We start from the raw sequence: 60,948 nt of genomic DNA, 5'->3' as shown, positions 1-60,948 counted from the left end.
AGTGTTGATGAGATTTTATAGGTGGAAAAGTTGTGAGAAAAAAAAAAACTAACTTTAGCTTAATAAAGACATTTTTGGTAGTTTAAGTTAGACAAAAAAAAAAGGATCACACTTAAGCGGAAAGTACTCAAGTTTAAGCGAGTCAACTTCAAAAAGATAAATTTGCTTAAACTATATACTTTTAGATTAGTTAAGTAGGTTTTGATGTGTTCTATTATTATTGTTCGTTCACATTTAAGAGTGTGTTTAGGGATTATGATATAGAGTAGATTAAAAGAGGAGGAGAATGATTTGCAAAGAATTGAACAAAATTAGGTTGTTTGGGAGAAGTGATTTTAGAGGGTTTTAGGTAAATAGAGGTGAATCTCATAAAAAAATAAATAAAATAAATCTCCTAAAGAGAGAAAAATTGTTAAGAATTTTAGAAAAAAACAAAAACTTCTATACATTAGTTGTTTTTTTTAATCTCATTCTACTAAATAATAGTTGGATATAATAAAAATACAATTTTAAAATATTTTTTTTCTCTATTGATTACCTATTTATTATATCAAAAGATTACAAATTTAACTTTATTTTCTATCAAGTTATAAAAGTTTAATAAATGAGTGATAAGATCCTCTTTGAAAAAGTGTCGACTTCATAACACTTCTATAATATTTTTGAAAGACACGTTTGAAATTGTAAATTGAAAGAAAAATCTAATAAAGTTTTTTTGATAATATAGTATAAGGTTTATTAGCCAATATTTCACTTTGTCATTTTATCTTAATGTTAACCATTTAATTGACTTTTATAAATAGTTAATATTTTAATTAAGGAATTTAGACTTTCAAACACAAAGAATTAGGATTTAAATATTTTACCGGACATTGAAATAACACAAATTATAACTTAATAAGTGATTAGGACGACATAGTGAAATCAAATCCGTGTGTTTTTTATTTGTATTTATTTACATGCATCCAACATTATGCAATTTTATTCAATTAAATTTTTTTAAAAAATATTTCTTCACTTTTTTTCTTTAAATTATTGTGATTAAATTCTAAAAACATTTATAATATATATAAAATTAAATTAAATTTGATTAGTATTACATTTAAGTCTTTTATTACGTCACTTATTCAGTCCATTTTCGTATTTTGATACGCGTGTCAAATTCCTGACCATCGTCATATAAATTGGACGTCATCAGATTTTTATCAAAAGTATTAATAGAGAAACTAAAATTGAATGATCCAAAATAATTAAAAAATCCATTTTACTCAATTAAACTTTGGAAGATAAAAATCAATTAACAATATAATAAGTACATTTCAGCCTCAACTTAAAAAAAAACGATGAGAATGGGCCAAATTTAAGGTCAATTCATGATCGACGTCGCTAATTCGGTAATTCCCATCGATGCGAAAGATACTTTATGTTTATGGGCGAATTAAACGTGTTGGACGTAAGACATTAATTTAATCAACCACATTGTTCAAAAGCCTAATATAAATTTGAATATTTTGGGAAAATTTATGAAAATGTGGAAAATCTAAAATGTTACTCCAACTCAATAAATGAAATTTCATACGTGGTTGTTTCTCCTTAGCAGAAGCAGTGGCCCACATGCATCAGTGTTTAAGGATTGAGACGGCTTAGCAAAATTGGTCGATATCAAGTTTCTCAATTTCTTTTAGGCCAAATAAGTGAGACAAACCCTAAACCCTAAACCATATATATATATATATATATATATATATATATATATATATATATATATATATATATATATATATATATATATATAATTATAATTTACATAATATTTTAAAATTAACAATTAAAAATTAATTCATTTATATTTATAAAATATGAATTTTGTTAATTAAATATTATTTCAATACTAATAAAAATTAAATCAACAAACACCAGGTGGATTCCTTATCTCAGTTATGCCATGATCTAGCATGCGTTTATGCTCTTAGTTTTTAAATAATTTATGAGGATATCTTATTGTTTTAATTTTTTGTTTTAAATATTTTAAAAAAATACTTGTATTATTATGAATATTGCCGTTAGTGAAATGAAAAATACATCTATTTTTAAATATAATGTTTTTTAATTTAATTTTATATAAAATCTTATATAATAATTATTTTAATATATGGATGCACTCACCTGTGTTTACATATTTATTCATGATAAAAAATGAGCATTCATTTATATGTTTTAGTTTTAGTAGTGTACATTATTATAATTTTATGACAATAACTATTAACTTTAACTTTGATTGCTACGAATTTTAATTTATATATTATATCAATTTAAATGATAGAAATTGATTTGTAGTAAACTAAATAACAATATGTTAAATTAAAATGTTTGGAATGTATTGAAATATATATATAGAATAGTGTATGCTTCGTTTATAAGCCTTTTACACATGTAAAAAAACGAATTTAAATATGTCTGTAACTAACGTTCCCATCCCAAGAATTTCTCTAATAAATACGAGTGTGATGCTACATGCACAAGTCATTGGCATATTTTTTACCCACAAGTCACAACTAGAAAAAAAATGATAATGACAGCGATGGATAAATCACTTAGCACACTTTGATGGCTATCAGGTATATGAGTGACAGTGACATAGCATCCAACTTAATCAGGATGTGTTTGGAAGAAATGATGAGTGAGCATGTACAATACGATTTACTCTCTTTCCCTCTCTTTTTCATATTTGGCTGGTTATTAACTTACTATAATATGATAGAAGATTTTGGGTAGACTTGTTTCCCCTTATGTGTTTTGTAAAGGAGTTCGTGAAGGGAGTTGCCATCACTAACTTATTTATTATTTTATTTTATTTTTATTTGTAAGTATAATACATGTTTATAATCGTAAATTATTCTTATAATTTGAAACATGGTAAAAGAAAAATAATTTATAACAAAAAGAAAATTTTGAAAAAATTATCACATCTCAATTTTCTTTTTTATAATTATGCCAAAGATATCATTTTTTACTGACCTCACAACAAATACATGATCACATAATAATGTTTTTTTATTATTTATTATTATTATTATTATTATTATTATTATTATTATTTTTAACTATGTTGTCTTAATATTGATTCGATTGAGTTAGTGACAACAATATTCATAATTAAAAGTATAATTTATTAATGTTACAAATATGATTTAGTTTATTTTTTTATTTGAGTTAAGTAATAACATGACTAATAATTTGTAAATTAACTCGAGTCAATATTTGATTTTATATATGATGCGAAATACGAAATTAAATTGTTAAAAAGTAAAAATGAAAAATACTTTAGGAAGATAAATAAATAAGTTTATTAGTGCTTGCCACATGATATTTATCAATTAATAAAACTTTTTATTTTGTATGGCAAACAACAATTGTTTTTAGAAAAAAGTGATTGTATATAACGGCAACGCTTAGTTTGGAATCTCAAAATTGAGTAAGGTTATTTTTCAAATGTGATAAAATTCCTTTTTTTTTTCTTAGATTCTTGTTTAAGCATTTTATGTTATCTCAAAGTGTAAAACTATAAAAAATCAAATAAATTAGGTGTCATATACAGGAGAAAAATATATGACATACAAATTATTATTCAAGTAGGTCTATTTAGATTCAAATTTGACTTGAATTCAATTAAAAATGATATTATTAATTTAAATTTTTGAATGATATTACATACAAATTATTTGTTATTTTAAATGTATTACTTTATTTGTATATAGTTTATAATTTAATTGTAATATTTTGAGTATGAATCATTATATTTATACTGAATATTTTAAACTAAATTTAAATAAAAATAAGGGTACATTATTTGAGATTCTGAACTCAAATTTTTTAATAAGACAAAAAAATAGTAAGAGAAAACAAAGTTTTTAATTATTACATTCTCATGTGTTGTGAATTATTGATGTAGTTCCCTTACTCTACGAATATATAATTTTTTTTATATCCTATTAATGTGTATATATGCTCAAATGCTGAAACAATTGTTATAATTAAAATAAAAAAAAACGTGTCGAAAAAATTATATTGTTTGCACATCTTACTTCGATATATGTATCGCAGGTGGAAGGTGACGAGGCGAGAGGCAAATGAAAAAGGAGATGACTTCTTAAAATGGTTGGAGTTTAATATTTGGCTATCAGAAAGCATGAATTCTGAACTTAGTTCTTAATTGTTATATTTATACACCGAATAAATTATGTTCATAAAAAAATTGGTTAGAGTTTGTGAGCAGTTTAATATCGATGCAAGTAAAGTTTGACTATAAATAAATAAAATAATTTTTTATATATTTAATTTTCTTTTAATGAATTGGTGCCACCTGAATTCGAATTTAGATTTGTGCGTGCTGAAGATGTACTCCTCCATTGGAATCGATTAGCGCCAAAATTTATCTCCGTCATTATCCCGAAAGTACCGTTACCTTTTTCCGAATCCAACGGAAACGGGACACTTCAAGCTCCGCCAGCAAATCTCAACCGTCAAATCAAACCCTTCAACCTATTCAATTCAATTTTCAAAATCTCGAGAGGGAGAGAAAGCTGCCACTGCCACACACACCATACTCTTCCTCAAACCACCCTTTCTCCGGCGACATTGCTTCTTTCTATTCATCAAAAACCAAAACTCTCTCTCTCTCTCTCTTAATCACCGTTGATTCCTTGCTTATTCAATTCGTAACGCACGCGAATTTATGGCGCCACTCCGAGGCCGACGCCACTCCGTTTCGTTACAACTAACTTAGCTGAAGCGCTTTCCGTGCGTTTCGGTAACGCATTTCGAAACGGCGAGTCGTTAAGAGTAACACAGCAAACCAAGCCGCTGTTTAGCGAGATCCATTTCTGATCACTGTTGTGCGTTTTAAAATGGAACAGAGCGAAACGACGTTTGATTTAGCTCCGCGGAAATTGGCCAGGCAATTGGATTTCACCGCCGCTTGCGGTGATCCGTCGCACCTGAAACTTCCGCCGCCGACACCGCTGCCTCAGTCTCCGTGTCAGACGCTTCAGCCGCCGCCGCCGCCGCATTCTCCGTTGCAATTGCAATTGGATTTGCATCCGCCAGGGCAACGGTCGTGGTTATATTCACGGCAGAGGACACCTGAGTCTCCGGTAATGCCGCAATTGCAAGCACCGCGGCCGAAGCTAGTTTCGCCGCTTCGTCGAATTCCGCACCCGGTGCAGAAGCTTCCGGTGAAGGTGTTGCAAGCGGTGTAAGTATAATTAGCGCTCAAAAGAAAAGGAAATACAAAGAAAAGAAACGGTAGCGTTTTGATTTGCTCTGTCTGAATGATAAGGAGTACTCGGATCGTGCTAAAGCGTAACAATATGCGTAGAGAATGTTGAATTAGATACGTGTTTTAAATTTTAGTTCGATTAAGATTGTATATGAATCTAAGAACGGAAGGTATGTGCTAGAAGTTGGCTTCTATTTCAAGACATCGGTTGTTGGCTGAAATAATTTGAATTTGATTAGATACACAAAAAAGAATGATTCGTGGAAAATTTGTAAGAGTGAGATTCTGGAGAAGAGTGTTTTTGTGGAAAAAAATAAAAAATGTAAGTAGCAATCATTTTCTAGGGGCTGGAAGCCTGGAATTCCTTCTAATTGCAGTTGATAAACCATTTTTGCAATCATAAATGTTTGTTTAATTCTTTTTATTTTCTCCAACATTAATAAAAGTGAGATTGGTTTGCTTGTATCGGCATGCAATGGGGCTCATCATTATCTTTTTGAGGGTGGTTACAATCATCTGAATTGCGGGTAAAATAGGGAAATAGTATTGTATGCATTTTGGGAAAAGAAGTATCATAAATTTGCTGCTAAACTCGGAAACTACTCAAAAGAGCTAAACTTGTTAAGGAAAACACTACAATCTACAAATATTTCATCAGTCCATAAAGGGGTTGGAAATAGTGTTTTATCTCTTTACTCTATTAAATTTTGCCTCACAGTAAGAACTTTTGTACTGATTTATTGTGTCTGTGGATTAATTTGTTTTCTTTCAGGAAGCTAGAGTCTCCTAGATCACAACCTCGATGTTATGTGGAATTAAAGGACACCACTCCAAAGAAACAGAAACAATGTAACTGCAAAAATTCTAGGTGCCTCAAATTGTAAGTACTTTGGCTTCTCCGTAATAAAAACTTTAATCGAGAGTACTTCATCACATAACCATGCTATATCTAAAAATCTTGCATGTTCTTTTCCTGGTCTCTTTCTCTTTAACTGGCAAAACCTAATTTGGCAAATGCTAGGTACTGTGAGTGCTTTGCAGCTGGGATCTATTGTGATGGCTGCAACTGTGTAAACTGTCACAATAATGTGGATAATGAGGCTGCCAGACAGGAGGCAGTTGGGATAACATTGGAACGTAATCCAAATGCTTTCAGACCAAAAATTGCTAGCAGTCCGCAAGAACCACGAGATTTCAAGGTTTGTAATTCAATTAACCTCCCTCAAACACGTGTAATTGGCTTTTGGCATGAAGCTCTTGAGCTAAGTTTTTATGATGGAACTTTCTGTTCTGGGTTTAGTTGATATTTTAGTTGACTTGTCGTCCTTTTAAATATCTTCTTTCAACACAGGAATGTGAAATTCAAGTAATAGGAAAGCACAATAAAGGATGTCACTGCAAGAAATCAGGTTGCCTTAAGAAGTATTGTGAGTGCTTCCAAGCCAATATCCTCTGCTCTGAAAATTGTAAATGCATGGACTGCAAGAATTTTGAAGGAAGTGATGAAAGAAGAGCAATTTTGCACAAAGAGTATAATCTAGTTCACATCAAACAGGCATCTAATGCTGCCAATACCGGAGTTGTTGGATCATCTGGCTATGGAACCCGTTTAACACCCAAGAAGAGAAAAATTCAGGAAATGTTTCCTGGAAAGTCGGCCATGGATCAAACTGTTAACATGATTGCTCAATACCAACAGGTGCTTTCTTTGCATTCTTGACAGAATTTACTTGGTTTTATATAAATAATAATTTACTTATTCTTTATGCAGTACGTTCATTATCATTGGATTGGAAAATGTAAATTATATGAATCCAACAATGCAATAACTTTTTCTTGTAATTATAGCATATTCGCATAACGTAAATCAACATTTCAGCGCTAGCTTTATCCCATCGAACCCTTGATTTCCATATTATTTTCCAGTTGGTTTATTAACCAATTTCCTCCATCCTCAGACATCCAAACTCAATATAATGCTTTTTACGTTATTTTGAATTTTAATCAGGAAATTGATCATATGGCTTCATCACCTTCATCTCTGTCAGATTCCTTTGTTTCTGACCCTGCCAACACAAGATTTTCAGGGTCTTCAAGATCTACGTACCGGTATATAACTTTTGTAATCAATATTTGACAAATCTATCTAATGTTTTAAATTTACATGTAAAAAAAAATAAATTATAACCAACTATTTATTCATGCTGAAGGTCCGTATTGGCAGATGTCCTCCAGTCACAGAATGTGAAGAATCTCTGTTCACTTTTTGTTGTTCTCTCACGTGTAGCTGCAAATCCAAATAAAGGTTTTTAATTAGCAAAACATGGATGTTTACTTTATCTTGTTTTAAAAATAATTTGGTTTATCTACTGTCTGCTGAATAATTTTTATTATTTTTGTTTGCAAGTATTCTAAATTTCATTCTGGTAGGACATTTATTTAATGTAAGCATCTGTTTTATTTTATTTTTACACCTATTTTGTCCTCTTTATATCGTTTTGAAGATGTAGTTAAATATTTACTTCTAATTTAGGGATAAACTAGGAGAAGTGGTGTTATTGTCATGATATATATTTAAAAAAAACCCATTTTTTTAGCATAAAAACTTACTATTGAATATTTGGTGCTGAAAGAATTCAATTTGTAAAGTTTGAAGGGAAACTATTGACATTTAATATAATTAATGAGGTTATTTTTAATGAAGCTAGTGTCATTTAATAATAAATTTACGTAAGAAAGGGATTCCGGTGAAAACCTTTTGAGACCTTCGCACACTAAATACTTTCAGCCATTTTTTTTCACTTTTTCAATTAGTTATGTATTCATAAACACTACTAAAATATGCCTAAAGTCTTTCATTTTTTGCCATAAACGTAATTTGGCCATAAGTGTCATTATGCAGTTGCATATCTTCGGAGATGTAGGTTTCAGAGTCAAGGTTCACATACCTGTCAATACTTTTGTCTTTTTATGCTGCTTTTAGCTTTCACTCTTTCCATATCTTCTTGACATATTTTATCTGAACACAATTGGCATTTAAATTGTTTTCCCACTTTTCAGAAATGAGAGTTGACCAGCAAACAAAATCTGGGAACGTTGAATCTTCTGTTGCTTTATCAGCTAAATCGCTTCAAGAAACTAGAGATGTCAACCGGCCTGTTTCTGATGATGGCATGAATAAAGATGAAGTTGATATTGCCAATTGTAATCGGCCATTATCACCGGATACAGCGGCATTGATGTGTGATGAAGAAGATGCTATGCTTTTTGGAAATAATTCTGCAAATGGAGTTGCATGCAACAACACTTATCAAAACATGATTCAAAAGTCATTTAATTCTGATGGATGCACTGATGTTTACGGAGAGCAGGAAAGGCTTATATTGACCAAGTTCTTGGATGTTCTTCGCGGACTCGTAACTCATGGTAGCATAAAAGGTAAGGATTTAGCGTTATTGTGTTGAAGGCTTCACACTTGAAACTTTGGGCAAAATTAATCTGGATTTTCCTGTCTTGAGATTAACTGCAATATTCTATAAATAGTTATTTGTGGAAAGTCCCATTTGACATGACTAACAACTATTTATGTCTTGTGGCAGGAACACTAATTCAGCTGACCATGTAGTGTACACATACCTAACTTCTTTATTATGCATCTGTACTTTGTAGCAATTTGTCTTATTTATCCTACTACCTATGTAAACAACTTACATCAACATATTCATAAAATTAAGAATGTCAATGTCTGGACAGAACAGAAAAGTGAGAAGCCATATTCTCCCTTAGCAGGGTCACCTTGTTGCCGTACATAAGCTTATATATCTAAAGCAAGAATTAATTCTAGTCACCAAGGAAGGATGTAGTGATAAATCTGGCTTCATCATTTGTATGCTTATAGAAATTGGCTGAGAAGAAGATAGTTTTCCTTGAGTTTAAAATCATTGTGAAACATCGTTATTTCCTAAGTTCATCTTTAGCTATTTGTGTGTCAAAAGAGTGTATTTCTGGATTTCCTCATCTAAAGAGTGTTAATAACACATTCTCTAACACACTCCTTTTAATACATTCTCTTGTTGGTCATATTTCATTGGAAAGAGAATCATTAAATAAGGTGTCAAATTCACCACTTTTGTGTTTTCTAATAATTAGTGACTTAAAATAAACACAGGTAGTTTGTTTAGTATTGGTAACTTGAGTAAATAGAAAAAATAATACAGTAATCTGAACTGTTTGATCTTTTCATTCCTTGAGCTTCTTTGAAAATTTATTAAGAATCTCATTAGTGCTAATTAACTAATATTGGTTATCTTTAACGTTGTAGAAACGATGTGCTATTCTTCATCCAAGAAAGGGGAGATAAACGAGAAAAAACCTGCAGACAACAGCAATATTGGTGCTGAAACCGACGTTGAGAGTGAGAAGGGAACTGATAGAAACTGCATTACAATTTACCCCATCCCATCGGTTACTAAAATGTCCCAGACAAATTATTCAATAACTAATGGACATGGTAATAATGATCATTCGTTGACGTGATTGATAATGAAAAATGTTGCTGGTAATCTGTGTGCAGCCAGGAATTTCTTCCGTTCATGTGCATCGTTACATACAAGCCCTGTTCCCTGCTGTTAAATTAGAGCTTGTCTAGCTAGAATTACGTACATGATACAACTGGAACCTCGTCTTTCCTGCAGTGACATCTCAACAGAATTAAGTATTGGTCGGAACACTGATCAATTTTGATATTTATTAAATAAACATAAGAGTTCTTATGTTCACAAGTATAATGAACATAAGAAAATTATATACACCAGAAAATTCTATCGAATACCGTGTAAATTATATAACATGGGATATATATAAAGAATGAATATGGTGCGGTAACGTCTATGAATCAAGTGATATACTGATAAATAATTTAATTATACCAAATGTTATATCATTATAGTATATATATATATATATATATATATATATAAATAAGAGGAAGAATTTACTTATAAATTTATTTAAATTTACTTTATTCAATAATTCACGTGTTATATCAAATTTTAACAATTTAACTATTAAATTAAAAAAATTTAATATATAGAACAAATTTATAAATTTTTTAAAATTTTAAAAATTATTTAATAATTTATTTCATTAATTTAAATTGATTGATAATTATAATAATATTTTATATGTTTTGAATTAATAAAATAGAATATCAAATGATTTTTATTTTTTAAAAAAATTATAAAATTAATTTATGTAATAATTTTTTTTAATTTAATAATTAAATTATTAAAATTTAAAGTAAAATATGAATTATTGAATATAATAAATTTATTTTTAAAATAAGTGAATTACTCTTATATATATATATATATATATATATATATATATATATATATATATATATATATATATATATATATATATATACGTATTACAACTAGTATAATCAATTTTCCTGTACGGTGGGTTTTCTTTTAACGAGGAAAAGATGCTTGCATTTTCCATGGGGTTTTAGTCCTAAAGAAAGTAATATGAAATAACGGTATAGGATAGATAATTTTCCATCTACATGATGGACCGTAACTTGTCGTCATTTGAACTACTAGTTTGAGTCGTTTGACATAGTAGTTATCAGATAAATTTTCGTTTGTTTTAATTTCAACAAGTTTTTAGTCATAAGAAAACTCTCAACCTTCGTATATAATCTTCGTAAGATTCAAAATTTGACTTTTCGTCCTTAATTTTTGTTTAGTTAAAAAATATAATGAAATCACCTTTTCTATTTTTTTTCCGGATGAAGCTACTGAGAAACAACGAAAAATTCGATTTCATAGAGTTTCATTCCCGTTCTCAACCCATTGTAATTTTTTTTTGACGTTTAACATTATGCACAAAAATTAAGAAAATAATTGATATTTTAATTTTTTAAAATATTTATTATTTATTTTTCTGTTATACTCTTTAGGTAGTTAGAAAAAAAATAGGTATATTAAAAAATAAATAAATACATTTTTCGTAAACATAAATTAATTATCAAGAATAAAAAATTAAAAAAATTAATAAATCATTTATTTTAAAATAATAATAATAATAATAATAAATTAATGTCAAAATGATTATAAATAAAAATTGGAGGAAATATTTTGTTGTTCATTTTCACCTTCATCTTACCAATATATTAATATATAATCATAGATCGTTGAAACCACAATCAATGATTAGGAACAAAAATGAAAGTGGAGCCATTTTGAGATTGGACTCTTGTTAAGTTCTAAAATGTTGTTGTTTTTTTCGTTAATTTATATTATTTGATATTTTATTTATCAAAATAATAAAACTGAGTTATACAGTTCGTAGAATGGATCAAGCAACCCATAAAGTTGGTTGGTCTTCTCCGTGGATTAAGTTAGTTAATTAAAAAAAATGGTTCAATTTTGATAAAATTTATAATCTATGGGCTACCTCTAGAGTCTAGCCTATAAGACATTTTGGGCTTTCGGACCCTGTAAGTTTTACTTTACTGATCCTGACCCATGTGGTCAAGGTTAATTGGACTAGACTGAACTATTTTGGAAACTCTGCCAATAGAGAAAGCTAATATTGTGATTGTAGATTTATGACCAAAACATAAATGTAATAATTTTTTAAACCTGTTTTAATAGATTTTTTTATGGGCACATAATTTTGGTGAAAAAAGATACTTGATATGAATAGTCCATTACTTATATTATGTTATATCTAAGAATTAAAAGATATTAATCCACCATGAACCACTTAAATCATCATCCACCTTAAAAGTTGCCGATAAAAGTCAAGACCTGAAGCTTTCTTGCAGCTCCCTTACATATATTGAACAAAGGATGTGATTTTCTCCCTCTTTATAGACACACTTGCAATAAACTAACCAACAAAGAGATACATCTTTCATTTTCAAATGAATTTTAATCCTAATAACATAATAAAGGAGTAAGTTAGCTTATTCAACCCACAAACTTGTCTTGACACGCAACTCGACATATTGAAAGTAGGACAAAATGGTTAACTTGCATATCCACTAATATTTAAGAAATATCAAAATATAAATAATAAAAAGAGGTAATGTGTGTACTAAAAAGAATTGAATCGATATTTTTTAATATTTGTTCTTTTTTGTGTCTTTTGGACAAACTTTGGTGGACCAATATCTGCTAACTCTCCTCATATTTTTCTAACCCAATTCAGCCATGTGTGTTTGGGTTTAGGTAAAGTGAAAAAAAGCACTAAGAGACAACACAACTACGAAAGGAAACAGGGAAGTAAAAGTAATGATTTACATGAATTGCTACTAGTTATCATCATAATAGCTATAGAACCCACCGACCCAAACTCTATCAGTATTAGACGTGTAATCTTCCATATTTTTATTTTATTTGTATTTCTTTCCCATGTTCACTATTGATTTCTTATCAACTTTAATGATAAACTGTGATTTCTTATCTGAATATGTTCATCGATCACTATCATTTTCATCAAAACATTTTTTTTATAAATCATATTATTTTATGAAGTTTAAACTATTTTTTTTTTCTCTAATAACTTCTTAAATCAATGATAAAACTTCTCAAATAACATGAAATGATATATACCTATCTATTTATATATGTATGTTTTGAATTGTATAATGTTACTAACAAATTAACTACAAATAATATAATAAATATATTCTTTCAAAAAAGAATATAATAAAATACATCACCTAAAATTTTCCATTAAAATTATTTTATTCAAACATATTAAAAACTATAAATTAATAGAAAAACCTATCTTAATTAAGTAGTGCACATCAGTTATTTCTAATATCAAATTTGATTCTTTGGAATAAAAAAATATTATAAGGCCGGGAGGCTTTGTTGGCCTTATCAACCCAGTCAGCCACAAAAAAGTTATTTGATCTTTATTATTCATTATTTCAATATTATAATTCATGGTTAACTTGTACCACTTAAATTATCACATCACCCTTCTTTGAAGTTGCCAGGACGTGAAGCTTTCTTGCAACTCACTGTTGTTACAATCTGATCGTTCATCCTGTCATATATTCAAAAACAACGTGATTTTTTTCAGGATTAAAATGAATTTTAATCCTAATAAGATAATAGCATTGAATAGTTCAATTCTCGTCATTTACCTTTTGCTTTCTAGCTGCTATGCTGCTACTTTCTTTCACTATAAAATCCAAACCAAAATGGCGGGAAAAGAAGGCATTGAAGAATCTCAGAGCAAGCTCCGTTCAGAGTTCCTGCAAGTGCTGCGTGGTAGGCGATTCGCTCAAGGTATAAAAATCGAAATTCTGTTACTAACTTACACGATCTCGCTTCGTATTGCGCAACGATTATTCTGATTGAATCTCGTTCGTTATTTATGTTTCAGTTCCACTAACCGTCGAACTCGCGAAGCCAGTGGAGAATCCTTTGTTTCAGAGCTCTCCTCCAACGAAGAAAGAGGTTCAAATTCATAGCATTTTTTTTTTTTTAAATTTTCGATTTCTACTTCATTTATTGTTTTAATTGCATGAAAACAATGTAGATCGAGATATTGGAGTCGACTCCGAAGGCAGATATAGGGAACCTTGAAGAGTTGCTCGAAGAGGAGAACTTGTACTTGAATATAGAGGTAGTAACTGATTAACACGATTTTTCTCTGGAGTTGAATTTTGAATCGATGATTTTGTTATTTGGATTTGATTTTGGATCGTAGAAGGGAGAGCAAGGACGGTTGCCGGTGTTGATTTTGAAGTTGAAGGAACGCGAAAAGCGGAGAAAAAAGCCTGCGGTTGTTTTTCTTCATAGTTCGTACAGTAACAAAGAATCCGTGCGTCCATTGCTTAAGGTTATTTTTCATTTGCAACTGTATTAATCTATGTACTTCTGAGCTCTGAGTGATAAACTGATTTGATTATAATCGCGGATTTTGTTTCTGGCTTCGATTTCGGTTTTTCTCCTTGGTGTTTCAGGCGTATGCTTCGCGAGGATATATTGCAATTTCTGTTGATTCTCGTTACCATGGAGAACGTGCCACAAACACAACCACTTATCGCGATGTACGTGTTTGCTTTCCTCTGCTTTACTTTTGAGTTTTTATCTCCTGAAGCACGTTATTAAGGGAAAATTTTTAGTCTGAACATTTACTTTAATTTTATTCGAAACCAGACAAATTTTAGGGGTTCATATGATTTTTGGTTGTGTAACTCAATTAATTTTGTTTGGATTTGATTGCAGTTCAGTTTTGATTATATATATATATATATATATATGCTGCCTTTGTTAGTTTACTCATATACATACATAGACTACACTAAAAAATAGGGGAGAGAATAAAAGATGGAAATTTGTGGCTCATTGAATTAAGCATGACTTTTGTCCAGTACATTCTTCTCATGCTTTCTCTCTATATATCTTTCGTCAGATGGGTTGATTTTTTTTAATCCAAACTATCCAATTATGTCACGGATAGCATCGGATCAATTCAACTTGATATCATTATATATTAATCTTAATTTTTTTATATAATTAAAATTGTAAAACTATAGAAATATTCAACTATAATTAAAATAAATTATAAAATAAATAATATTAACATAAATATAATATCATGTCAAATAAAAATTATTTATTAAATTAAGAAATTGTATTATCATACATAAACATTTAAAACATTATATATATATATATATATATATATATATATATATATCAAATAATACATGACATGGACAAAATTAATTAGTATAAACTTGGGAATCTCTCGAAAATCCTTTTGAGGTCGGGTTAACGAAACGACAAGGATCCAGAACAACTCAGCTTAATTATCTTCATTATCAATAAGCCATGCACGTTCTCATGGAACATTTGTAATTTTCCTGCATGAAAAATGAAATATAAAACAATACTTTTAGATACACATTATTGATAAAAAAAAAATAATAAATAGAACTATATCATAATAATTTAACAATAAATAATAAAATTATTTAAAGTTATAAAAAAATACTGTGATTTGTGCATTTTCTAAATGCAAATAAAATATTGTACAATGCAAAAAGTATCTTTAATAATAAATAGTCTAAACAATTTAATTAAAAAATATAAATTACTAGTGCTTTATTCTAACTAATAACTACATATAAAATAATATGCGACCTTTTTTTTATTTTATTTTATGTTGGGCATGCATTCACCGCGCCACACAACATATAAGACAAAAGGTGTTGTATTGTGTCTTAATTATTTCTCTTGCATTGTTCTACTTGTGCTGTGCATCAATTTATAACATGCCCTTAAATAAAATGAATTGTAAGTTCTACCATATAATTTTGCTTGTAAATTCATTCAACTAATTAAATTTAATGAATTCCAAACATAATAATTTGATTACTATATCTAATCAAATTCGTATTTTAGTGGTTCTGAACACACAGTGCATGTAATTAATTTGTCCGGAATAATATATCTAGGTTTTGCTTTAGGTGAAATAATTTGTCTTAAAAATTTATTGTTTTTCTGTTCGTATTGACCTTACCCAAGATCATTCAGAAAGTGAAAAATAAGTCAATATAAAATGCAAAACTGATCTTGTTTTCGTTTTTACTTTTGTACTTGACACCAACCTCCCCTAAAAAAAATACACAGGCACTTATTTCTGCATGGAAAACCGGTGAGACGATGCCTTTCATATATGACACGGTAACTTATTATTTATCACGCAGCTTTACCATATAGTTAAGATGGAGCCACTTGCTCCACATGATTTGTTTGAACTGTGATTATGGCAGCAATTTACACTTTATGATTACTTTCGTTCAGAAAATGGTGTATTATTCCTTTCTGGCAGGTCTGGGACTTGATTAAATTAGCAGATTATCTAGCACGGAGAAAGGATATAGACTCTGCTAGGATAGGAATCACTGGAATATCACTTGGAGGTTGGTTGAGAGAAGTTGAAAGGTTGGCATATATGTTTGATGTGACTAGCCACTTGTATATATAATATATTCCTTGATGCAGGAATGCATGCATGGTTTGCTGCAGTTGCTGATACTCGCTATGCTGTAGTTGTTCCTCTGATTGGCGTTCAGGTACTGGCATTGAATGATTGAGTGAAGCTTTTATTTATATGTTCCTGAAACAACAATTTGAAAACTTCGGTGCAAAATGCTTGCAGGGATTTCGATGGGCTATAGACAACGATAAATGGCAGGGTCGAGTTGATAGTATAAAGCCTCTTTTTGAGGGTAAGATAATGTCAAATGAGTTACTGAAACTTCTTTCATGTTTTACCTGTTTTCTTATCTTTGCTTTAGTTACTTAGCCTTGTACTTTATTTTGGTTTATATAATATTGGAATTCTTATTCATATAAATCCAGTAATTACATTGTGAAGTCAACGTTGTTTGAGTAAGACCTAGAAGAGAAAATATGATATGAATCTTGGTCCTGTGGGGTAATAGTCATTCAAGCATGCTAACAGTGGAAAACTGAACATATATTCTGAAGATACTTCGGTGTATACATCCATAATGCTCTTATTTCATGGATGCAGTGGCTCGTGATGATTTGGGTAAAGGTGCTATTGACAAAGAAGTGGTGAAGAAGGTCAGCCAATTTTTATTAATCCAACTATGATTCTGTCTCCAAAATGAATTGCTATATGCTTTGGTTTATTGCTTTTACATAACATGATTGACAATGGTAGGTAGCATGATAAGCATCCCATAATTACTATTTGCTAGTTATGTTCACCCACTGGGCACAATTAATTTCCATCTAGAGCTTTGTTCTCGTTATTCTATAGTGTTTGCAGTGATACTATATGCTAATATCAAAATTAATTTTATATTTCTGATCAGGTGTGGGATAGAATTGCTCCTGGTTTAGCTTCCCAATTTGATTCACCCTATTCAATTCCAACTATCGCACCACGTCCTTTGCTTATTCTTAATGGTAAGACCCTTATATGTATTGTACATTAAACATTTTCAAATTGAATCTGGCTACCTTATTCACATATACAACTTCATGTGTTGACAAAATGGCAACTCAGGGAAACCAGTTGCTGCAGCATAAGGTTTTTGCTTCTTTAGGATATATCAATAACATCGTAGACCTCTTCATGTATTAGTCAATTTATTAGTTATTCCGTTCTTTTAGCTATTGCGGATATTTTTTAGCTGACTTGGAATTGAAGTATTTGCATTGGGTGCTGGGAACTCTAGGTGCGGAAGATCCTCGGTGTCCTCTTGGAGGCTTGAAAATTCCAAGAGCGAAGGCAAGGCAGGCATACGGAAAGTTTAACTGTTTAGATAATTTCAAGGTATGAACTAATTGTATTGTTTGGTCACTATGGTGAGAAATTTAAACTTATCAATGTGATCTTTCGTTATAGTTTAATAAGAGTGGATTTAACAGTTTGTAAAAATGAACTTGCAACTTTCCGATTTAAACAAAGCAAGAAACATCATAATGAAAGTGGAAAGGAAGTCCCTTAATTTAACATCCGCTTCCGAAGTATGGCAAACACATGAGAGTACGTGCATGTATATTGTTGTGTTTATTCGGTGAGCTTGACTTTTAAGATTTAAAATAGAGTTTAAATATATTTTTAATTTTTTAAATTTAATATAAATTTATTTTTAATTTTTTAAATTTAAAATTGATTTTTTTTTAATATTTATGATTTAAAAAATTTTATTTTAGTTTTTATACTTAAATTTTATTATAAAATCTGTTAAATATTATTATATAAAATTTATCTACTAATATTTATATTAGTGAAAACATCATATTTAAATTATATTAATATTATATAATTGTTTGATCCGTCACTTTCATATATATATATATATATATATATATTATATATTATTGATTATTTGAAATATTAAAATAAAATTTTTAAAAATTATAGTAACTAAAATTAATAATTTTAAATTTAAAAGATCAAAACAAAATTATCTTAAATTTTAAGGAAAAAACATTTAAATTTTTAATATAACATATTTAAATTGTAGGTGCAGCCTCTTAATTAAGATGTGACTGTGAGAAATCAATGGGAGTGTTTGGTTGGGATTCTTTTTAGAGGGTGTGTTCGGAAGGAAAAGAAAAGAAAAATATTTTGTTTTTAAATTAAGAGGGTGTTAATTAATGATTGTTTGCTATTATTTATTTATTTATTTTCCAAATTTAAGACTGGTTTCTTTGACATGCAGTTTATTGCAGAACCTGGAGTTGGACACGAAATAACGAGATTTCATATGAAAGAATCAGCTCATTGGTTTGACAGGTTCTTAAAACCGTAACCCTTGCCCTCAGATGTGTTCTTGAAGCCCTGGGTGGTATTAAAATTATAAGCCAAGTTGCTCTAGCTCATTGCCTCTTTCAGGTGTATGACTGTATTTTTTTTTTTTTTTTAATAAGCATGAGAGATTTAAATTAAAAGAGATTACAACGTGTATTTACAACGAACACAAAAACATAATTATAAATAAAAAATCAAAGTCGAAACTATGAGAAACATAAATTCGAGTTATGATATTAGTTAATGTAACTAAAAGAACATTCATGGACAGAACTAGTTATCTATTTCCATGAATGCAGTTTAATGCTATTAACACTTCTTTGCAATCCGTAACATCTTGCTAAAATGTGATAACATTTCGATGAAGTCATAGTGACCAGATAACAGAAACTAAACCACCAAAAAATACTGAGAACGTTTTTTATAAATATCAAGATTTGTCCAATATAAATAAAGAGAAGTTAAAGAATTAGGAAGGACTACCGCCACCTCCAACCAATTGGCCACAGCTAACCAAGTATTAAAAGTTATAGGGCACATTAGAAAAAAGATGAAAAGGGTCTTCAACAAAATAAGAGCAAAAAGAACATAAATTGTTATCCAACACCACACCACGTACTTGTAACAATGATTTGCACAGAAACACATTCAAAAACACCTGCCAAAAAAATACCAAGCACTTGATCGGAGCCTTGCTTTTCCAAAAACTTTTTATAATTTGTTGAAAATCTGAAGAATATTTAAGTTCTCCACCCAACAAGCGCCGCAGCCAAAGGTATGCACTTTTCATCGAATACACCATTCTTATCACAAATCCATCTCAATAATCTTGTTTAGAAGGAGAAATCTGCAAACCTTGAAGCATATCCAACAAGGTATTCACACTACTAACTTCATAGACAAAAGGTTCACTTCTCCACTTAACCATTCACACCCACCTAGATCCCTCTCATGTTTTATTATGTGCCACCTCTGACAAAGGATCAATGGCAAAGGAGTACAAACAAGGGAAGACATCCAACAAGCACAAACTACCTAACCACTTATCCTCCCAAAACCAGGTCATAGTGCCATCACCAATACAACAATCGATTTTTTCATCTAACAAAAAATTTCCTTGTTGTAGTACACACTATATCCTTCCACTACCAAGAAGCTCTCCTATCCACATTAGAGTAATTAGAAAAGGACTCAATGCGCCCATACCTACTATGAAGAACTTTAGCTCACAACATCCCCGGTGTATGACTGCATGTGACTATATATGTGTGTCATGATATAAATAATGCAAAATGCTTTACCTGTTGAAACAACTACGGTCACCTAATGGAGGGACTTTAAACATTCTGTATAATCTTAAATTTAAGTTTAAATTTTATCATCTTTATTGTGAGCTGGAAAAATTGTTTTACCTGTCGAATGTATTTTCCAGTCCAAGATATCGCTAATTACCATAAAATGTTCCAATTGAAGTTTGACATCTCTTTGTACGTTGGAAAAATCGTATATAATCATGTTTATTTACCGTAAATCCCTTTTAAAATAAAATTAACCATAACAATTTATAACCCCATAACAATTAATCACTTGTGAAAAAAAAATCATTATTTGACATTTTAATAATTACTACCAAATACATAAATCAATATAAAATTGTTTTTGCTTAACGAGTACTGTTACCTTAACTAAATGATAAATACTTCATGAGAATATATATATATATATATATATATCACCTATGTATAAATAACTTGAATAAACTGATTTTTATAAGTATTTATAAGGGAATTAGAAAACTAAAATATTTTTTTTTTAAATTATACACAATTTTTTTACAACAAAAACTATGCATATAAGTTAAAATCATTTTTTTTTATAAAATTACAATAGAAAACTTTTAAAAAATTGTTTATATACAAATTATTTTTTATTAAAAAAAAAAAACTACGATGAGACAATAGAGATTGATCAACTTAAGTCTCGATACATATACCTCATTCTCTTAAATACAGAAGATAATTTTAACTTATGTAAGAAGTTTTATTTTCGTACTATAAGTCGTTATTAAGAAGCTTATGTAAATAGGATCTTAATAATTACTAGGATCTTAGCCTAGTGATTAGATGGGGAAGGCTTGGAGTAGTTAGAAGCATGAGGACCTAGGTTCAATCCTCATTACGATCATCTTTGTAATCTTTCCTATCTTTACCTAAAAAAAAATAGGATCTTAACCTTTTTTTGAAAACTCATCTTTACTTAAAGTAAAAATTCAATATATAAAAAATCATATATATATATATATATATATTAGCAAACATATTATATTTATTAAAATTAATAAATATATTTATTTAATAAAGAAGTATTTTTAATTATATGTTTATATAAATACATGCATTAATAACATTAAAAAAAAACTACATTAACATTTATGTTCAATTATATTTTACTTTCTTTAATGTAGTTACTTTAAAATATATTTTATGGACAAAACAATTAAAATAAGGATTTTAAATATATCGTTAAATTTAAAATGATTCAATACCTAGGGATGAAATTTGATATACAATTTGTTATGGTTGTATATTAATATATATATATATATATATATATATATAATTTTGTAAAATTTTTTTACTTAATACTCTTAATTTTTTGTATAAAAAAATAAATAACTAATTAATCAAGAAAATCTATTTAGTTAATTATAATTCATAATATTATTTTTTTTCAAAAATATCCGTAAAGAATTGATTAATTTTGCATAATTGTTATATTTAATGATATTACATGTAATTCAAGTGATAAATTTTCTCCGCCAATGAGTGTGACTTAAAATGTTAATAAATTAACAAATATATACACTTGCATTAGGAATGAGTAGGTGTTTTATATTTTTATTAATAGATTTCATGATAAATATGGTATAAAAAATATTAGTAATAAGTACATCTAAAAGTATAATTAAGACAAAAAAAAAATGATTTCATTTGTTTTTTATATAGAAGATAAAAAAGATTATTTTAAATAGTGTTTAATAAATATAGATTGTTTGTGTAGTTTTTTTTATCTTCACATTATTAACTAATGAGAAATCAACTTTTTTGTTAATTTTAAGGTGGTTATTTTCAGGTCAACAAAAAATTTATGTTGGACAACAAAGTAAAAAGAAAATTACACTCTCTATATATAGTAAACTTGTGATTGTTCGTATAATATATATATATATATATATATATATATATATATATATATATATATATATATATATATATGTTAATTTAAGCTTTTTTTGTCAACATGTGACATTTTTTATTTAGTAAAAATTAAAAACATTTTTTAAAATGGACTTAAAATTTGAGAATTAATAGTCTTATCGATAAATCAATTTTAGATTCTTTACTTCGATGCATGTTGTAATTAACATATTTTAACATTCTCTAACTCTTGGTTCAATATGATGCAAATACATGTTTTCATATGTAATACCTATTTATTAATATTGTGTGTAAGTCTCATGTACCTATTAACAAATCAATCCTAGATTTTTTCCTTTGGTGCATGTTATAATTAACATTTTTTAATTTTAATTTTTTCTATTTTATTATTCAAATGTTGTGTCCTTCCTTCTGCATTCCTAAAATATAGAAGTTCTTTTCCCTAGTATGATAATGATAGACATAAAAAGTTAACTGATATGAAAAGTATGTATTTTAAACATATTATAAATTTTTGTGACTTTTTTTATTATTTTGCACATATGTTTCTATTAAAGATCAAATTCAGATTCTACTCACATTGTTCAAACAATTTGAACTTAGATTCAATATATTAAACATTTGTGCTTAATTCCTTAATTTAACAATATATATATATATATATATATATATATATATATATATATACTAATACTGTACAAAAAAATAAATCACTTTTTTTCCCTATAAATACTATGTTATAAAAATACAATAATAATGTTATTTAAAAATGATTTATACATAAATAAGATTAAATATTATATTAATATTTGTGTATTTTATATTTTTAAATTTAGTTACGTTAATTATATTTTATAAACAATAATAATTATAAAAACTTAGGTATTGTTAAAATTTCTCTTTTGATTTGTACCACATATTTTTTTTTACTGGAGACAATTTTATTTAAATTAAATAAAATTATTATGAATAATAAAGTGTTTTTTTCTTAAATATTTAAAATAATTGTATATTTAGTACGTAATCTCAAAAACACCGGTTAAACTTAAATAATATTCAAACAATTAAAAAAGAGTACAAAATTTAATTAAAAAATTAAAATTAGAAGTTTCTAATAGGATCTATGAATTTCAAACAATATCAATCATCATTAATTACTATATTAATAACATTAAATACTTTCCCTAAAAAAAAATAACATTAAATACTGTATTAGTGTATGTTATCTAAAAATAAATAAAAATCTCTGCATTGAAATATTTATTTATGGAAAAAAAAAGAGCTTTGTATTAACGGTGTAAACAATTTTAATTCATCTGAATATAAACTAATAAATTTATTAACTTTTAAAATAATCATGTTAAAAATTATATCAATAATGATTTTTTCACGGTGTGAACAATACATCACCTTTAAATTCATATTTATTTTTATATAAAAAAAAAACAAGAAATCTCTCTATTGTTTTTTCAGTCTGCATTGTGTTGCCCTCTGCTACGATTGTAAATCGTTATTTCCCAACTGGTTTTCTTTCGCAAAACAATTTTTCTATCCAACAAATCATTTTCTTGCCATCTGTGAAGCAATATCTCACTGTTTCAAAAATATATTATTTAACAGAAGTTACTTATTCACCTTATACTCCTCAATCGTTCAAAGTATGAACAAACACAGCATTATTAATTTCTTTGTTGTAATCTTGTTAAACAATGCGAGATTTGTATTAATATCAAAGAACCCACTCATATCTATATTTAATAAGTACCATGATAACGTCACGAACCGAAGCTTCGTCTATTGTTACAATTTGTTCGTCCTTTTTCATTTCCCCTCCATCCTGTCATATGTTAAACAAAGGACGTGCTTTCCAAATTAACCTCAAAAGCAATAGAAGAAAATGCAAAATAAAAGCACAAATAAATGAATAATCATACAGAATCACTCAATTAATTAAATTAAATAGAGTTAGTTGTTAAATTATTCTCTCTTAAATGAGCATCCACTTACTTTCTTTATCCAAAAACTTGGCAAAAAGAAAAAGGATAAGACAATATGAGGAAGGCCACAACACCGTGTAGGAGCTGGAAAGCAAGAGAGGTAAATGATGAAAGTTGTACATGCCAGTCCGCTTCCAACGCGGCACGTGCTGAGCCTGCTAAGTGGCACGTGCTGCAAGCGTCCAATTAGCACCACCTACCCGCCAAAGTCACTTAATTATAAACGCGAAACGCATTTCCCATGGAGAAGCAGAACCATCACTCACAGCGAAATCCAAACCAAAATGGCGCAAAAACAAAGCATTGAAGAATCTCAGAGCAAGCTCCGATCAGAGTTCCTGAATGTCCTGCGTAGTAGGCGACCCGCTCAAGGTATCACAATCGAACTTCACTCACTATCTTGCGCCGTCTCGCTCTGTATTGTGCTACGATTCTCGTAATTGAATTTCCTTCGTTATTTATGTTTCAGTTCCACTAACCGTCGAACTCGCGAAGCCGGTGGAGAATCCTTTGCAGCAGACCTCTCCTCTAACGAAGGAAGAGGTTTCAAAATTCATAGCATTTTTTTTTTATTTTTTATTTTTATTTTCAGTTTCTACTTCATTTACTGGTTTATCGCATGGAAACATTGTAGATCGAGATATTGGAGTCGAGTCCGAAGGCAGATATAGGGAATCTTGAAGAGTTGCTCGAAGAGGAGAATTTGTACTTGAATATAGAGGTAGTAATTGATTAACACGATTTTTCTCTGGTGTTGAATTTTGAATCGATGATTTTGTTATTCGGAATTGACTTTGAACTGGAGAAAAAAACTCGTTGATTTTGGATCGTAGAAAGGAGAGCAAGGACGGTTGCCGGTGTTGATTTTGAAGTTGAAGGAAAGCGAAAAGCGGAGAAAAAAGCCTGCGGTTGTTTTTCTTCATAGTTCGTACAGGAACAAAGAAGCCGTGCGTCCATTGCTTAAGGTTATTTTTCATTTGAAACTGTATTAATCTATGTACTTCTGAGTTCTAAGTGATAAATTGATTTGATTATAATCGCGGATTTTGTTTCTGGCTTCGATTTTGGTTTTTCTCCTTGGTGTTTCAGGCGTATGCTTCGCGAGGATATATTGCAATTTCTGTTGATTCTCGTTACCATGGAGAACGTGCCACCAGCACAACCACCTATCGCGAGGTGCGTGTTTGCTTTGCTCTGATTTACTTTATAGCTTTATACCTCTTGCTGAATTACGCAATTTTATTTAGGAAAAGCTTTAGTAGGAACAGTGAACTCGTTTCGTATCTCAAATGCTTTATCTGAAACAACAGTTTTAGTAAATGATTTGCTTTTGAAATTGTTAAATTATGATGTAAATTCTAGAAAAAAAAATTCTAGAAAATATAAGATAAGATGTATAAGTTTTTATAAAAAATTAAAAGAGTGTAGATTAATTAGAGACTTGAAGAGTCCATAAATTTTCACCATCATCCAAATGTGGTGTATCATGCCTATAAATAGTCAAATTGGAACTTCATTATAAACACTACTACTCTCTAAAATTAAATAAGTTCTTATTATTCACTACCAACTCGTAATCAACTATCATTGTAAGCAATGGATGCACGGCTTCTTTGTTCCTTGGATTTGATTGTAGTTCTGTTATAATTATTTAATTATTCTGCCCTTATTAGTTTACTCATTTACGTATTCATTTGAGAGTGATGTTAATAAAGTAGAGTAGAGTAATATACTTTTGAGTCACTCTTTCAAACATATTTTCTACTTATTAAATAAGAGGTGGAACCCAGATGTTTCGTCATTTTTAATAAATTTAAGTCTTTTAGAAATTGTTCAAAGAAATGTGTTAAAGACCAAAGAGTGTTTTGGTATTAACTAAAATAAATTGTAAGTTCCCACATAGAATTTGGTCTGTAAATGAACTATAATAGTTATTTTTAATGAGTTCCAAAAATAATAATTTGATTACTATGTCAAATCAAATTCGTATTTTAGTGGTTCTGAACAGTGTATGTAATTTTCCCTGAAGACCGTAGATTAAGCTTTAGGAAAAGTAATTAGTCTTAAACAATTATTGTTTCCCTGAAGAAGAAGTGGACTCTCTTTTGCTTTACATATTTCCCCAATATCGTTGGGAAAGTGAAAAATAAGTCATCTGTATAAAATTCAAATCTGATCATGTTTTATTTACTTTTGTTTTGGCTACAACCTCTCCTCCAAAAAAATATACAGGCACTTATTTCTGCATGGAAAACCGGTGAGACGATGCCATTCATATATGACACGGTAACTACTTATTTATCAAACTTTACCACATTGTTAATATGGAGCCACTTAATGCTCCAAATGATTTGTATGAAATGTAATTATGGCAGTATAAACTTGTAATTAGTTTGGTTCAGAAATGGTGTATTATTTTTCTTTGATATGGCAGGTCTGGGACTTGATTAAATTAGCGGATTATCTAACACAGAGAGAGGATATAGACCCTTCTAGGATAGGAATCACTGGAATATCACTCGGAGGTTGGTTGAAAGAAGTTTAAAGGAATATGTCAGATGGCATGCTTGATGTCACTCATCACTTATATAATTCCTTGATGCAGGAATGCATGCATGGTTTGCTGCAGTTGCTGATACTCGTTATTCAGTAGTTGTTCCTCTGATTGGCGTTCAGGTGGCATTGAATGATTGGGTGAAGGTTTTACTTAGCAAAATTTGTTTCTGAAACAATTTAAAAACTTGTGCTAAATGCTTGCAGGGATTTCGATGGGCCATAGACAACGATAAATGGAAGGCTCGAGTTGATAGTATAAAGCCTCTTTTTGAGGGTAAGATGATGTCAAATGAGTTTTTGAAATTTCTCATGTTTTTACCTATTTTCTTATCTTTGCTTTAGTTACTGCTTCTTGTACTTCATCTTTTGGTTTATATTATATTGGAATATATTATTCATATAAACCCAGTAATCTCGTAGTACCACTTTATATATGTAGCTCGTGGTGTATGATTTCATAATACATAAAATAATTTGTCTTTTACAATTGGTCATTCATAATAGATTGCCTGTGGATTAAATTACATGGTGAAGTTGGAATGTTTTGAGTACGATCTATTGGGTATTTCGGTATATATGTCCCTAACTCCCAGGTTATTGAATGCAGTGGCTCGTGATGATTTGGGTAAAGTGGCTATTGACAAAGAAGTGGTGGAAAAGGTCAGCCAAGTTTTTATTAATCCAACTATGATTCCGTCTCCAAACGAAGTGTATATGCTTCGATTTATTGCTTTAATTAAACATGCAATGCTTTCTCGCATGATACGTATCCTATTATTGCTAGTTTTTCACCCACTGGGCACAATTTCCATGTATAACTTTGTTCTTGTTATTCGAAAGTGTTTCCAGTCGATATTATATACTAATCTCAAAATTTTATATTTCTGATCAGGTGTGGGACCGAATTGCTCCTGGTTTGGCTTCCCAATTTGATTCACCCTATTCAATTCCAACTATCGCACCACGTCCTTTGCTTATTCTTAATGGTAAAACCCTTGTATTATGTTGTACATTAAACATTTTCAAATTGAATCTGGCAACCTTATTCATACACAACTGCATGTATTGAAAATTCCGGGTAACCACTCTGCTGCAACATAAGGTTTTGGCTTCTTTAGGATGTATCAATAACATAGTAGACCTCTGCATCTATCCGTATTAGTCAATTTAGTTATTCCGTTCATTTAGCTTTTGTGGATATTTTAAGCTAACTTTGAATTGAAGCATTTGCTTGGCTTTTGGGAACACTAGGTGCGGAAGATCCTCGGTGTCCCATTGAAGGCTTGGAAATTCCAAGGACAAAGGGAAGCCAGGCACACGGAGAGTTTAACTGTTTAGATAATTTCAAGGTATGAAAATGTGTTGTTTGGTCACTTAGGCGAGAAATTTAAACTTGCCAAGGTGGTCTTTCGTTATCGGTTTAATTAGAATAGGTTTAACATGTGTTATCAACAGTATGAAAGAATCATAAAATTAATATGTAAAAAAAATGTCAAAAGTCGGATGAACTAACTCAAAATTGGTCAAGAAAATTGGATTGAATTGATATTTATTTATTTATTCTAAAATTTTAAAAATATTTTTATGATAAATAAATAAATAATTTAATAAAAATTATAAATTAAAATAAAATATGCTGTTTTTTTATTTTTAATAATTTTCATATAAAGATATAATTTAGTCATTTATATTAATTTATAATTTTATATCATGATATTTTATATTTTATATTATATTTATTTAAGATTTTTTTACTCTAAATATAAAACTGTTAATATATATATATATATATTATTTTATTAAAATTCTAAACTTAAATATTATATTTAAACTTTTACATGTACTATAAAAAAAATAAAAAAATATAAAATGATATTTTATTTTAACTTTAATTTTATAAAATTGTGAAATTATATTCATGTAATATTATTTCATGTATTATTTAAATATTATTATTATTTTAAAAATATTGATTCAATTAGGATTAAATTATTAAATTTTAAATTAATTGTTTATAATCGATCTAATTTTAAAAATATTGATTCATTAAAAAAGCGTCTCACAAATCACAATAAAAGTGGAAAGGAAGTCCCTTGAATTTAGCGTGCCTTTTCCAAAGTATGGAAAACACATATGAGTGCGTGTATGGTATTGACTTTATTTAATCAGCTTGACTTCTTATATTTAACACACTTAATACTGGATTTGATTGTGAGAACTCAAAGGGGTGTTTGGTTGGCGATTCTTTGTAAGATATGTTTGAAAGTAAATTTTAGAGAGAAAAAAAAAAAAATATATATATATATATATATATATATATATATATATAGAGAGAGAGAGAGAGAGAGAGAGAGAGAGAGAGAGAGAGAGAGAGAGAGAGAGAGAGAGAGAGAGAGAGAGAGAGAGAGAGAGAGAGAGAGAGAGCATGTTGAGAATGTTAATGATTTTTTTTTCTCCAAATTTATAATTGGTTGCTTTGACATGCAGTTTATTGCAGAACCTGAAGTTGGACATCAACCAACGAGATTCCAGGTGAAAGAATCAGCTGATTGGTTTGACAGGTTCTTAAACCCTTAGCCCATGCCCTCATATGCGTTCTTCAAGACCTGTGTGGTTGTAAAATAATAATCCAACTTGCTCTGGCTCATTGCCTCATTTCTGTTGTATTGTATGATTGTATGTATGTCATGGTATGAAGAAAGTAAAATGCCTTATGAATATATCTCCTAGTCCAAGATATCGTGTAGGGAAAATTTCAACATACACCCCCATTTTGGAGTAGAAGATAAAAGACACAGAAAAATGAAAAGATAGAAACATAATGTAATAAGTGATGTGATAAAAACGGAAGAGAGAAATAAGAAGGAAAAAAGTGGTAGAAGTGGAATGAAAAAAAAAAATTGTAAATATAATAACACTATTGATAATCACTATAAAATGTTCCATCCACGTCTAACATCTGTGCCTAAGAGACATGATTCTGATCTATTTTGGGTATTTCTTAAACTGAAAGTTTTGCATCACATTATCAATTGGGTGATCTCAAACATTTTGGGAGCCCTGTACTAATTTATAAAAATTTGGTCTTTAAAAAATTAAATAAACGATATGTTTCATAATATAATCATATTATGATTGTTTCTTACAAATTAAAGTACCAAAAATTATTGACCTTTTACTTAAAAGGAGAAGTAACTTGAGTGTTATTTTGGTGGAAATAATGTAAAATAAAGAGAATGTTCTTATCGATATAGTGGGACTCTTTGGTGACTATTGATTTGGTGAAGATGTGACTACTAAGGTTTCATCCTTATGCAACACTTATTGCCAATATCCAAGCTACTCTCAGTCAAGACTAACGGATTCATTGTGAAAGTAATAGTTGTGCAGATTGATTGGCTAAAAAAAGGATCATCCTCAACTCAATCTTTCATTTATTTGGAATTCTTGTCCAGTGCAACTGTCCCATATGCTCTTAGTCAATGTCATGGGTGTCTCTTTTGTTTGATTCTAATTTGTTTTTTGTTTTGTTGTGTTCAGTTTATTTCCTAATGATAAAAATAAAATGCATCAATAGTTTGTGCACGTTAGGCAAACACAATAATTATATATTTGGACGAAGAATTTATATAAGATAATTCATTTATTTGAAGAATTTTAAATTTCTTGAAATGAATTGCTTTGTTTGGAAGGGGAATTTATAAAGAATTTGAAATCTAAACATTTGTGGAATTTCTTAAAATAGTAAAATTTTAAATTCTTCCAAAAATTAGAAAATTTAAAATTCCTCATATTTGTTTTTTCTTATTTCACCTATATATTTTATCTTATCTCTTCATTCTTTTAATTATTGGATATTCAAAAATATTTGTAAAATTATTAAATATTATCTAATATTAATTTTTAAAATTATTAAATATTTAAAAATAGATTAATATTTATTTTTATAAAATTTAATTTAAAAATCTTAACATATAAATATATTTTTAAAATTAATTTTACTATGGTGGAATCAAATTATCATATTCAACCTAACAATTTAAATTTTAAGAAATTTGAATTGACTTATCCAAACAAAATATTTTAAAAATGATAGAAATTAAAATCAAAGTAATTCATATACTAAGAATTTAAAATTCCTTGAATTTGTAAAATTCCTCATCCAAACACACCATAAAAGTATTTGACTAGTAATGGAAAATTACACAATGGCAAGGGAGAAGCTGAACTACTCGTGTGAGAAAAATAATTCTGTAGTGTATCATCACACTCGCACAGTATTACGAGTACATTGATGTTTTATATACACTGGGATCATCAATACAGTGGCTTCACTGAATGCCAACTACTACATGACAGAATTCATATAACTGGGCAATCTAACTCAATATCCTTGGCTAACAAAAATTCTTCCAATATGTATTGCTATTGTCGCACAAACATTATGCTCCATTTAGATTAGTGGTAAGAGATGGATTGTAGTCGATAAAATTGTAATGAAATAGGGCAGATTTCTAATGAAATGGTTTCCATCATATTTCATCGAACCCCCCAAATTGTCTCCCTTCCCCCCAACCATTTAGGGTTAGGGCAAAATAAATACCACTCCTCCTTATTTTATTAATTTACCCATGATTGAGATACATTTTTAGTTAATCCAAGGTATCTTACCAGAAATTAGAGATTAATTCCTCACAATACTAAAATACATTTAAAGAACTAACATATCGCAGTAAATGTTATTTTATACACAACTGAAAATCGAACCGTATGTTTAAGGATCATGGTTATCCAGTGACCCCTCCCCAAGAAGTTTCTTCCTTCGAGGAGATCACGACCATCAAATGTAAGTGAATCAAGTCCCATTGATATTCAAATGATTAATCCACCAGGAAGAAGTAAAAAGCTTCATCCAAAAGAGGGCTTGGATCCTTTCATGTCCAATGAAATATAATTCTTCAGTTAAAAATGAGAGAATTTAAATAATAAAAAAAGGTATGAGACTTTGATGGTTAAGATTTTCACATGGAAGTATCAAAGTGAAAACCTCACATTAGAGGATCCATTGCCACCAAAAGGAACCAAGAATTAGACTGTGAATAACGACCAGTCGAACCGCTTAGGACTCATTATTAAATGCAAGCTCAAAATCTGACTTACATAAAACTGAAGCAATCAAGGATTATTTGAATATGTTTAGAACTCAATTCCGGCATGAATCCAGATATGCGAAGTCACACACCTACACTCTGTACAAGTCACTAGTTTAATACATATCATCAACAATGAATATCATGTCTTAAAATTTACACATTTGAAACAAATTAAGATTAGAACAAACTGCTGTATCTACTGCTAACTTGTTACCTAGACAAAACTAGGAAACAAGTTATCTAAAATCATTCAGCCTTTCTTTGGCATTGCTGCAAGTCTTGTGTACATTCTTGCCATGGATTGGTACCCTCTAACATCACCTGAACGCAAAAGGTTGCCTGTAACAACAAAAAATAAAATAAAATAAAACAAGTGCCAGAAAAAAAAAAGTCTTCTTTCATACTGGTCGACAAAATTACAAGTTTTTCATTTCACCTTTGTGATTATTAGATAAAAAAAAAAATACTTGAAGGCATAGATTTGGAATGAGCTGACGGCTTAAGGATTTCAAGTTCTTTATTTTCCCAATATTACCAAAATGCTATTGTAGATAGTTTTATAATCACCCGCAAAAATCTAGAAATATACATGTAAATTCAAACATCACATGCAATTAAAGACAACATATGAAACACCAGATTCTAGTGCACCACCTTCCAATCCATTCTCTCGAGCAAAATTGATAAGCATGTGGATGGATAGATTAGTTTGTTGGCATATCTTTTGCATTTTCTCAAACTTAAAATCCAAATTCATTCCACAATCAACGCAATGTATACGACAGTAGAGTATCATATGAATTCAAGTTTCTTTTTCTTACAGTTCTTTCTTGTCATTTGGGGAAGGGAGGTAGGAGACATAGGAGAATAATACTTTCTTTTGACACGCAACTAGAGATAAATGAGAAAACAATAAAAATTGGAGAAAGCTTGTCAACCTGAATCACAATTCAGTGGGCTGTCAGGTTCTGGATGGGCCATCAAAGCAATTATAGCCCTACAGACAGATTGAAGTGTCCAAGCTGGGCTCCAAGCATTTTTCAAGATATCTAGGCAAATCTCCCCAGTCTGGAAAAGTACAAGATGTTTAAACAATTGTAATGAAGAAATATTAAGAACACCAAATCCCAAAAAAAAAAAAAAAAAGATTTATCCATCAACTTATGAAGAATAAAAGAAAAGCAAAAATAATTGAAATTGACGCAATCAAATTCAATTCAAATGCTTTCAATTTTCAACAAGTTTGTTATGAAACTGAAATGGGTAAACCGGTAAATTAATAGTAGGCATAGAGCTTAGGTTTCTTTAACGTATCAGCCTCCCATAAAAGATTAACATTATTGGTCTTTCCATCATTGAGAAGGTAATCAAGACAACCAAGACCAAGCACACACTTATTATTTACAAAGATCATACATGAGCACTAAAGTATGTCTATGATAGAAGTTGCAGAACTTTCTCATTTCAATACTGATGGTTCATAGCAGGGCTACCAGGATATATGGGAACAACTTTTTCATTCCCCATGCAAACTATTAGTGTTCGTTTGATGCATGGGATTGGAGCTTGGAAATGGAATTATGACAGCTAATCTAGAATTGGAACAATTCTAAACTCCAATTCCATGGATTCTAATATAATTAAAACTAACAATTTTCAATCCAAACCTCTTCCCCCTAAACGGCTAAACTACAATTCCTAAATTCATCCTCACCATTCAGCTGTTCTCCCTATCTTTGGTGCTCCCCCTGCCACCTCCACCACTTTCATAGTCACTCCCACCATCACAACCCCTACCAACAATTGTTACCACCACCACTCATCACCACTCTCAACCCACTTCCACCACCTCCAATCATTGTTGTATTGCCAATCATTACAGTCGCCAACTTTGTTTGCTACTGTGCCACCCCCACCATCTTTGTTGTTGCCACCATCACCATAGTTGCAAAATCCATTGCTACTACCACCACCCCTTAACTCCACCCCCACCATCATCAAAACCACCTGCAGATTAAATCATCAAACATAACCTTACCCAACTACCCTAAATTAAATAGGTGTCAAAATAGAGTCGAAATTCAACATAGAATTATAATTCTAAGCTCTAATTTCTTACAAAATCCAAACATAGGAATTATAATTCTGAACCAATCAGAACTGGAATTTGGAAGTACAATTTTGAACTACAATTCCAATCCCATGCACCAAGCAGATCCATATATATTGTTTAAACTACACATCACTCGGAAAAATTCAGAAACCATCCATTAGTGAAAATTGTGAAATAAATTAGGATAGCATAATTCTCCTCAGAAATCATAGGCTTGCTCTTCACCATCTAAAAAGTACCAGTAAAAGACACTGATTTACAGCAGGATCCGTCCTACCTTAAAATGCACATTTGGGTGAAATATTTTAGTTAGAAACCGGACTTGGGGTGGCTGTAGAGGATACTGCTCCGGAACAGAAAAGGCAAGCTGGAACACACCCCCCTCAAAAGGAGTCTCAGACGGTCCCTAATCGTAAACAAAAACAAAGCAGAGCAAATGTGAGAATCATCGCATTCACAAACAGGTTGAAATGACAAGCCTTAGGAAGCACACCTTGATAAGAGCCGTCCATTTAAAAATGCTGGAATCATCACAGACTAGTTGAATATCAGGATCAACTGCCTTTTCTCGCTGCACCTCTTTGTGCTCCTTGAGCAACCTTGCCCGCGATGCCTGCGTGAAAAACGCAATCCAAAGTCAAAATTGAAGAATCAACCTCGATAAAATTGCAATCGCAAGAGATGGCAACAAAATCGAGCACAAACCATCACCTCGCAAAATTAATTCTAAACACCTAGTCCCAAAGATAAACCACACCATAACAACTACATCCATTCAGATTCATTACTCTCAACAATTGCGTCCATCACATCAACTCTAACCAGAAAAAAAAATGTATAAAAAAAGAAAGAAAAATAGTGAGTGGCAACGAACCTGCATGCTGGATATGCGCGACCTGGAAAATAATTTAACTGCGGTGTTAAGATATATATTTGATTATAGATTCATGGAACAAAATTGAGAAATCGTAAACGAGATTTAAGGAAGAAAGTAGCGTACCGTGTAGCACGAAGGTGTTGATCGATATCTTTGGAACTGGCGAGAGGAAGAATAATGGATCGGAAATGAATGAAAAGTAAAATGGAACTCTGCAATGCAAACCCTAAAACAGTGGACCCACCAACAACACGATAGATAGGCACCGGTCTCGAGTACAGTTGGCACCCGCGTTTCTTTCTCTATTTTTATTTTATTTATTTAAATATTTTCTTAAAAAAATTGTGATAAATTTAATTTTAATTTAACAAATTTAAAATTATTATTTTTAATTTTATAATTTTTAAAAATATTATTTTAATCTTTAGTCATCAATAACATATTTATCTATATTAATATATAAAGAAAATACTTTTTTCAGTAATCACTTTGATCTCTACTTTTTTTTATTATTATATTCTTTTATTTGAAAAAATTAAAAAAAAATATATTTTTTAATCAAATTTAAAAACTTGAAACTAATAGACTAATTATAATACTAATTTAAACAATATACTTTTATTATTTAATTTTTTTGTCTATCAATTATTTGAGAATTTTTGTTTATATAAACAATTATTATAAGGCAAGAACTTCACATCAATTACTTCAATAATTAAATTATTATAATTATATAAAAACACATTCTTACGTTTAAGAGTTTTGTAAGCTAGATGCTCTAAGTATTAAAATATTTATAATATGTTAATAACTTGTGAAAATACTTTTTCTGTTAAAAAAAATATTAATAATTTAAACTTTAAATTATGAATATCATAGGTGTCAAGAAATTATGAATACCATATAAATCTATTTTTCTATTCATCTTTTAAATCTTACCAAAAAATTCATAATATTTGGTTAAAGAAAAATGAAATGAAAAAAATATTAAAAAGATGTTTAGTTTTAAAATTTAGAAGAAAACAAAAACAAAGAAGTAAAAAGACTACTCTTTTAATTGAATTTTAATCACTCAATTGTCCTACTTAATATTTTGATGGATTTATATACAATACAACGATAAGTTTATTAATTTTTATAATATTATTAACTTTTATAATAACTAGTTATACAAATAGCGACTTTTGATCTTTAAACTCTTTAAGACAATTAATGTATAAATCAACAAAATTACATTTATGGTGAATTGTGGTAAGATACCTATATAAAATTATATTACACTATAGAATCTATAAATAATAGAAAAAATATTTTAAATTATATCTTCACATATCTATTTTTTTCTTTTCATATCGATGCATTTTCCCAGTAATTAATATATATTCATTAAGATAATAATCAAAATTTCTTAAAATTCAAATTTTGAATTTCATTAGAAAATGAAATTCTACGATTACTTTTTTTTTTTTTTAATTACAAATAGAATTTTTTCTTTTTCCAAATATCAACAATATTTCTATTCTTCCTTAAAGTGCATCCCCATTAAACTAGTTTGGGGGAAACATATTTCACGAAATTTCACATCCAATTTTAAGGGAACGCCAAATTGACTTCTAACCATAAAAAGTGTCCCATTCCAGAGGAGGAATACAGATGCCACTAACAGTTCAGTTCAACCCATAGGATGATATCTTTCTTTCCCTTTCTATGTTCAGTATTTCCTCTATAAAAAATGTACATAATCTATTGCCAATTGCCAAACAAGCAACTCTATATAACAAAATAAATATACACATTATTATATTTAATATATGTAAAAGTAAAATGAAAAGAATGAAGAAAAAAGAGGACAAGATTTAGCAAACAGGTGAAAAATGTAAATCCAATCACAGTTCTACGTGCTACCAGTTGGGTCAGGAGCAGGTTTTGGTTTCACTTTTGCCATGTTAACAAGGTCCCCAAATAACTTATCTTCAGGCTTGGAAGGCTTCCCAGGTGGCACATAGGATGTAGCAGAAACCTGGTAAGAATTTCTCAGAGCACCATCATCTCTCACTGACAAACCATACATTTGCTGCTCAAGATATTGAACCCCTGGTTGCTGACCATAGCCATATCCTACGAATTGGTTGCCATACATCTGCTGAGGATACATGGAAACAACAGGACTATTATGCATTTGATGTGAAACCATACCCATATAGGGACCGGGAACACCCTGAATATGTTGAGGGAGCAAGCCAAACTGATTGTTTTGAGCAGGGTTATTCATAGTTGACATATGGCTAGCATTTGGATGCATATACATTCCAACAGCCTGGTCATGCCCCATTGCTTGAGGTCCTAGAGGATGTTGTATTTGCGTCATAACCATTTGAGTGACTTGCAGTGGATGTGGGTATTGACTGCTTGCTACTGGACTATCAGTGTCTGTAGGTTGAGCTTCCCAGGGAGGTGGCGGAAATGATCCACTGCTTTCTGTACCTGTAAACCATAAAAGAAAAAAACAAAAAAAAAAGGTGAATGATGTAAAAATATCCCCAATATGAGAGAGTCGGTTGGGAAAGATAACGTTTAAGACCTATGAATTTGTTAACTTAAAAGGCAATCAGGGATCGAAAAGAAGCATTAAGCGCACCATAAACTGGTGAACGAGGCTGTTGCTGCTGCACAACCTGACCATTCCAGGAAGGACCTGTGCTCTGTGTAAATGGTGATTGCTCATACCGAGGTGACCCCACATTTGGCACACTCCCGTTGGGGTAAAACACCCCTTGAGATATGAAAGTCTGCTGTTGTTGAAATTGAGGAGCTAACGGACTGGTTTGGCCAGCAGCATTAATTGGCTGGTTAATAACAGAAGAAGGTGCGTTGCTTCCATTAGAAAACATATCAAAAAGAACAAGGGCATTCTGTGGAGACATAGGGCTGGCTGGTATCTGTTCTCCTACGGGAACAAGAGCAAGTGAAGTCTCTGCTTTTGGTGAGTTAAAGTCGTCACCACTCAGCAGGTCCACTTTGGGATCAACCTTTGCAGGGGGATCTGATCCATTTGATGTTGGGGGTGCAGGAAGCAATAATTGATTCAATGTTTGAGACCCAGCTTCAGCACCGGAAGATGATCTGCAAAAATATATTAAAATGATAAGCCATTAGAAGGCACCAGACAGGTTAAGTCAACTTGGAATTTAATTTCATACACCAATCTATTCCTGCACGTTTATACATGAACCAAAATATCACATGCCAGTCTACAACCAAATCTAGGCTTATTACCTGGTTCATCAAAGACAAGATTCAACAACAATTATTGATGTATAAAGAAAAACACATAAATGGAGACTTCTGATGGTGACACATATAACACTCCCAAGTACATATATGAAGAATGACAATAACTATAGTATCCAAAATAAAATAATAGCACAAAAATTCACAAAGCCTAACAGCAAAGACATCATTCCACTAGAAACAATACAAACAATTTTCTAGGATTTCATTGGCACAGAGTATGGAATTTATTTTGAATTATGAAATTTAGAAGGAATAATTTGAATTCTCATTGGGTAAGACTGATAGAATCATGTCAATGAATGCAGAGCAATAATGAGGAGAAACAATAGACACTGGACAACCTCCCATCTGTTTGTTTACTAGTATCTCCAATATCAACCAAAGGACCATCAGCATCTATGACTGCTCCAGTAGGTGCAGGATTCAGTTTCTCAGTATGATTTTGAGCAGAAGTTCCGGAACCCAAAGATCCTGAAGCAATGGATTCATGCTTGACCAGAACACGCTGCAGATCATCATTCAGAGCTAGTCCTTGGCATAGCAGGGACTCATCCCTGTAAAAGTAGACAAAAGCATGCCATAATTAATGGTTTTTACTTTGGATTTATAGAAGGAAACTTGTTAAGAATAGAGGTAACATGAATCAAACATGTAAAGAGAATATAATTTGGCATCAATTATATCATAATATCATGAAAAGGGACATGAGACCTTACGAAGTTGAATTGACAAGGTGTACCACTCTCTGCTTGTATGTTCGACATTGCTCCACCAAATCAACAATAACTTCCTGCTGAATCCCCTGAAAAAAAGGTCATACATGAAATGTCACATATATTCAATAAAATCAGTTGATAAAAGCCTTAAACTTCACAAAATATATTTCTTTTTCGTTTACAGCATAATTTGAAAGTTTGGACTGAACAACTTACTTCTTTGTTACTAGGGTCTAATGCATTTAGCATTTCTGAAAGAACATCCATAATACCACGTGCATTCTGAATTTCAGTCAAACTGGCAAAAGAAAGTTCAATCAAAACAAATCAATGCATGATTATTGATAGTAGTTGGTTCCAATGCTCCATGTAGCATAATTTTATCATCATCATCATAATAATGATTAGAGAAATGGTAACAATATACACCCAGCTATTGGGCATATTTTATGTGAGTCCCACGAAAAAATCTGGGCCCATTTTCTAGTTTCTGTTTAGTGAGACTCAAATTCACATAACAATAAAACATAGGGTCATGTTCAAAAAGGCCCTAAGGACACTGGTTAATGAGGAATTAATACACCCTATTAAATGCTTCCAATTACTTTTAAAAAACAAGTATGAAATGATTTTTTTGTGGTTTTAATATAATAAATGTTTTCTCTGCCAGCAAATACTTTTGCCTTTTGTTTTCTTAACCAGTGCCCTAACATGTGCCAAAAGAATATGTTGGAAATGGCATGTAGTTTCCATTCCTCTAATTATAGCCTAATCTTAGAAGAAACATGTTCATTACACTAATTATAGCCTAATCATACAGTTCAAGTTCTTAGATTTTGAAAAAATAAATGTCAGTTTTAAAGAGGCTGATGAGTGATGATTGTATCTAGACTAGCATTAATTTATACTATCATATCAAGCAAGAAACAAGAGGTAACTTTAAATTCAATTGCCTATCACTTTTTCAGGTTATACATGATATAGAAAAAATAAATAAAAAATGAATAGCCAGTTAACAATTTGATTCCTTCTTTAAATAAATCTTGCATATTTTCTTTTAGTTACAATTGGTTCCCCAAAAATCATCTTATTTTGCTTCATTCATTAGAAGAAAGATGATGCAACAACCAGTTCATTACACAAAGATATTCCAATTATAAAAGAAATGGTATATGGCTTTAAAATATGACATCTGAGTAATTGCTATGGTTATGACACAGAACTACATAAGAACTATATTAATTAACACATTCCATCAAAGAAAAATCTAAAGATGGCATGAGAATTAGACACCAAGAGATGAGTATCAATCAAAAATCATGTTATCAACAATTAAGTCAACTACCTTATACATGATAACCAGAAAAAAGATAGAAATGTACGTTAGGGTTGGATACTCAGACTCTGCTGAGGACTCAGCTGTGTCTTTCTGAGCAACAGAATCTCGTATATTTTGAGGGTATGATGACAATGGTTGTGTTTGTAGTGGCGTTAATACAGGTGCAGATTGCTCAGACCTCTGAGGGAATGCTGCCCCAGCATGCTGAAACAAACAAATCCTTTATAGAACAAAAGGAATAGATACAAATTAAATTTGAAAAGGTTTATGAAAATATTATGATTGTAACCGTTAACACTCGGTCAAAACCCATATAAGCAATCAGATGATGAGCATCATGTCCAAAAGAAAAGTGACAAATGCTTCCTTTAAGAACTGAATCTATTCATTTTTGTAATGATAAGTGGAGATAAAATACTTGGTAAATAAATCTTGATGCAAGAAAGTTGATAAACATACCAAAAGTTCCTGGTATGCTGCATAATACTGTGGATATCTTGCCCTCGGCCCTCCAAAAGCTTCTTGCCAAGTATCTATAAGAATCAATATCTTCTGTTTGACATGATAATCAGGCTGCAATTTGCATGATAAATATGATAAACAACATACTCTGCATAATGAAATCAGGTATAAATTAGGAAGGCTATGAAAACATTTAAGAAATACAAATACCTTCTTCTTTACTATTTTCACCATCTCATGAGGAACATCTCTATCAGCAACATGCATGTGGACAATGTCCCCACAATTCTTTATGATAGTCTCCAGGAGCTAAAATATAGGAGTTAAATGCAAATGGAAATTATTAAAGATAATACAGACATTTTTATTATATGAAAACTAGATAGAATCCTCTGAGCAAACCTAATATATACAGCTCTAGGGTATTCTCAAAAGGAAGTAAGGAACTCAAGCATACAGAAAATATGTAGAAAAAACATCAACTGCATTATGGAACATTCACTTTCTTTATACATCACACTACTATGGATTTTACTCCAAACTAGTTCGGTGAAAAGACTTCTATTTCAAACATCAAAAAAGAAAATGGCACACTAAAGAAGCTATCTAGAAAGCCTTTCACAGTGCATGTTAGAACAAATATTGACCAGATGACGATGCAATATTTTTAATTGCTAGCATTTCAAATCTAATAAAATGACTCAATGCCTCCACAGCTTAACCACATAGAGCCAATGAGCTGTAATGGAAGCTAATATTTCATGGTTTTTTATTATTATTTTCTCAAACAACATATTGCATTTCATTATTAGAGGTCCCCTACAAACCAATCCTTCACTAAAATTTGATGTTGAAATAATCCCCAAACATGGCAAAGCAATATAAACAAACAATGTAAGCACAAATGCACATGCTAAAAGAAACCCAATGATGCAGGGTAAAAGGGGTTAATTATGATCAATGTTCAGTTGCTATTAGAACTTTAGAAGCATTTAGATAAAGGCAGTTCATGGAATTAGGTCTATTTTAAGTGTTACTATAGCATTAAGGTTTAACAACATTGCTAGTTATTATAGCAGGATTATTTTATATTTTATTCAAGTTTTCTATGATTAGGTCTTTTTTAAGTGTTAGGATTTGTTATACATTAGTCATTAGGATTTGTATGCTAATAAATAAGTTTAATAAGGGAGTGTTAAGACCTTTCTTAATATTCCTTTTTTACCTCTGATTTCTCTGGTTTCTAAGAAAGTTAATAAAATTATGTTAAGAACAATATTCCACTTAGGATGTAGTTAGATCTCATTTCCCATCCTTTTCGGTGAGATAATTAAAATATCATTTGGGTGCTAAATTGATGTTTCATTTGTCATTTGTTCCTAACAAAAGCTCATTCTTAAGCAGTTGGAATTGTCATTTAACACAATTCAGGTGAAATTTGACAATAGTAAGTATTCTCATTTAATTTTTTTTGAATAGGTAATATATTTGTTGCAAAGAGCAAGGAAAGCAAGGAAGTGGAATTCATTTGAGTGCAAGAAAATCTTCTGTGGTAGGCCAATGCCTGAGCATCACAAAGCCAATGCTTGAGCATTGGCCATAAAAGCTTGAATTTCCTCTTTGCATGCCCAGCACGTGAGCACATGAAATGATATTTGCCTTTGAGTGCCTAGCACCTGAGAGCTAGAAGACTAGCACCTGAGCACTATCAATACTCACTAACTGTACTTGGGGCTTTAAATAGAGAAAGGAAAGGATTTGAAGTACACTTCCAATATGAGGGGCAACAAGTACACTTTTGTGTTGGATTGAGAAAGCTTGAAGAATCATCTATCAATTTTTCCTTCATCAATTTTTCGATGAAGTTCCTCTCTTCTTCATCTCAATTCTTAGCAATGATCTTGTAACTAAATCTCTATTAGGGTGTGTTATGATATGAACCTTTGTGTAGGATTGAGTCACAAAACTAGACAAAGAATAATCCTTGCCACCATGGTGAAAGCAAGAAGCAGACTCTTTCTTGACAGGGCCAAGTTTTCTGATAATTATTGCTCATTGATATTTGATACTATTCCAATCAAGTTTCCCTTTAAAATGGATACAAAGATATCTCAAATTAATAAGATAATAACTAACAATTATCTTAATTGATCAAAAAAATAATATCCCTAATTAGTACGATCATATCTAACAATCATTTTAATAAAGGATAATAATGCTAAGGATACGAAATCAGGGATTCTGATATGTAGATCTTATTAAGATAGGAAAAGATAAAGAAACAAAATAAACTGGAAAATATCAAGATTTAAAAGAGAATGGCAATCCTAATTAGTAGTCCACATCAGGGAGTTGATGTAGTTCAATTTGCATAATGTAATTGGAGTTGCTAATCTAATCTTTTTTGCTTATGATTTGAGAAGTGGTCTTTCTTGCACAATGCTTCTTGGGTATAGCTAGCCATGGATTGATCATGGGTTTATAATTCAATTGGAAAATTCTGCGATAAGCTACATCTAAGGTTCACTTGCACTAATTTATAAGATCAACAAATGGAGTTAGTAATTTGATGTCGTTTTGCTGAAAGCTTACTGTTCTGATAACTCCATTTCCTCATAAGAGGTTTGCTAAGGAATTAGTGGCTTCATTTGATTAAAACAGGATTAACTATGGAGGTGGTGGTTAATTAATTTACAGAATTTAACCTTCAAATCTGGAATCAGAGCTTCAGTTGCAACTATTGTGTGTTTGGTTCAGCTTATATAATCTTTTTTTATTATTATTTTTCTACGAGTTTAAAAAAAAGGAATGAGTAATTTTATTTACAAACATATGCCTAAGCTATGTTACATATGAAGAATTGGATGAAATCAACATCCTAAAAACTTTATATTAAAAAACTTATAAATCTAAAACCATTCTATTGCTTGACTAGTTTTTTTTTATATATATTCATTAAATTTAAATTTAGGTTTAATTTACTTAGTTTCTTTCAATGACTGCATTTAATTCCATTCAACCAGTGTTAATGTTTTCAATTAGTGATTGGTGGCCTGGTGGAAATGATATCCATTCTTCCTCTTTATTACTTGTATGATTTGATATACTTGCCAAAGTCATCACCGATTCAACATCACTTTTCTCTCCCTATTTCTCAACTCAAGTCCTACAAATTCAACCCTACAAAGTTATCCTACATCATCTATCTATCATTAGAAAATTGGTAAGAGTAAGGATGTTGGAATTTCTGAGTGAAGGAGTTTGTATGACTAAGATATCTCACCAAATGAGAGGACACCTTTAGTAAAATCTCATCTTCTCGTCACAGACATATCTAAAAAAAATGTGTACAATTTCTTTCCAAGATAAAATCAACATATGGAAGATATAAAACAATGTTATTTGAACATTCTAGAGGAATATCAGTCCTTTTCAACAATTTAGCACGCACACTATAATAACTAAATAAACATCAAAAAAACAACCTATGCTAAAATTCCCATTGTATCATCCCCAAATAATAGTGAATAGATAACAAAATATTACAGCAGTTATTTATCAATCAACATCAAGAAAATGAATCCAAGGAATCAACCTAGTTGAAAGTTTTCTTCTCTTCTAATGACTTTTTCCTTTAATCCACAGGTATATATGGTAGTTGTGGAATATGCATCTATTTTCCCTTAAATCTATTATGAGACAGGTAATAAAAGATGAAAACATTAAATCAACAACAGTGTAGAAGTATCAGGTCAAAGAGTAATCTAAAAAGATGAACAAATAAGAGAAACAGGGACTCAAAAGCAGCTGCTAGAACAATGGAAAGATATGAGTTGAAAAAGTATATAATAAAATATATGAGCTTACAGTCAGAGCAATAATTTGAACTCTAGGAAGTTTACTTCCAATCCGCTTCTTTAAACCTTTAACAACATCCTTTGCCATCCTGATAAATCATAACAAACTAAGTTATTAAACTCGGGAAGTACAAACCAAAATTTATTCATAAAATTCCAGTTAAACATTATGTCTGTTCCGACCCAACCCAGATAAGCACAAAGCAATGGGCCCACACAGATGTCCCCCACAATCAAGATGTGATGCCTCAGCTAAGACAGAAGGAACCTGGAAATCCGCCTCTCATTGGCCTGAGCAAACGACTTACCATAGATCATCTAGAGGATTCATTCCAACACATGGTACAAGGGAAAGTACAGATCACAGTTATGAAGTATTGCCCACTCAGAAAGCCCCATGTTCCCTTTCTTCCACCACATAAGTCTTATACTAAAACACCTTCAAGTGGCCCTGGCCCTTGATTGTTGATCATAGCCAGGAGTCCAGGACAGAAGGTATTTGATGGCCTCCTGTCTTTATTGCCGAAATACAGCTACTTATCACCATCAACCCGCTGGATTTGGTAACTATCATACATCCAAAATAAACCACCTTCAACTATAAATACATGACTCCTCTCCTTTACGATTAAGATCTTAGATTCCATATATACCGTGACTCTGCCACCCTCTTTAACTTGGGCGTTAGAGTCCTTGTAAGTACCGCCCCTACATCCGCTATGCCCCGTCCTGTCCAACCCTTTTGAAGCCAGTCACCATCAAGAGCGGTATCAATCTGAGCATGAAAATACCTTGCTCTGGACCACCTTGGACCAATATCCATTAAAAGAAAAAGAAAGAAAAATCCACTTCCAATCGGCAAAAACTCAGAAATGCATAGAAACATAAAGAATAAAATGAGATGTGCCACCCCTTTCTCCGATTAGCAAAAGACAAAATCAACTCATAATCAAGATTCAGTTATAAGATTTCCAAATCTTGAAACGTATTCCAATAGGCACAAACACAAAAATATTAGCTCCTAGAAGGCTTATTGAAGGAAACTGATAATTCATAGTGACCAGAAGCAAATTAGACATCACACAGCATAAGCGGATCATGCACGAATCAGCATAATCCATAATAGCCATCTACTATCCCTATTCCCTAATTGATCAATGGAACAACAACACTCAATCCTCAATCACCAATTCAAAAAGTGAAAACTCAAGTCAAACTCGAATTTGAAATTTCCTATTCCAAAATTTCTCTGTTCCATTGCCGTTACAGTTAAAACAATGCAATAGTGTTCCCCTAACCATCATCACCCTGAAATAAACAAGATTATAAGAGCAGAAAAATCATAGAAGGATCAACGAAACACCGATCTTAATCCATCGACACTAATTCCACTCTATAACACAGCTTTCATTGCCAGAATTCATTCCTATCAGAAAACCAAGGAAATCACACTCATGCATTATTGTTCGTAATAATTATTCTTCCATATCTCACATGAAACAAATAACTATTCGATCAAAACACAGAGCGAAGAGAAAGGAGAAGGAAATCGCGCACAAAAGACACGTGCTCTCGATTAGGTACGAAAACAAAAAAGAAGCGGTAGACGCACCCAGGGTCACGATTGAGTATGTCACAGATCTCCATGTTCAAGGCCCAGTCAGGGCCCAGGAGCAAGCTGCTCGTGGCACGTTCTACCAAGGGATTCACCATCGGTGCTCGCCGGCGATGGATGATCAATAATTTTCCGGTGAGATAAAAGAGTGATTCCGGCGATAGCAGAGAGATATATAAGTAACGGCCTCGCTCGCCCTCCCTCTGTATTATCCCACAAAGATTGCTACTACGTCGCTGAATTCCGTTGAGGTAAATCACAGACCAGTAATAAGAGTGCACGTGTTAGAGCAACGGCGTGCTTCGCTATGTACTACATTAACAAGATTTGGATCATCTAGTCAACCAATATTTGAATATAAATGCCGACGCTGTTTCCGCAAAACCGTCAAATAATCGATATAAAATCATATTTTAATGATTATTAATAATTACGACCGTAATTAATAATAAAAACATATCTAACCTAAGTAATATGAATTATAATTAATTCATATTTAAAAAATAAGATATAATAATAATTATTAATTAAAAAGTATTATAATTAATATTTTTTTATTTTACAACATAAATTTAATTGTTAATTTTATAATTAATAATTATTAATGTATTTTATCTTCAAGAGTCAAATCCATTTAATATATTCTATACTATCCTCTATTAAAATAATATAGTATTATCTCAATTCTTATTTATAAAATTTAACTTATAACAAATATTTATTATTTTATATAAAATTTAATTCATATTATTTATATATTAATTATTTTTAAATTAAAATACTCTTAATTAATATGTATTCTCTTAATTTTATAAAATGTATTAATTATAATTTTTTTAAAGAATATGTATTTTAGTTGGTCATGAAAAAAGTGAAAATCAATTAAAAGACATAAATAATAAGGAATGATTTTAGAAATAAATAAATAAATAAATATGACAAATAAATTATTATGAACTAAAATAAATATTTTTAAAATTTAATTAATTAAACAATTAGATTTTATACATAGAGATGAAAATAATATTAATCAATATCTTCACTCGTTTTTATAATAAACAATTGACAATATATATTATACTATAACTTGTTTATTATTATAAAAAAATTTGGATAAAATATAATTTAATTAGGTAAAAATAAATTTTCAAGAATTGCATGTAAGTTTTATATTAATATATTTTAACTTGTTTTTGTAAGTTATTTTATTTAATTTTATATAAAAAAATTACTTATTTTTTATTTATATTATTTTATATTTATCATCTAATTTATTATTAATTTTATCTAACATTTTCAATCTAATCAATTAGTTTACTGGCTTCTAACTTTTTTTTTATATAAGAACAAATTTTAATCCATTTCATGTAAAATCTATTGCAAGATACAATAAGGTAATATACTTATAGATCTTACGGCAAATAATGAATTCTGATCCCTTTACCAAATTTAGACAACAAAATTAGTTAGTCTTTGAACAATATGTTGAGAAAAACATAAGATATGTTCAATATTTCTTACTATGTTCTCTACTAATGTTGCACTTTCTTTCCTCGTAATATCATTTTTACACCATAAAATTTGTCATGTCTTACTTTTTTTCTCATTAATTTGTAATTAGTAAATCAAAACTAATAACTACAATTTAACCATCTATGTCACATGCTAAAATATTTGAATATAGTGTGTTACATAAAAAGATAATTGACATGTTATACGTATCAAAATAGTTAGATAGGTAATTAACATAACGATAATATAAGAATTTTGTAAATAACGAAAGGTAGAATATAATTTCACTTCATAATTATGATCATTTTTGATAGAATTTAAAGATTGACTTATTAACTTTGAGCAAACTCATTGTAACTTTAAACAAATACAAAGATTATCATAAGAAGAAGATGATATTTAAAAGTTTGATAAATATATATATATATATATATATATATATATATATATATATATATATATATATATATATATATAGTGTTACTCGTTGTAATGGATAAAAAATGTGGATTAACTTTCAAGCATCAAGCCATTTTTTTTTATTGGAGAAAGAAGTGAGAGTTCCTATTTAGTTTTGCTCCTTCATTTTATATGAAAAATAAATGATTAAATTTGCCAAAATTATAATGTATAATTATTTTAGATTATTTATGTTTTGTTTTGTTTTATTATTTATTCCCTACATTTACATTGTGTTTTGGTATATACAAGAATCAATAAATAATTTAAAAGAATGTGTTAGGAGCAAAATTAAACATTATATATAAGAATTAAAATAAAGTCATGCTATACATAACCAAAATAAAAATCATGCCTTGTCGATCTGGAATAAAAGTTAAATATAAAATGTCAGTGTACATGTAAAGGTAATACTATTAAAAAATATATTAAAAAAAGCAATAAAATCGTAGCAACTTACTATATAATTATTAAAAAAAAAATAAAACCGTAGCAACTTACTATATAGTTTTTTTATCTATTAAAATTGAATTTGATTTAAAAAGATTTGCAATAATTGACACATTATACTCGATCAACTTAGCTAGAGTTTTGGTAACTAATTGTATTAGAACTAAGTATTAAACATACTATAATTTTATTTTATTTTTAGAAGAAAACAAATACTATCACCTTTTTCAAAGCCAAACAGCTTAGACAATAACCATCGAGGATAGCCAAGTGTATATTCTCCCCTAGTATAAGAAACCTTTGTATTGAATGAATTGTATTTATTCTGTGAACTTTTTATTTGTTAAAATTGAATCTGGTGAGATTTATGTATATAAATTATTATTTGCTTATCCCCTAAAAAACACAAATTTTTTCAACCTAAAAACACTAAAAAATACAAGTAAATCACAGTTCAATAAAAAATTGAAATTTGTATGTAATAGTTTACATTGGAGTCTCCATCCATGTCGCTATTGCGATCGTCATTTGGTGCAGATAACCGGCCAGCTAAAGGAAAGGACGCTGCCACTAATTTTTAATTTATTGATTAATTAACAAGTTGCGCAATTCGTCAGAGCCTCACTCGAAACTAGCTTGTCTTGGAAATGTTCTGGAATCTATACCAATAATTGTATTTTTCATCTTTATATTTTATTTTATATGAAATACTTATCTTTTAATTTTAGTTATCCCTATTTAATTCCATTAAATTTAGATTATTTGATTAATTTTTTTTATTGAAATATGTACCATTGTTTTAAATAAATATCATTTCTTAATATATATATATATATATATATATATATATATATATATACCTATTATAAAGGGGATACAGGGATATATAACCGCTTTTGGTCTCTACTTTTTTAATGGATTATTATATCCCTCAAATATAAAAAAATAAATAAATTATATTCTCTTTAAATAACTATACACAATTTTATAATATTTTGTCTATGAATAACTATTTTATAACAATTCTCAAAATTTCATAATAACCTATTTTTAGTGAAAAAAAAAATCTCTCCATTTCTATTAACATGGTTTTAAAAAATAAATGACACTTTTAACTTGAATAAATGACACAATTAATGATGTCAAAAGGATGAAGCGAGTATGAATATGAATATAAATAGTAATTTTTTCTACTTGTTTTACCGAATAAATATCTATTTGTATATATCTTTACATCCGTATGATATCTGTTAAGTGAGTACTTTTGTATTTTTTTTTAATATTTGTGAATATTCATGAATATTTATTTTTAAAAAATAATTAATTTTTTTTAAAATATGTTAATAATAATTTTCATTTATTATAATAATTTCTTTAAAATTAATATTTTAAAAGTTAAAACTTAAATTATTTAAATATTATAGATAATTTAATTAATATAAATTCTTCAATTTAAAAATTAAATTAAATTAAATTAATAAAATATTTCATTTTCATAAAATTTAAATATATTTAATATATAAATGTATATTTGAATATTAATAAATATCCGTAAGTATGAAAATTTTATGATATCTATATCTATCGCATTAACATGTGTTTATAAAAAATATTTATATTCAATAATTATAAATATTTATAGCAGATTTTATCCACATAATTTTATGGATACAATTTATACAATTTTTTTTTTAACATTCTAGACACAGCGGTACTTTGAAGTTAACACCTTGACCCAACACAAACCCATCAGGCTTTGAGATGATATATGGTTACGTCTATATCCATCGTTAATTATAAGACATGTCTTGATATTAGATTTAACATTTTGTACCTTGATTAGCCACAATATGTCTATTATTAATTAGATGGCATGTCTTGTGATTGGATGATATATTTGCAATGCAAATTAATTAATTAACTCAACATATTAGGTCTCAGCAAAATAAATATGCAAGTATTTTGTATATGACGACGATTCAATATTCTGTTACCATGATTTGATTATGGATTATATAATGTTTGTTAACTTGTTTTGCCTTAGATATTATTTTCATCTTCAAATATTTAACTCTTATGAATTAAGGAGGTACATTTTAATCAACAAAGTACATTTACAATTGATTATAAAATTAATAGTTAAAAGGCTTAAAGGTTAGTTATAATCTCAATGGTTATTTTAAAATCAATAATTATAATTAATAATACATTTTATTATTAGAAGTATATTTTTTTTCATAAGCTAAATCATATTTCTTGACAATAGTTCGATAGTTTAAAAATAAGTATGTTTAATATTTTGTTTTTATGTAATATGAATTTAGATCTTTTCTTGCAATCCTCTCTTTCCAGCAACAATAATAATTATTGAATATATATAATGACTCAAATCTAATTTTATAAAAATTATTTAAGAAATTAATTAATTATATTACAAAATTAATCAAAATTATTATAATATTATTTAAGAAATCACATTAATTTTATAATATTGTAATTAATGTAATTTTTTAAATAATTTTTAAAAAATTAAATTTGAATTATTAAATATATCTAATGTAGAAAGAGAGAATTCAGGAAAGGAGAAGATCCAAATCCATCTAATATACCCATGTCAAAAGAACACAACTATATAAAGTTACTTGCTATATGATTTCCTCATCCTACTGCACAGGGCGAACCAGAATTCCACTTCCTAAGAGATTATTTCATCAGTGTTCTTCTAGGGATTGAAATGGCAAGGGAGGGTAAGCTTGAGAGTTATTGAGGATAAATTCATTCCCACATCTTGCGAATGATTCTTAAAATGCTAGTTAACATATTTTCAAAACACTACTTTACGTACATTATTTATTATTAGTTGAAATTTATTTAAAACATGAATTTATGGATGTTATTCTTTTAATGTATAGGATTTTATTATGAATGTGTAATTTATAATAAATTTTAAATAATAAAAAAATATATTGAAAATAATGTGTTGTTACCTCTCTTGTTTGTACATGATGCGCATAATTGAGTTGTTTTTGGCTAACTTGAAAAAGTAACCACTAATTAAACAGCATGTGCAAAGGGTCTAAGATCATAGATTCTTCTCTGCAATATAGAATGTTTAGGGTTTTAGAACTAACAAGGACATAGGTGAAAAGAGAGAAGACACACAATGTGCAATTAACATAAATGACTCAGATGTGAGAGATCTTCTAAAAACAAAGTGATATTCTCATCATGTTCAGTTCAGTTTGAAGCGTCCATTATTTTTAGTGTCAAAGACACCATGGCCTTTGTGGACCATGTTGTTATCACACCAAAAATGCTAGAATACACAGCAATGAATTGCTGCTTGTCCTTATTTTCTCAGAATGATTTTAGTTTCTCCTGGCCTTAATGCAAAAAGTAAAATAATCCATTAGTAACAAATATATGTGGCTAATTAAATTGTCAATGCCAAATGAATGAAGAAGTTGAAAGGTAGAATTCGGAATAAGACAAGAGTGGAACATCCGATATTTCACTTCTAGAACCTGCAATCCATATTTGTTACCCATAAAAGTATGTCACTTGAATAATACTGATGTATAACAATTGGTGCGTAATTAAGCTATACCAGAGATTTATGAAAAAACTTACTGGCGTGCAGATTGATTGCAACAATAATTAATAACAATAGTTAATACAATTTAGTTTTTATTACACGACATTTATAAAATAATTATACAAAATAATATAAGTAATTATTTTAATTAATCTTATTAATTTTTTAATAATAATATATCATGTTTTATTATTATACTTATTAGATATTTTTTTAAATTAAAATTTATATATCAATACCAATAATATTAATAATAAACAATAATTAAAGAGTTAAAAAATATTCAACAACAAATGTAACGACCCGGCTAGTCACTACACACGGCATCGCACACTAGAAACTCCAGACAGATAGAACAAGTATATAAATATAGGATCTAGAATATATAAATATACAAAGTTCTAGTCTGACTAGGGTTAAAGTGTACCAAAGAAAATTACAACCAAATGCTACTATCCCAAGTAGCTACCAGCAAAATATCCAAACAAGCAAAACAGTTCCACGGTCCGCTGGAGACTCACCACTAGACGCCCACCTATTCCTGTTCTGCTCCCATACACAGTATGATTATCGCAGTCCAAACACCATGGAAAACAGCAAAAGGGTAAGCTAGTGTAATTCAAAATCAGCATACAAATAGATACATAGCAATGTAATTAGATTTCATCATTATGAGTATCAACTTATCTGCACAGCTTATATCACGCATCAATACCAGCACCACGATGTGGCTACATCAACGCTGTAGAACAGCAACAACAACACCACCTCAAGTGGTTATAACAGCACCGCCTAGCGGCAACATCAGCACTGCTCAGCAGCAGCAACAACACCACCTCAAGTGGTTATAATGGCCTCTCAAATAGGCACACATCAGCACCAGCTAGCGGTTATTACAGCACCACAATAGTGGCTAACAGCACCGACATAGCGGCTATAACAGCACCACAATAGTGGCTAACAGCACCGACATAGCGGCTATAACAGCACCACAATAGTGGCTAAACACAGCATATAGCTCAGCAATAAACAGCACAACAAAATCAGCATACAGCACATCCAAGTAGTACTCAACACAGCTTACTACTCATAACTCAGCTCAGCAATCACAACAAAATTCAACAATGATCAGCCTATAATTCAGCTCGACTCAAATAATAAAGTTTAGCATTAGCATCACATAGCACAACTCAGCGTTACATCATTAACAACATACCGCACAACACAACTTTTCATCACACAGCATTGACAACATTAATCAGCACAACCTATCGTCTTACAACACATCTAAGCATCTTATAGCAACATACACCTAACACGACCCAACCATCTTATTTAAAACTCATCTATCTTGTCCAATTACTCACCCAAACAACAAGAGTACACCTAAGCACCTAAAACAACTTTCAACTTAACCAAATCACTAAATGTGAAATGGCAACCATCACAACAAACAGCGCATCGGGAGTTATACTACTCCTACCATGCTCATCCTTATCTCATATGAAAGATAATCAAATTTCCTACAACTCTCATTAAGACACCAAGTCCAAATTCCTTCATCTACCTTGTTAAAAATGATAAAAACCGCAGCAGCTATAAACAAAGTTGACAGCTCAACCTCTCTTCACTAAAACAGTCATATCTAGAGTTCTAAAACTCCTTTTTGAGTGGTTCCAGCGCCATTGGAAAGCTAACATCCAAGGCTACAACTTTCATGAAGACTGCAACGTCCAATTCTGAAAGCACCAAGGCGCTCAGCGCCTACAAGGCGCTCAGCGCTTTTTGCCTCCAGAAGTGCTCCTCTAGCTCTCTGCCCCCAAAGCACTCAGCGGTTTAAAACCGCTCAGCGGATTGGTTCCAGGGGGCTCTCTGCCCCCAAAGCGCTCAGCGGTTTAAAACTGCTCAGCAGTTTGGTTCCAGGGGCTCTCTGCCCCCAAAGCGCTCAGCGCCTATGACAGTAAACCCAATCCCTCCCACCATTGTTGAATAACCATCCTGCAAAAACAAGAAATCCAAGCACATGCATTCCACCCAAACCACCCTATTCTCATCCAACAACATGAAAACCAAATTGTTTCCAACATGCAACCAAGAATCACCAAAAACCCCAAATTTTTCATCAAAACCCAAAAAAAAACCATTTTCATCACATACAGCCATCAATCTTCAAGGGATCAACCACATCATGAGTTTAAGAACTCATTTCCCACAAAATCTACTAAGAAAAACTAGCTTCCCTTACCTCGGACTGAAGAAAATCCGAGCTTCGGGTCCACGAAGATTGAAGAAAAAGAGAACTTGAAAGCGAACGGAGAAATGAGGAAATCCGCAACTAACTCTTGCCTAAGCTTGATTAGCACCTTCAATTTGAGGTCACCACAGGGAGAGAAAGTCAGTAGCAAGATGAAGGAGAGAGTGAGAGTGAGTAAAAGGGAAAATGAGAAAAAAAATGAGAGCTGGAATGAGTTGGGAAGGAAAAGAAAAAGGGGTCCTCACAACCTCCCCAACAACAAAAGTTTTCGTCCCCGAAAACGAACTTACTTGGGAAAAGAAATGGATACTGCTCTCGGCACTGCTGCTCAACTTCCCAAGTAGCCTCACCAGTAGCTGCATCCCACAGTACCTTTACCAGAGGAATGAACTTGCCCCTCAGCTCCTTCAGCTTATGATCAACTACAGCTACTGGCAACTTCTCGCATGTCAGGTTCTCCCTCACCTGCACATCATCCAGCTCCACTGTAACACCCCAGCAACCCGCATGTGGATATTGTCCGCTTTGGCCGCAGCCCTCACGGTTTTGCTTCTGGCAATGGCACGCATGCCACCCCAAAACGCGTCCACATAAGGAAGGTATCCACACCCATATATATGGCATGCTTCGTTCTCCTTCCTAACCGATGTGGGACTTCACAATCCACCCCCCTCAAGGGAGTCCAGCGCCCTCGCTGGCACACCGGCCCGGGTCCAAGCTCTGATACCAAATGTAACACCCCAGCAACCCGCATGTGGATATTGTCCGCTTTGGCCGCAGCCCTCACGGTTTTGCTTCTGGCAATGGCACTCATGCCACCCCAAAACGCGTCCACACAAGGAAGGTATCCACACCCATATATATGGCATGCTTCGTTCTCCTTCCTAACCGATGTGGGACTTCACAATCCACCCCCCTCATGGGAGTCCAGCGCCCTCGCTGGCACACCGGCCCGGGTCCAGGCTCTGATACCAAATGTAACACCCCAACAACTCGCATGTGGATATTGTCCGCTTTGGCCGCAGCCCTCACGGTTTTGCTTCTGGCAATGGCACGCATGCCACCCCAAAACGCGTCCACACAAGGAAGGTATCCACACCCATATATATGGCATGCTTCGTCCTCCTTCCTAACCGATGTGGGACTTCACAATCCACCCCCCTCAAGGGAGTCCAGCGCCCTCGCTGGCACACCGGCCCGGGTCCCGGCTCTGATACCAAATGTAACACCCCAGCAACCCGCATGTGGATATTGTCCGCTTTGGCCGCAGCCCTCACGGTTTTGCTTCTGGCAATGGCACGCATGCCACCCCAAAACGCGTCCACATAAGGAAGGTATCCACACCCATATATATGGCATGTTTCGTTCTCCTTCCTAACCGATGTGGGACTTCACAATCCACCCCCCTCAAGGGAGTCCAGCGCCCTCGCTGGCACACCGGCCCGAGTCCAGGCTTTGATACCAAATGTAACACCCCAGCAACCCGCATGTGGATATTGTCCGCTTTGGCCGCAGCCCTCACGGTTTTGCTTCTGGCAATGACACGCATGCCACCCCAAAACGCGTCCACACAAGGAAGGTATCCACACCCATATATATGGCATGCTTCGTTCTCCTTCCTAACCGATGTGGGACTTCACAATCCACCCCCCTCAAGGGAGTCCAGCGCCCTCGCTGGCACACCGGCTCGGGTCCAGGCTCTGATACCAAATGTAACACCCCAGCAACCCGCATGTGGATATTGTCCGCTTTGGCCGCAGCCCTCACGGTTTTGCTTCTGGCAATGGCACTCATGTCACCCCAAAACGCGTCCACACAAGGAAGGTATCCACACCCATATATATGGCATGCTTCGTTCTCCTTCCTAACCGATGTGGGACTTCACAATCCACCCCCCTCATGGGAGTCCAGCACCCTCGTTGGCACACCGGCCCGGGTCCAGGCTTTGATACCAAATGTAACACCCCAGCAACCCGCATGTGGATATTGTCCGCTTTGGCGGCAGCCCTCACGGTTTTGCTTCTGGCAATGGCACGCATGCCACCCCAAAACGCGTCCACACAAGGAAGGTATCCACACCCATATATATGGCATGCTTCGTTCTCCTTCCTAACCGATGTGGGACTTCATATCCACCACATGACCAGGGTCACGACATACTTCCTCAGCTGGAATACATGAAATACGTCGTGTAGGTTTGAAAGGAATGGTGGTAAAGCCAACCGATAAGCAACCGGACCCACACACTATATGATCTGATAGGAACCAACAAACCTCACACCTACACCAAAAGTCGAGGCACCTTCAGAAACACATGTTCCCCTTCAGCAAACTCCAAAGGCTTACGCCTTTTATCAACCGATGACTTTTGCCTACTCTGAGCAGTCTTCACCCTCTTCTGACTCAGCTTCATCTTCTTAGTAGTCTGTAGGATTAACTTCGGTCCCACAGCCACTGACTCACCATCTTCATACCAGCACAGAGGAGTCCTACATCTTCTGCCATATAAGGCTTTAAACGGCCCCAACCCAATACTAGCATGAAAACTATTCATATACGTGAACTCAACCAGCGATAGGACCTCCTCCTCAGCTTTCCAAGTGGTCTAACACACAAGCACTCCGCAAATCCCCCAACACAGCTTTCTTCAGCTCAGCATCATGGGGTAGGCAAATTCTGCCCTTACACCTCAAGATTCCATCTCCGCCCAGCTCAAAACCAATAGCCTTCTCAGTTTTCAGCAAACCAAGAAGTTTCACCAGCTCAACATCCTGCAACTGCTTAAGTTTAACCCGCCTCAAGAACTCATTAGTTATGGTAATTATCCCACAACTAATGTGATCCTGAACTAACTCTACACAGAGATTCAAATCTCTGAACTTCTCCACCAGCTTCAGCTCTTTCACCATCATACCAGACATGTGGATGGATTTCCTACTCAGCGCATCCGCCACAATGTTGGCCTTACCAGGAAGATACATCAACTGGAAGTCATAATCCTTCAGAAACTCCATCCACCGTCTCTGCCTCATGTTCAGCTCCTGCTGATCAAACAAGTACTCCAAACTCTTGCGATCACTAAAGACGCTGAACTGAGCACCATACAAATAATGTCGCCATATCTCCAAGGCAAAAACAACAGCTGCCAACTCCAAGTTATGAGTGGGATAATTCCTCTCATGATTCTTCAATTGCCTTGAAGTATATGCCACTACTTTCCTGTTCCGCATCAGCACACACCCCAAACCCTGGTGAGAAGCCTCGCAGTACACATCAAAGGGCTCACCAGAATCTGGCAACACCAGCACAGGAGAAGTAGTCAACCTCCTCTTCAGCTCATCAAAACTTCGCTCACAAGCACCGGTCCAAATGAACGACTGCTCTTTCCTCGTCAAATGGGTTAGAGGCGCTACTATCTTGGAGAATCCTTCAATGAACCTTCGATAGTAACCCGCTAAACCCACAAATCTCCGAATATCAGTAATAGTTCTTGGACGCTCCCACTACAACACCGACTCCACCTTAGTCGGATCAACAACAATCCCCTCAACTGAGATCACATGTCCCAAGAACTTCACCTCATCCAACCAAAACTCACATTTTGAAAGCTTAGCGTACAGCTGCTTCGCCTTCAAAATCTCCAGCACCACCCTCAAGTGCTCTCCTTGCTCTTCCGGGGTCCTTGAATAAATAAGGATGTCGTCAATAAACATCACAACAAACTTATCCAAGAACGGCCGGAAGATCCTGTTCATGCAATTCATGAACACGGCTAAGGCGTTGGTCACACCAAACAGCATCACAACATACTCATAGTGACCATACCTAGTCCCGAAAGCAGTCTTCGGTATGTCACCCTCTTTCACCCTGATTTGGTGAGAATCTGACTTCAAGTCAATCTTCGAGAAAATCGATGCTCCCTTCAGCTAATCCATTAAGTCATTTATCAGGGGAAGTGGATATTTGTTCTTAATGGTTAACGTGTTCAACTACCGGTAATCCACATAAAGTCGACTACCTTCATCTTCCTTCTTCACCAACAGCACGGGAGCACCCCACGGCAAAACACTCGGCCGCACCAACTATTTCTCTAACAAGTCCTCCAACTGACCTTTCAGCTCAACCATCTCAGCAGGAGCCATCCTATAGGGAGCCACCGACACTGGCCCCACACTTGGAACCAAGTCCATGCTAAACTCCCTCTCCCTAACAGGAGGCAACCCAAGCACCTCATCAGGGAACACCTAAGCAAAATTTCTCACCACATCAATCTCAGCAATGACCCACTCGGTCTCCACACTCATGGCAGCAAGCAGAAGACAACACTCCGCTTCATCCCTCAACAATGATTCAGCTTGACCAGCTGAAATCAACAGCTCCTCCTCCATCTGAGGAAAGATCAACCGCCTATTGACACAATCTATAAGGATGCGATTAGCAGAAAACCAATCCATCCCTAAGACTATGTCAATATCCACCCAAGGTAAACAGATCAAGTTCACCTTGTACCCCTCCACCAATGCTCAGCCTCCCCAACCAGCATGTAGACAGCATATGCCAGCCTCCTCTCTTGAGAACATCCCTGCACAGTGAAAATCTTCTCCATCTCACAGATCCAGTAATCAGCTACCTCTGGGTCTGCATCTCCCTTGAACTGAGGAGGACGGCATTTCCAGAACTCAGCTAGATCCCGGCTCTCCTACGACCCCAAGGGCCTTGCTGCACCAGCTGCAGCTCTATTAGCATCCATCCTAGCAAAATAAAAATTTTGCTGCTGCATAGCCATAGCCACCATCTCCATGGCACGGGCTATCAGCTCATTGATTATAGTCATTGTCTATAGAAGTAACAGCATCTTCAATACGCAATAACTAAACCAAACAACCATCAACAACACAACAAAATAACACAGCAATCAGCGCACAAACAACACAGCAAGACAGCACAGCAAGACAACACAACTCAGAGCTCAGCACAACAAAAGCCTAAAGGAACCACCCCCAAAGAGTGTCCACTAGACTCGAACTGCTCTGATACCACTAAAGTGTAAAGACCCGGCTAGTCACTACACACGACATCGCACACTAGAAACTCCAGACAGATAGAACAAGTATATAAATATAGGATCTAGAATATATAAATATACAAAGTTCTAGTCTGACTAGGGTTAAAGTGTACCAAAGAAAATTACAACCAAATGCTACTATCCCAAGTAGCTACCAGCAAAATATCCACACAAGCAAAACAGCTCCACGGTCCGCCGGAGACTCACCACTAGACGCCCACCTATTCCTGTTCTGCTCCCATACACAGTATGATCATCGTAGTCCAAACACCATGGAAAACAGCAAAAGGGTAAGCTAGTGTAATTAAAAATCAACATACAAATAGATACATAGCAATGTAATTAGATTTCATCATTATGAGTATCAGCTTATCTGCACAGCTTATATCACGCATCAATACCAGCACCACGATGTGGCTACATCAACGCTGTAGAACAGCAACAACAACACCACCTCAAGTGGTTATAACAGCACCGCCTAGCGGCAACATCAGCACTGCTCAACAGCAGCAACAACACCACCTCAAGTGGTTATAATGGCCTCTCAAATAGGCACACATCAGCACCAGCTAGCGGTTATTACAACACCACAATAGTGGCTAACAGCACCGACATAGCGGCTATAACAGCACCACAATAGTGGCTAACAGCACCGACATAGCGGCTATAACAGCACCACAATAGTGGCTAACAACACCGACATAGCGACTATAACAGCACCACAATAGTGGCTAAACACACCATATAGCTCAGCAATAAACAACACAACAAAATCAGCATACAGCACAGCCAAGTAGTACTCAACACAGCTTACTACTCATAACTCAGCTCAGCAATCACAACAAAATTCAACAATGATTAGCCTATAATTCAGCTCGACTCAAATAATAAAGTTTAGCATTAGCATCACATAGCACAACTCAGCGTTACATCATTAACAACATACCGCACAACACAACTTTTCATCACACAGCATTGGCAACATTAATCAGCACAACCTATCGTCTTACAGCACATCTAAGCATCTTATAGCAACATACACCTAACACGACCCAACCATCTTATTTACAACTCATCTATCTTGTCCAATTACTCACCCAAACAACAAGAGTACACCTAAGCACCTAAAACAACTTTCAACTTAACCAAATCACTAAATGTGAAATGGCAACCATCACAACAAACAGCGCATCGGGAGTTATACTACTCCTACCATGCTCATCCTTATCTCATATGAAAGATAATCAAATTTCCTACAACTCTCATTAAGACACCAAGTCCAAATTCCTTCATCTACCTTGTTAAAAATGATAAAAACCGCAGCAGCTATAAACAAAGTTGACAGCTCAACCTCTCTTCACTAAAACAACCATATCTAGAGTTCTAAAACTCCTTTTTGAGTGATTCCAGCGCCATTGGAAAGCTAACATCCAAGGCTACAACTTTCATGAAGACTGCAACGTCCAATTCTGAAAGCACCAAGGCGCTCAGCGCCTACAAGGCGCTCAACGCTTTTTGCCTCCAAAAGTGCTCCTCTAGCTCTCTGCCCCCAAAGCGCTCAGCGGTTTAAAACCGCTCAGCGGATTGGTTCCAGGGGGCTCTCTGCCCCCAAAGCGCTCAGCAGTTTAAAACTGCTCAGCAGTTTGGTTCCAGGGGCTCTCTGCCCCCAAAGCGCTCAGCGCCTATGACAGTAAACCCAATCCCTCCCACCATTGTTGAATAACCATCCTGCAAAAACAAGAAATCCAAGCACATGCATTCCACCCAAACCACCCTATTCTCATCCAACAACATGAAAACCAAATT

General features: G+C 32.0%; 5 protein-coding genes across 9 annotated transcripts; 3 read left to right on the top strand and 2 right to left on the bottom strand.

The window, feature by feature from the left end:
• The first annotated feature begins 4,387 nt into the window (after nucleotides 1-4,387).
• LOC109799939 (protein tesmin/TSO1-like CXC 6) lies at nucleotides 4,388-9,865 on the top strand. Its single transcript, XM_020360602.3, has 8 exons — nucleotides 4,388-5,254; nucleotides 6,051-6,158; nucleotides 6,300-6,477; nucleotides 6,630-6,977; nucleotides 7,287-7,387; nucleotides 7,489-7,583; nucleotides 8,339-8,716; nucleotides 9,600-9,865. Exons 1-8 carry the CDS (start codon nucleotides 4,908-4,910, stop codon nucleotides 9,812-9,814), a joined length of 1,770 nt encoding a protein of 589 aa, XP_020216191.1. The 5' UTR covers nucleotides 4,388-4,907; the 3' UTR covers nucleotides 9,815-9,865.
• Nucleotides 9,866-13,266: 3,401 nt separating this feature from the next.
• Nucleotides 13,267-18,832, top strand: LOC109800063 (uncharacterized). Of its 2 annotated transcripts, XM_020360745.3 has the most exons (13): nucleotides 13,268-13,590; nucleotides 13,688-13,761; nucleotides 13,844-13,930; nucleotides 14,015-14,146; nucleotides 14,271-14,357; nucleotides 15,946-15,999; nucleotides 16,148-16,238; nucleotides 16,321-16,391; nucleotides 16,478-16,547; nucleotides 16,856-16,908; nucleotides 17,163-17,256; nucleotides 17,529-17,626; nucleotides 18,522-18,832. In XM_020360745.3, the coding sequence occupies exons 1-13, from the start codon at nucleotides 13,389-13,391 to the stop codon at nucleotides 18,609-18,611; spliced, it is 1,203 nt and encodes a 400-aa protein (XP_020216334.2). In that variant the 5' UTR covers nucleotides 13,268-13,388; the 3' UTR covers nucleotides 18,612-18,832. The 2 variants fall into 2 exon arrangements, with proteins under 2 accessions (XP_082933734.1, XP_020216334.2); XM_083077608.1 differs by lacking the exon at nucleotides 15,946-15,999 and having other exon boundaries at nucleotides 13,267-13,590.
• A 5,068-nt stretch (nucleotides 18,833-23,900) lies between these two features.
• On the top strand, nucleotides 23,901-29,101 carry LOC109800062 (uncharacterized). Its single transcript, XM_083077606.1, has 13 exons — nucleotides 23,901-24,197; nucleotides 24,295-24,368; nucleotides 24,460-24,546; nucleotides 24,659-24,790; nucleotides 24,915-25,001; nucleotides 26,058-26,111; nucleotides 26,260-26,350; nucleotides 26,431-26,501; nucleotides 26,586-26,655; nucleotides 26,989-27,041; nucleotides 27,274-27,367; nucleotides 27,633-27,730; nucleotides 28,869-29,101. The coding sequence occupies exons 1-13, from the start codon at nucleotides 23,930-23,932 to the stop codon at nucleotides 28,956-28,958; spliced, it is 1,269 nt and encodes a 422-aa protein (XP_082933732.1). The 5' UTR covers nucleotides 23,901-23,929; the 3' UTR covers nucleotides 28,959-29,101.
• A 2,447-nt stretch (nucleotides 29,102-31,548) lies between these two features.
• Nucleotides 31,549-34,785, bottom strand: PEX4 (peroxin4). Its single transcript, XM_020362190.3, has 6 exons — nucleotides 34,648-34,785; nucleotides 34,522-34,543; nucleotides 34,141-34,260; nucleotides 33,925-34,053; nucleotides 32,473-32,602; nucleotides 31,549-31,873 (listed from the first exon to the last, which is right to left on the bottom strand). The coding sequence occupies exons 2-6, from the start codon at nucleotides 34,525-34,527 to the stop codon at nucleotides 31,785-31,787; spliced, it is 474 nt and encodes a 157-aa protein (XP_020217779.1). The 5' UTR covers nucleotides 34,528-34,543; nucleotides 34,648-34,785; the 3' UTR covers nucleotides 31,549-31,784.
• Nucleotides 34,786-36,190: 1,405 nt separating this feature from the next.
• LOC109801367 (TOM1-like protein 9) lies at nucleotides 36,191-46,115 on the bottom strand. Of its 4 annotated transcripts, XM_083077605.1 has the most exons (11): nucleotides 45,805-46,115; nucleotides 44,501-45,500; nucleotides 44,203-44,281; nucleotides 40,546-40,644; nucleotides 40,333-40,446; nucleotides 39,917-40,077; nucleotides 38,751-38,832; nucleotides 38,535-38,620; nucleotides 38,160-38,372; nucleotides 37,163-37,647; nucleotides 36,191-37,008 (listed from the first exon to the last, which is right to left on the bottom strand). In XM_083077605.1, the coding sequence occupies exons 2-11, from the start codon at nucleotides 44,521-44,523 to the stop codon at nucleotides 36,419-36,421; spliced, it is 1,932 nt and encodes a 643-aa protein (XP_082933731.1). In that variant the 5' UTR covers nucleotides 44,524-45,500; nucleotides 45,805-46,115; the 3' UTR covers nucleotides 36,191-36,418. The 4 variants fall into 4 exon arrangements, with proteins under 4 accessions (XP_082933731.1, XP_020218009.2, XP_029127807.2 ...); XM_020362420.3 differs by lacking the exon at nucleotides 44,501-45,500; XM_029271974.2 differs by lacking the exon at nucleotides 45,805-46,115 and having other exon boundaries at nucleotides 44,501-45,795.
• Between the last annotated feature and the right edge of the window lie 14,833 nt (nucleotides 46,116-60,948).

The sequence above is a fragment of the Cajanus cajan genome, chromosome 6 (assembly GCF_000230855.2).
Source record: "Cajanus cajan strain Asha chromosome 6, NIPB_CcT2T_4, whole genome shotgun sequence".
Lineage (NCBI taxonomy): Eukaryota > Viridiplantae > Streptophyta > Magnoliopsida > Fabales > Fabaceae > Cajanus > Cajanus cajan.
This window is presented reverse-complemented; position numbering and strand designations above follow the sequence as displayed.

Coding starts and splice junctions, on each gene's coding strand:
- LOC109801367 (XM_020362420.3), bottom strand. CDS start 45,905: ATGGTGAATCCCTTGGTAGAACGTGCCACGAGCAGCTTGCTCCTGGGC. Junction 40,645..44,202: donor TTCAAATTATTGCTCTGACT/GTAAGCTCATAT, acceptor CCTATATTTTAG/CTCCTGGAGACTATCATAAA. Junction 38,833..39,916: donor TCTGAGTATCCAACCCTAAC/GTACATTTCTAT, acceptor TTCTTTTGCCAG/TTTGACTGAAATTCAGAATG.
- LOC109800062 (XM_083077606.1), top strand. CDS start 23,930: ATGATGAAAGTTGTACATGCCAGTCCGCTTCCAACGCGGCACGTGCTG. Junction 24,369..24,459: donor CTCCTCTAACGAAGGAAGAG/GTTTCAAAATTC, acceptor GAAACATTGTAG/ATCGAGATATTGGAGTCGAG. Junction 24,791..24,914: donor CCGTGCGTCCATTGCTTAAG/GTTATTTTTCAT, acceptor TTGGTGTTTCAG/GCGTATGCTTCGCGAGGATA.
- PEX4 (XM_020362190.3), bottom strand. Junction 32,603..33,924: donor ACCCAAATGTGCATTTTAAG/GTAGGACGGATC, acceptor GTACTTTTCCAG/ACTGGGGAGATTTGCCTAGA. Junction 31,874..32,472: donor CCCACTGAATTGTGATTCAG/GTTGACAAGCTT, acceptor TTGTTGTTACAG/GCAACCTTTTGCGTTCAGGT.
- LOC109800063 (XM_020360745.3), top strand. CDS start 13,389: ATGAATTTTAATCCTAATAAGATAATAGCATTGAATAGTTCAATTCTC. Junction 16,000..16,147: donor TGCCTTTCATATATGACACG/GTAACTTATTAT, acceptor CCTTTCTGGCAG/GTCTGGGACTTGATTAAATT. Junction 16,392..16,477: donor TTCCTCTGATTGGCGTTCAG/GTACTGGCATTG, acceptor AAATGCTTGCAG/GGATTTCGATGGGCTATAGA.
- LOC109799939 (XM_020360602.3), top strand. CDS start 4,908: ATGGAACAGAGCGAAACGACGTTTGATTTAGCTCCGCGGAAATTGGCC. Junction 7,584..8,338: donor AGCTGCAAATCCAAATAAAG/GTTTTTAATTAG, acceptor CCCACTTTTCAG/AAATGAGAGTTGACCAGCAA. Junction 8,717..9,599: donor AACTCATGGTAGCATAAAAG/GTAAGGATTTAG, acceptor TTAACGTTGTAG/AAACGATGTGCTATTCTTCA.